At 43.7% G+C, this 66,362-nt stretch overlaps 2 protein-coding genes across 3 annotated transcripts; both read right to left on the reverse strand.

Moving 5' to 3' along the window:
- Nucleotides 1-2,173: 2,173 nt before the first annotated feature.
- Nucleotides 2,174-23,778, reverse strand: PKD2 (polycystin 2, transient receptor potential cation channel; the record flags this gene model as incomplete). Of its 2 annotated transcripts, none has more annotated exons than XM_084204158.1 (15): nucleotides 2,174-4,856; nucleotides 5,615-5,762; nucleotides 6,559-6,722; nucleotides 6,988-7,105; nucleotides 7,674-7,795; nucleotides 8,120-8,218; nucleotides 10,009-10,129; nucleotides 11,082-11,263; nucleotides 11,679-11,849; nucleotides 13,322-13,550; nucleotides 14,490-14,714; nucleotides 14,965-15,215; nucleotides 15,574-15,707; nucleotides 18,273-18,386; nucleotides 23,388-23,778. In XM_084204158.1, 15 exons carry the CDS (start codon nucleotides 23,776-23,778, stop codon nucleotides 4,623-4,625), a joined length of 2,703 nt encoding a protein of 900 aa, XP_084060284.1. In that variant the 3' UTR covers nucleotides 2,174-4,622. The 2 variants fall into 2 exon arrangements, with proteins under 2 accessions (XP_084060284.1, XP_084060285.1); XM_084204159.1 differs by lacking the exon at nucleotides 23,388-23,778 and adding an exon at nucleotides 20,828-21,219.
- A 493-nt stretch (nucleotides 23,779-24,271) lies between these two features.
- Nucleotides 24,272-27,500, reverse strand: SPP1 (secreted phosphoprotein 1; the record flags this gene model as incomplete). Its single annotated transcript, XM_084204535.1, has 6 exons — nucleotides 24,272-24,824; nucleotides 25,579-25,833; nucleotides 26,100-26,144; nucleotides 26,296-26,400; nucleotides 27,297-27,347; nucleotides 27,447-27,500. The coding sequence occupies 6 exons, from the start codon at nucleotides 27,498-27,500 to the stop codon at nucleotides 24,387-24,389; spliced, it is 948 nt and encodes a 315-aa protein (XP_084060661.1). The 3' UTR covers nucleotides 24,272-24,386.
- Nucleotides 27,501-66,362: the final 38,862 nt, after the last annotated feature.

The raw sequence follows: 66,362 nt of genomic DNA on the forward strand, positions 1-66,362 counted from the left end.
TTTCATCTTCCTGTGCCATAAAATAAAGGGAGAGGTATCCTGAACGTAAATGCTTTTCCTCTCCCAGTCGACATCTCCCTCTTCTTGCTGGGCATGAAATTACAACCAGTTAAGAGAGTTAAAGCCCTTGTCAAACCTGCTTCAAATAACTAAGCCAGGAAACACAGCTGGCCGTTATTACACAGCTGTGGCATCACAGGAACCCTGAGAGAGATGGAAATTTCTCTCCAGTGCTTGCCAGCTCTGCCTTTCTGCAGCACAGGGTTTCTTGCGGCTGCATCTTCTGCACACAGACATCTGAAACTGAGGAGTTGGGGAACCCAGTGTGACAACTTCCACCTTGGCTCCAGGAAAAGCTGGTGGCAGTACAGAAGTTATGTCAGACTTTGGAATGAACTGGTAATTTCAGGTTTAGCCTGAAAGGAGCATTCTTTTCCTTTGAGTGTTTCCCAGAGTCTACATCACTCCATTCTCCATGCAACAGTGAAAAGCAGCAGCCTGAGCAGCACACACAGGCATTTTTGACAGTGTTAAGTTTTTATTTCAAAAACACCTCTACTGTGACTTCCCAGAAAACAAAGCCTAACTCTTCTCACTGGAAATTATTTTTTTCAAAACTAGAAGTCTTAAAACCTGAACAGGAGTTAAAACAAATTCTAACTCTGAAAGAGATGAATATTGTTGATTTGTTTTTTATGAATAATTCCTTAATGAGCATTTTGTCTCCTCTGAGTCTCTGCTAATCTTTAATTCTTTCCATGACTTTGCAAATGAATGAAATTACTGGTCTCAACTTTTGTCAAAATGTCACCAGCAAAACTGTGGCTGATGCAAACTGTCATGATCAGTCCTTTAACAATCTTACTGCATTTATTACTAATGACATTTTGAAAACCACACAAACACAGTACACTCCCCACATCTCAAAACCCGTCTTGCTCCCTTCCTGGCACCCCACTGCTGGTAGACCTGCTCCAAAACACCTGAACATCTGGCTGTAGGATCTGCTCTCACATTTCATCCAAATTAAGGCCTGTTACAGAAGGCACAGGTTTGCTACTCTTTGCATTCTGGGATGCAGTTTCAGTCTCCCTGACTATTCCTTGGAGTAGAAACAAAGCAGAAGAGCTGCCGGAATCCCCAGTCCAAGGAAAACCTTTGTGTTTTAGCATTACTGGTGATTAGGTAGCATGTTTGTAGCAGCCCTTTGATCCAAGCTGGAAGTAGCTGAGTGTGTGTTAATGCATCAGTGCGAGGTGACACAAATAAAACACGACTCTTTTGAATGTCAGTCTGTCACCAGAATCATTAAGCTGTCACTCCACCTTTCTTTACCTATTTTGCATGATCAGTGCTTAAAACCTGGAAGTCCTTGTTATACAAGTGACAGTTTCTTGCAGACGTTTAATCATAACCTTTTTACCCCTTTTCCTCAGTTTTTTGACCAAGTTTTTTTCTTGTTTGGATTTACTGGAGAAGAATCTTGGACTATACAAGACATCCAATTAATGCCTGTGGACATGGAAGAATGACTCCAAAAAAGCTCTTATTCCAAATACGCATCTCAAACTGCACTTCCTGAAGAAATTAGATGAATAAAGTTTCCACTCCCCACACACTGTGACTTTTATAGTGCACTGACTAAAGGTTTAATATACTTAATAAATTCAGTATGAATCTATTTCATTAAAGATTGAGATGTATTTACATTAATAATTCCAGTTTCATTAATACAGCTGTCCAGAGAGAACCATGGGTTTTACATGACAGCCTGGGCTTTCCAAGCTCTATTCAAACCCTCCAGATGCTGTAGTATTCCCTCCTGAATGAAGGGGGAGGAAAAAGAGGGAATAGAGAAAAAAAATAACCAACTTAAATTACCCAGCAAGTAATGAAGAGACAGTTACTAGCAGTAGGAGCTGCTACCTGAAGTAGCAGAAAGCAGACCTGTGCATTTGCAGAAACACAAATCTTAAATAAAGTGTTAAAAAAGGACTGCTTGGGCAGTGAATCGGTAGGATCAGCCCAGTCCACTGTGTTCATTTACACCCTCTGCTCCCTTTATTAGGTAATATGAGAATAAGATATGAGCTAAAAGTAACACAAATAAAATGTAGCTTTCTTCATGTTCCATTATAAACAAACGAAGTGTAGGCACAATATTTGCTTTGTAGATTATATAAAATGTTTATTAGGAAATAAAGTGCTCATTCTTGATCATTGTGGAAGATTTGCATAATTAACAGCTTCCTAATAAGACCAAACACTGTACATTACTATGCAAAAAACTGTACCTTTGTAATAAGTGACAAATGATATTATAATCTAAAACTGAAAAATGCACCAATAAAATGTTTGTAACATTTATCAAGTGGCAATGCACTTAGTGCAAGGCCCACTGTCAATGCACATGGGTACCCCATGAAAACTTACTGCACTTCAAGATGAAGTTTGTTATCACGTAATGACATGTTACAGAAATACATCCCACCAAATACAGCTATTAATACAAACATTTTCATAATAAACATATAGTACAAATGAAAGGTGAACTGAGTGACTGAATTTACATTTTGAAAGACACATCTTGGATATGAATATAAAGACAAGGCTCTGTATATTTAAATTGCTTTGGTATAGTATTTTCTATTTTCCTTGCACACCAGATGGCCAAGAGTACAGCTGGTGTTTCTCTTTGGTCTGTTTGTTTACAGTCAGAAATGCAGTTCAACACTGAAAAGCTTTCCTCAGAAAGGTTTCTGAGGTGTAAAACCCTTCAATCAAGGTGAGAGCTTAATCTGAATGCCCTACCCACTGTGCTGTGCGCTGTTTTCGCAAGTTCATGAGGACTCTTGTGAAAGGGTATGAATTTCTTCCCAATACAGGACCAAATAACCCACACAAGAACCACAACCTGTTCTTCTACATAATTCTGTTCCCGAGACAGAGCTACTAAAAAATTCCAGTACTGAATTTCATCCTCTTCCAGCTTACATTAATTAGGTTTCTTTGCGTATGGTTTCCCGTAAAATCAAAAATGGAAAGGTGTGAATTCTCTTTAGTTTAACAAGTTCACTGGTTAGAGGAAAGACATTCCGCATATCCAGGCAATGCCATTGCAAGAATGTATGGAACATGGAAGCTTTGCCTAAGCAGCACTCCCACAAGAATGAAGAGATACCAACTGCTTGTTGAAACCGAAGGCACCAACATAACACATGCCACTTACACTTTGTTAAACTGGCCTTTTTTCCTCTGCATATGCTACTAATAGCTGAGATGTGGTTGATTATGTAGTTTTCCATTCTTTTTCACCAGCTCTCAGTCTTTAAACACCAGAACACTGCCATCTTCAGGAAAAAACCACAACTGACAGCCTTGCTCCTAAACCAGCATTCCACATATGGGGAATATTCCTAGGCAAAACTGCAAACACTGTCTCGGTGCTCTCTATAGGAAACCAACAGAATTTCAATGTTGCATGTCCTTTCAAAAATAAGGCTTCTATGACACAAAGCAGAGGGAATTAAATTAAAAAAAATCTGTGATTATAATATAAACACTTCCCAAAGGAATCCTGTGTTGCACCTCAGCAGAAAAGTCTATGTAGAAATGTAGCTAATCATTTCTCAAGCAGTTTAGTTAAATGTAAATACAGACCACATAGCTGAGATGTGATTAGAACTTCACATGGCACAAGATCAGATTTTCCCAACTGTCAGAAACTTCTCTGCCCCTTTCCGTGTCACACCCAAGGAAAACTCAGTGGGTTTCAATTTTTTGTGCTTTTAAATAATGTATTTTCTGCAAAGTAGCTGTACTTATCTAAGAACCTCTGGAATGTTTATCCCAGAAACACTTAAATCATTAAAAGATAGAATTAAAAAATGGGCACATTGCAACTTAGCTGAAAATTATTATGTTAGTTGGGTGTGAAGAGACAGTTCTCAAACATTTCTTGCTAAATGCTATTTATAATGCATTCAGTTTCTATCACAGAATGATGCAATTTACAGTTGTACAAACTAAGTGCACGTTCTTCTGCTTAAAGAAATGTACCTCTCAAAACAGGAAAAAATATTTTAAATTAAGTAAAATTCTAAGTATACCAAGAATAACTCAGAAAGACAAGTAGAAACTCATATTTTTTAAAAATGTGCTGTTTTATCTGTCAGCTGTTATAATGAATAAGACAAACTGATGCCACATTATTTTAATATTTGCTTTTAAAAGCCTTTAAAAATTGTACTTTCCAAGAGGAAGCAGAAAATTAATAGCCTCTTAGTATGTCAGCCACTGTACATTATTTTGTCTGAAACTTGCTGTCCTCGTGCAAGTGTTCCCAATAATATTTTTATAGAATTAGATTTCAGTCCTGGTAGATTTTGTCCCACTTGCTATCCATTCAGTTTCCAGCATTTTTGTTTCCAAGAGTGATACTCTCACTGCTGGCATTACATGTGGCTTACACAGGCCTGAAAATGATTTATGGAGGGAATATTTACTTTTTCCCACTAGTGAAAGATGTCCTCAGGGGTCTGATCAGAATGATCCCCTCATGCTGGGGAATTTGCTGGCTGAATACTGACCTGAAGCATGTGGAATCACCTACAAAGCTCAAGCTACACATGGATGTTGTTCCCCCCATTTCCTGCTCCTGCATCAACACCATCAGACTGGGAAGAAGATGGCCGGGAGTTCCTGGAGCGAGGTTGGCCGTTCAGTCCCAGGGGTGTTCCCAGCCTGTGGCTCATTTGGGAGGCTGTGTCATCTGACTCCCAGCGCTCCAGCTCCTCTCGCACCAGCCGCTCCATTTGTTCCCTGTGGATTTCACTGTTCCGGCCCAGTCTTTCATCCTAAACACATTAAAAGACACAAGCTGGAAGTGGAGTTTCCAAACTGAAGTCTAGGCAAAACCCTATACAATCACAGGAAATTCTTATACCACTTGAGTAATTCCATAGGCTAATTGAGATACAGCTCCCACAGCAAACTGTTTTATTTCCAGGGATGAAATTATATGCCCAGGTTGCCACCTAGGAAAGCACAACTTGTATTCCACCTGACAGATTTTAGCATCTACAGAAATAACACATTTCTCCCACTGGCCACTTCCAAAGGGCCCTCAAGGAAAGAGAGAGTGAAAGGGGAAGCAGAAGAGGTCAGGTAACCCTCGTAACAGAAGTGACCTCTCCCCCCTGCCATGCACAGTTCCAGAAGCAAAGAAGGAGAATAAGAGCAGACTGGACTGGATCCCATAGACTCTAACAGACTAGTCCACAAAAAATATTGTATTAATCCCAACAGACACCAAGATATGGAAGAGCTGCTTCAGCAACTACTGAACACCACTGCTGTCCAGATCACAGGTTTAAATGGTGACACAGCGCTGCTGTAAGACATGTTGTCATATCTGAATCTTTAATCATGTTCCCAAGATTTCATGTTTTAAATTTCATGTTTTCCTAACACCTAACTGAAATCACTCACCTACTGCCAAAGCAACCACCTCCTCTTTATCACCACTCCTTCAATCCTGCCAAGCAGTAGGAAGAACGGCCAACAGACAGGAAGACATTCAGGTCTTCCTGATCACAGAGAGTGAGTTTCTTACCTCTGTCACTCCATCCAACAGTCTTCCCAACACATCTCTCCTTTTTAGCTTGGCCCTCTCCATGGCTTCCAGCTTCACAATAACAGCATCAATCTTGGAGACGATACTGCCAATGGAGTGCTCCATGCGATCCACCCGTCTCATGAGTCTGGGGGCAACAAGAGGGAGCTTCAGTGACACAGACATTGCCCAGTCAGCACTGTTGTAGCATGTCAACACACAGAGCAGACAAGGATGGGACATCACTGTTATCCAAGCACGCCTCTGACTTCCCACAAACCAGTCCGACCATCCAGGAGGGACAAGGTATACCAGAGCAAGAAAGTAAAACAGGGGCAAAGCACATGGGGGAAAAAAGTACATCTTGCACTCTGCTTTCACTGCTCTTAGGGCATCATCATAAAAATTTGTTGGTTCCAGTTATATAATTCTTTATTCAGATAGTGTTGCTGTAATTAATTAATATGGAGATCTCCCACTTCAGACAAAATACACTCATGAGTAACTTAATCTTATTAGAAACAACCATTAAAGCACTGACTGAACTTAAAATAAACTCAAGGGTTTACTACTTAAAAAACCCAGAAAAGTATTTTCTGGCATTATTGTAACATGACCCTTTTCTCTGACTTTTCAGTGACAAGGTTTTAGGACAGGGGTTTTGTTGCTGATTTTTTTTTTTTTTTTTTTGTTTATTCTGATTTTCTATATTCTAACCAACTCCCATGAGGCTCTCTAAGGCACTTTCAGTTCAAACATTACTTGAAAGCTACTAAAAGGAGTGATTTATGCACAACAAAATCCTAACACTTGCTTTTATAAAAAATTTGATTAATATCAAGGAAAGAATACAATATAACCAAAAGAAGAAAACCCACAATAAAAAAATAAAGCCAACTAAAATCCAACATGCAGATTTGTCCCCCTCAGAAGGATAAACTTACACTTGGAACTCTTCATAGGAAACCCCACTAGAGCTGCTGCCCCTCCTCCTGGAGCTGTGTCCGCTGTCTTCATCCTCATCCTCCTCAGAGTCGTCCAAGCTCCGGGGGAAGCTGCGGCTGCTCAGAGGACGTGGTAGAGAGCTCCTATCCAGGTCCAGATCCTCCTTCGTGAAAAAACAAGCCAGAGAGAGAGAGAGAGAGAGAAGATGTAAAAAACTTTCACCTGTACATGGGGGATGATGGTGTCAAGGTCAAAGAGCTCCTGTCCTCTATCAGTTCCCCTGTGCCTTTTTACAGTTCTGCTCAGACAGCCATGAATGACAGCAAAAGTGAAGGGAGACAAGAGGATTTTTCTGAGGCAGGAAACCAGCACAGGGAGCAGACTGGCAGACAGTGCTGGCGGCATCCCACTCCTAATGTTGAGCTCACCATCTCTTTCTCCAGGTCATCTCTCATCTGCTGGTGTTCATGCTCTGTCAATTCCTGGTCCCCATCCTGATCGTATTTGGTAAATATTGCTTCAATCTCTGCATCCGTGTGCCCCTTCCTGAAAAGGCAGTAAAAGTAGTTCCTTCACTTTCCATTTTTCAGATGCTGAAAGAACTCTGTGTATTAGAAAACATTTCACTTCAAACAGACTTTCATCCTCAAGACAAAGACATCCCAGTGTTGCCTACAGATTCACAACACTGATAAAAACCCCTCAGTCCTTATCCTTCATTAGTTAAAGCACCAATCTTCCCTACATTGAACATTTCTCCTTCACAACTCCCTTCTGTATCTCTGTTTGTACCCTTGCCATGGACTCCCGACTGTCCACAAACTCCTGCAGTGGTCTGACAGAAACATTACCATTTCCTCAAAGGTCTCTTGCTTCCTCAGTCATTTCTCTGTTTTTGTCCCCAAAACACAGAAATTCAAGGAGGTTGGGCCCCAGAGCTTCAAAAACCTTTCTCTGGTATACAATGCCAACACCAGCCATAATGCAGAGAAAAACACTCTGGTGTGTCTTTATCCACATTAGTGTGCTTCTGATAGAGGAAAATCAAATCAAAAAGTTAACATCACAAGGCCCTGGGTACACTATTCAAGATAAGAAGTAACAACTCCCTTACCCTTTGAGATCCTGCCGGAGTTCATCAAAATTGAGTTTTCCTCCACCTTGTCTCAGACTTTCTGAAATGTCATCAACAGTAGTTTTCTTTAATTTAAGTTTGATCATGGCTTTGTTGTAGCCCTGAAAGAGAAAGTAAAATTCTGTTGTTTCTCATGAAACGAGATTTCTAGCAAGTTTATTGATTACAGAAATCAGCTACTGTACAAGCTCATTCAGTGTGTTCAGTGTGATCATTCAAGGCAAAGTCTCACGTGACTGAAACACATTGTGATGGGAAGTTTTCACTCATTTAATTTACACTCAGCTCAGATTAATTTATTTTAACTGAGATGTGTACTCTCACCAGCTGCTGCCAGCTTTACTTTGTACAGTTTATATAGTATTTTATAAAATAAGTTCAGATGTGACAAATAAGATGTCAAACAAACAAAGCATTACATTTACCTTCCTGATAAGGTCAGACAATTCCATTTCTGCCTTCTGTTGTGCCATATCTGATTTGACTTCAGAGTAGGTATCATTGATAATGGCCAAAAACATGTTCTGTTCATAAGAGAAAACAAAAATGTTGACATTTCAAATTTCAACAGGACTGAGCCCTACTATTCCTATGACCTTGTTGTGCACACCTTAACATGGATTTTGTTTCAAAAGGCCAGAAGAAAATGGTCATCTGTTTAAAATGAAACTAAAATCCAGAGCTTGGTATTGAAATATGAGGTGCTGCAGTATAATAAATTTTAATCAACATGACTGGTTATTAACATAACTGGAGAATTACTTTCCAGAGACAGTTCACAGCTACCTACAGCAGTGGCAGTAAACCCTGCAAAGCAAAACTTACACAGGTAACAGCTGTGAATTAATCCAGGCAAAACAGCTGGCAACAAAAATGCCTGAGGAATCAAGTTAACTACTCATCCTGTAATAATCAGCACAAAACAAAGGTTCTTATCTAGTTACGGCTCTGCTTGCATTTCAAACTAAAAGCTTAAAATCAGACACTTGGCATTTATGGCACCAACTCTGGAAAGAGCTCTTTCTTGTACAGAGAAAGGAGAAAATATTGGTCTCACTAACTCTGTGCCAAGCACGTAACTTAATCAAACCATGCTGTCATGACTGAAAGGCTCCTCCTAGACATGGAGTAAACATAACTGAATTAAAAGCTGCATATTCAAGAAGAGTTACTCAATTTACTGGCATGTTCAATGTAGAAAGGCAATGTTATCCTCTGTTTCCTCATGTTAAAAAGCATGCTTTGGAACAGTCTTTCAGTGCTGTATCTTTATGCATTCATGCCCAACACCAGAGAAGTAAGAGGTAACTTGACAATTCACTGTTGTGCTATTTTCTGCTGCTATTTTGCCCAGCTTTAAGAGCTGGTGCTTTCTGCCCATCTTCTCTCACCTTATTTCCAGGTATCAGACTGGTCTCAAGGGACTTTGCATCAACATTTCTTTCAGAAAAAATGATATTAAAAACACACACAAATTACAGTGAGTATTTTGGATAACCTGCTCTGACTTCACCTTCCAGTGCTTTTCTGTTGCCCCTTAGAAAAGAGATTTCTTTCCATTGCTGGACACTAGACTGTTCCTCTGGAATACTTTAGGTGCTACAAAGCATATAGGAAACCTGCTTTATGTGAACCTTTGGCACATAGTGACACATTTGTTATTTTCCCATTGAATCCTGGTCCATCTCACCAACCACTTAAATTCCTCACAAAACACTTTAAATTCTCTGCATCCTTACAAGTGAACATCCAAGATGAAGTATTTTCCCACCAATAAAATCCAAATGCCATTCCTCCTCATCTCAAATAGTAACAAAAAGCTGCACTAAGTATGAGGGTCACTAAATAACACTAAAAAATTAGGATGATACAGGACTGCTGAAGAACCATGCTCTTGCAGCAGGCAAAGCTGTGTGTGGCATGCAAGAACAAGGCTGTTGTAAACCCAGCCAGCTACACATTAGAGCACTTTATGAATCAAGAGACTGCATGGAACAGTACAGCTACTTTTCACCAAAAGAGACAGCCTTGCTGTATCCGCCAACCAGGCACTATTCAGATTTTAGAAATAAAATTAATAATAATAATAAATTAAAAATGTTGATCACAACATGCGAATGACAAAAAATATACTATGCAAATCAATTTTAAATGAGGAAAAACAGGAGTGTAGTGACCAGCCCTGTAGCAGTCAGGCCCCTTCATGGGTCATACACTCATCATTATCAGAAAAAGCCCCAAAAGTAGCAGGAGGAATCAAAGGACAAGTGATGCAAAAACATCCACTGACCCACCCCACATAAAGTGTACATACCAAAAGAATGAAGAACATAAAGAACACAAATGTAGTGAAATAAACAGGTCCCAAAATTCGATTAGCTTCTTCAACCTCTGTGAAGTTGAAGTCTCCCAAAATGATGCGGAATTGAGTAAATCTTAAAAAACAAAACACATCCAGGAGTTGAAGCAAATATTACTGGAGCTGTGCAAGGATTCTCAAATTATTTTATTCTAGCAGTGTGACTGATAGGCTGCAGAGAGGTCTGCACTGTTGTAACACTTAATCAGGGTCTGCAAAAATAATTCATCAAGCACATCTTATAGGCATAACCCAACTCACAGTCAGGTGCCACACACACAATTATACCATGGGGGTTATTTCTCCTTTTTGGTCACAACAGGAAGGAGAGCAAACTAACAATTACTACTGTGAAGCTCTTAGACCCACTCCCATCTTCCTCACACACAAACAACCCCAACCCTCTCCCTCTAAGCCAGAAGAAGCTTGGCAATTTATGGCACCATCAGCATATTTCCAGTTCCTTTAGTTCTCTGCAAGAAACTCCTTGCAACACTGCCCCAGTGTAAGGGAGCAGGGGAAATCAGTGACTGAAGAACCTATTAATTTCCTCAGTTACAATCAGGTTGTGTTGCACCAAATCAACCAAGGAAAAATTGATTAGCAATATTATATTAAGTCCTCTCTCTCTCCTGGATTCCAGATACTAATACATTTTGTGGTTGTCTAAGATGCACTCTGAGTCAAGCAATATGAACACTATCAGGAAGACAACCTTATTATGCATCCAATATTTCAATAAGCATTTAACCACTGAACATGGAGTCATTGCTTTGTCTAGGAATGTAACCAGCCCCTGTAAAAATCATACCACACCAACCCAGCCCTGCCATTTTTAGCTTACTGCTCTGACAGCAATAACACAGAGATAAAAATGTTATAAAAATGTGCTTGCTACCAGGTTATATCAACAGCAGTGTACCTGGAGCTTATCTGCTTAGATGGACGTCACAGGATTTGCCTCTGATAAAGTAACCGATTCACCAACACACCAAAGTCTTCTTTCCATTTTTTATACCTGTACTTACATGCAATCTTGGAAAGTGCTGAAGTCATCAATTTGAGTGCCAAAGACAAGGTAGGCCAACTGAGCATATGCTAGGAAAATAATAAAAAACATAATGGCAAAGCCAATTACATCCTTGACACAGCGAGACATTGTGGTGGATAACTGACTCATCGTTCTGTTGAAGTTAACAAATTTGAAAAGCTGTTAAAAGAAAAAAAAACAAAGAAAAAAGCTGAAAAGAGAAGGAAGACAATTTCTTAACATGATTGCTCTCCACTCTTTTACATGAGATGTCTTACTGAGCATGGCTAGAGACAAAGCAGTACCCAGTAAGAATCACTGACTTATCAACTCAGGAATAATAAAAACATTTCTTAACAATGTCTGCTGACAAAACACAAGGACTGACTACATTTTCTAGACCTAAACAAGAGCTGACTACACCTGTAGCAAATTACAACTTAGCTTTTCATCTACAAGAAGTTATCACTGTTCTGACTTTCTCACATGATTGACTTTGAGAGAAACATGAGTAAACCTCAAATAATGTGTCACATGAAACTCAGAATACTGCTTACATTCTAATGGTAGAATAAAGACGTGTGTCTTGAATTACCTTAATCCAGACAAAAAACACAGTGACTGCAGCAATGTTGTTAAACTGCATTTGCCAATATGCTAAGGGTTCGAAATTGGGGAATGAGTTCTGATCTTCCAGCAGCTTCTTCAGGAGCATGTCAACAGCTGATGTCCTATAGATGCTAATTCCTATAGCTACCACGGACAGCTGAAGACAAAAGAAACACACAAATTTACAAAAAGTAATTAGGTTTTAAAACAACTTGTTTGAGACATTTATGTCAGATAAAATTAAGATAAGCGGAACTTCATGCATTTCACAGTAAAACCATTATAGTCCTGGACTACAGACAAATAGTCTGGGAGTAAGAAGATTTAAAAGTCATTTCCTTGCCACTGTTTGTGAAGAACAAGATGACAGTGGCACCTAGCAGGATTATAGAAGTGATGTTGCAGAGAAGAAAATGTAAGGAAGAGAATATGACAACTCAGACAAAGTTGAAAAAGAACACAGAGCAGAAAGACAGCAGCAGCCAAGAAGGTACTACAGTTTCTCCAGAGCACAGACTGAGCAGTATTGCCCAGAACAAGCAACAGCAGAGAAGCTGAGGTTTTACCACAGAGGTTTCTTGCTTTCACTTCTGCAAATGTGCTGTTCATTACTGTAAGTGAACACTTCACCACATATAGAGAGTCATAAGTACATAATCCTACATTTAAACAATGCCCCTCAGGCAAGGCATAAACACAGAATTCTGACCTCTTGTGTGAACTGAATTTTACACTCACACTTGAATACTCTTCACTGACTGTAACCGCAAAGCATTTTTTCCCTGCCCAACCATTAAGTGTAAAAAACAGCACACAGTTCATGTAAACATCATCCTAAGCAGCCCTTCGTTTACAAAGCACAGTGATGCAAGTAATATTTGCCTGGATTACAAATACTGGCTTCAAGACTTGAAACCTTTGATTAATCCAAGCCTGAAGATACAAAATGAGTATGGGATGGAACTGTTTCAGCATTTCTGGCTTTGTATACTTTTGGTAAGCACAGCTTGATCTGAGTCCAGAGAGAATTATATTATGCAGCTTTATATCCAAAGCTCATATTTTCTGGTGCACTAAGATTACTGATGTGCAACACTGTCCACTTAACCTAGACAGCTGCTAGCACTCTACAATTCTGAGGCACTTCTTCAAACTTGGTATTAGCTGGTGAGTATTTAATACCAAGATAAATCTCCTTGTGGTTCTTTGCAAACATATTTAAATCCAAGTCCCATTCCTTGAAATGTAAATCACTTCTTTAAAGCAGATGGTTTTCTTATTTGAAAGCCAGTGCAATAGTCTGCACCAGATATGTAGAAGGGAGGGCAAGTTTGTCACCTTAAGTAAAAGTCTGTATAAACAAAAACTGAAAATGCACAATGGACAAATACTCTAACTTTGCACCAGGCTGAAAGCACTGAAGAGAGAACAACCAACTTTGCGAAACATTCCAACATTGCAACACAGACTAAAATTGTCAAATTCAGACTGAATAGCCAAATAGTCTGGAAGTATCCTTCCTAATGATGGTCCTGTACCTTAAAACCCCAACAGGAACACTGAGTAATTCATGTCTCCCACAAAGTGCACTTTAGAAAGCAATTTTAGCTGATTACAAAGGTTACTTACTACAATGATAAGGATATCAAGGCAATTCCAAACACTTCTGAAGTAGCGCAGTCTATGAATGCGAATTTCTAAGACCTCTTCCACCATATAATACAGAACAAAAAGACAGAAGGACATTTCACAGGCTGCCAGGAAAAAATCAAAAGTGGAGATGTAATGAATCAGCCTCACAGGCTGAAAGTGCCAAGATGTAACCAGGCCTCCAGTGGCTGGAAACTCTACTAGCAACCTGCATTTAAAAAAAGGCAAAGAAAAAAAGAATTTAATTTAACAAGAACTGATGAAAAGCACTACTAAAAGACACTTGGGTTTATCTGTATAATTAGCTAAATAACAGAAACAAACCCACATATGATTCTGATTTTTCACACCACACAAAAGTTGTAAATGTGACCACACTCAATTTTGACTAAAACTCAAAGCCTTTCAGGAACAGTGAGGAAACAGAGACAGAAAGATTTGTTTTCATCTCTGCCTGTTTCATTCTGTCTAAACCAAAGGCTGATGCTCTATACCCATGCATTTACTTGAATATGCCAACTCTCTAGAAAGGTCTCCTTCAAACTACACCCAAGGCATTGTGGCACCAGGAAAGCCAGGACAGACTCCATGAGGAGTCTCACTTCTTTGACAGGGAGGCATGGCACTTCATTTGTCTGTCTTTTACACAAAACACACACTCACCTCTGTGGGATTCACATTCTCTGAACCTGAGAGAAGCAGTGAGAGAAGCAGAGAAAAGAATGATCAAAACAATTCTTATCTCATTCGCTGCTCCTCTGTTGTGCCAAAGCAGAATGCAATATGGAGATTATTTACCCAAAGAGATGGTGTTTTGTTTCCTTGGCCTATCAGGGCCAAGCACAATGTGCAGACTGTCGGTCAGCAGACAGTCACAAGATTCTGTGCAGTTGAGTGCAGTTGGGTGCTTGTGCAGATTCAGTTTAGATGTAATGTAATATAGTGTAATATAACATAGAATAATGTAGCATAATAAAGTAATTAATTAGCCTTCTGATATCCATGGATGAGTTCTTATCATTTCTCCCGGACACGGGGCAAAAATGTCATCGACGCACCTACGTCCCCAAAACAAAGCCTTCAAAAGAAAACCCAGGGTCTACAACCCACACTGTGCAATTGAACACAGTCGTGGTTCTGTTCATACCTGATCACGCAGAACAGGTTGATGTTTGCATTGTACACAGAGAAATCAATGAAGGCTGCTCGGGTCCCTCTGTCCAGCCACAAGTTCTCCTTCAGGCTTGCAATCTGCAGAGCTGTCACTTCTCTGGTCCTCGAGAGGTCTTGGTAATAACCAGCCCCGCTGTATGTGGCAATCAAGCCCCAGTGGCTGCTGCCATTCAAATCCTTCTCATTGGTGTATGTCCAACTAGTTCAGAAGTGAAAAAGAGCACATTGGTCTTTCCACTTTCAACTTACAATTAATAAAACAGACACCAATAAAACCTGACCAAAAAACATGCATTAGCTATTAAATATACTTTAATTCAGAGGGTCCTTGCTACAAAGTTTTGATGTAACCTCTGAGAAAGAAGTTACAAAGTTCCTTTGACTAACACGGTAAAAATGGGTGAAGAGTATATAAAAAATGAGTATGTATCTACAGGAATGCTACGTACGCAGTTCCATTCCGGAGTCCAAAAGGAGCAGTATCTTCATTAGCTACCGAATAGACATCATAGCAGTCTTTGATTTCTTCCTTTAAATCTTCGGGTATGGCACAGGAACCATTTCTGACTTTCAGCTGCCGAATCCGAGGCACTCCTAGGAGCAGGTTCTCATAATAAATGAAGCTTTTGTTTTCTGCCATGGTTTTGCTGTTGTACCACATTTCCCAGTAAAGACCATCCAGCAAAGGGCCTTCAGTGAACTGGGGAGGATGACAGAACTTCAGTTTGCATGCTACCAGCACTGTTTTTGTAGATCTTCATTCCACAGAAGTGTTAGAATTGCAGTTAATAATTTCTCTGACATAAGACTTTACTGTTACCTGCCCTTCAAAGACATCCCACAAACTTGCCCTACCCTGTCCCACCAACATTATTTGAGCTCTAAATTTTCACATATTAAAGACCTACTTTGTTCCATAGCTTTGACATTGTGCACATAGATTTTCATGCACAAGCCTGACCATGTTAGGAAATAAGATTCTGAAGGTTAAATTTACAGTTCATGACAGTACCAGTGAACCACAGCAAAAGAGATACAAAAACTTGGGTTTAGATTACCTTCCAGAAGTCATCCATTGTGGACAAAGTTTTGAAATCAGTTTTCTCTGTTTTTGACACAGGTGTTTCCAGGAAGAGCTGTGACATAACCCTTGTATAATAGTACATACTGGAACTCACTGTCCCATAAGTCACTGCAGAAGGTTTGGTAAGGAGTGAGAGATAAAGGAATGAAATAAAGAGGGAGAAAAAACAAAACAAAACAAAACAAAAACCAACCAACCAACCAAAAACAAACCTTTATTTGTTTTGAATACATCAGTGTATTTGTACAGATTTTGTAGTGGAACTATTAAGCTCCAAAACAATATCCACACCAAGCAGCATTTATCTGTCAACTGTGATTAAAATACAAAAGCAGTGAAGGTAGACTGATCAATCAATTATAATACTCTCTTCTCCTTTCCACACCTCATTCTATTACTAATGCTTCTACCAAAGTAAACCTCAAGGAAAATAAAGGCACATTTCAGCAGCCTGAAGAGAGGCAGGCAGGGCCTTTTTAGGTGGCTTGTGCTACCCAAGGCATGCATGGAGAATTGGCACAGATAGCACAAAGACCTCAGGACAATTATGCTCTGCTTGAGCAGATAATGACAGTCAACTAGGATACTGTAGGGCACTGGGAATGACATGGATTAAGCAATGAACTTCCAGTACAGATGTGCAGTGCCCCACAGAAAATAAATGACTGTATTACTCCTTTTCCTCACACAGGGCCAAAGGTATGGCTGAGGGCCACAGAGCATTAACTACAAAATGATGTACAAAACTAAGATGGGTTGAGGAAATAGTCTCTGTCATGCGTATTTATGGGGAATAAAACAGAGAGTACAATGGAACTGATAAAGGAGCCTGATACCCTAGGCCTGGTCAAGCAGAAACCTTTGGAGAGACAAAACCAGATAAATTCTCCCTGGGCAAGAAGTGAGCAAGAGACATGTTATGAAACTTTTGTGATAAGATAATGTTACGAGGCAATGTGATGTCATGAAGAATGTGTAACCAATGGGAAATTGTTACCAAAAATAGAATCTTATTTAAGTGCCATACCAGTAAAACCATCTATAAATGCCTTATATTCTCAATAAGATTGGCTTCTGATCCACGCTCAGATGCCTCTGTCTCTCCACTGATGATAGGTATTGTTACCACCTGTAAATACTTGAACCACTCTATGGCTAAAAATCAGAGGAGTCTGAAAGATTAGGCCTACATTGAACAATCACTGTCAGTTTTAGTAATTATATAAAATTTATAAATTTTTTGTTTCCTTTAACAACCAGAGAGCAAAAACTATTTTTAATAGAGTTCTACTGTGCACATGGAATGTATCACGCGACTGTGCAATACCTGGATTCTCTCTAAACATTACTCTCCAAACAACAAGAGACCAAGAAATGCTCACAGCATTTAGCCTTTACTGGGAAGCACTTTCCTAGGACATGCCAAGCCACAGACCAGACTGCCTCCAGTTATTGCTTATATACAAAATAAAAAGGATACTTAAAAAATACTAATAAGTTAGCAATATCTCCAGATATTTAACACACTACATTTTTCCTTTATTCTGTTAGCAAAATCTTTTTCTGTAGCAAAACAAACAGTTAACAGCCTGTTAAGGGTCAAACTTCTCCTGCTGAAACAAATTCCACTTTAAAGCAGACCCCTCACTGCAACACTTCTCCTGGTGCTACAATGTGCCAGCCACAGGCACCCTTGTACTGCTTTGTTCATAAACCCGCTCTAAGCATTCTTAAATTACTCAGGAAGGAAAAAAAACATGCTATTTAATATATAAACATGCCTGCAGTACAACATCAAAACAGTTGTGTCAACAGTATAAAATTTGGGCTTTTTAGTAATTCCGTTATGCTCAAGGAAACAGACTTGCTCTCAGAGACAGTCTACCAGTGTAGTTTTGCCTTTGCTTTTCCACTCTGAGATTCCCTCTCACAAAAATTTAAAACATCATTTAAAACATCATTTTGTTGTAATATAACTGATCATAAATGGCAACTCAAAAAGTCACCAGTATTTCAGCCATTTATGGCAGAACTGCTCACACTAAAAACTACAGACTTGAAACATACTGGCTTTCTAAAGATACATTAACTTAATGTGCACATTTTGTTGGTTTTCTCCCTAGCAAACAAATAAAACAGATATTTTGTAACTCCACAAGAAGTTTTTTCTTGCATTGTAAATTTAATGTTACTATGTTCTATGTTCTCCTGTGTTATGATACTTCATATGGTATCAAGACAACAAATGGCACAAAGCACAGAAGTCTCTCTGTATAACCTTGCTGATGAACTTCAAATGTGGTGATTCAATTATCTGTCCTGGATGGCTAACTCCTCCTCTTCATTTACCATTTCTTCTCAGTGATTTCAAAAAGTATAGCAGAAGTATTACACTGCAATGTGGTACTACAAAAAAAAAATGCTCTCTAAAAGCAAAGAACAAGACTATTATAATCCTGCCTGAAGAGTCTAAGCTTGTTAAGATGCAGAAAGTTGTAGTACTTTCAGTCTCAAGCAACAGCCCATGCACAGAAAAAAGAGAAATATTTGAAATATTTGACTCCAAGTATTTGCCTACCTGTCTATTAATTCTCCCATCAAACAACCTTCTTTCTGAAATCACAACAAGCAGGTAGTACAGAACTGGATGCACTGGTGCTGAATAGTACTTACAGACACACAGGACCATGAGGAAAACCACGTATGTGATCAGCTCCCGTAAAATACTTTTCAAGTACTGCTCTCTGCTGGTGTTGCTCTCTTCCATGAGTCTTGTCCCCCACAGAGCTTAAAAAGAAAAAGATACATATAATGATATGCACAGATGTCTGGTACAGATACACAAGTGAAATAGTAAGTAGCGTTGAAAGCTTAACCTTTGTCATTGCTGCAGGTTCTTTTATGGATTTTAAGTTTAAGCAAGAGGAGCTTTGTTTGCAGACAGAATGGGGTCTGAAGCAGTATCAACTATCAATGAGATACCATAATAATTTCAGAACAGTTCAGCAGAACCCTAATAGAATCTGTGGAAGATTTGCAGAAATATTAGCACTTAGAACCACATGGTATAAAAACAGATACAAGGATACAGAGACATGCACAGACAGCCATCCTTCAAGAAATGGAAATGTAGTGCTTTGGTACGTTTTCTTTTAAACATGCAAATCACTGTTCAATGAATGAAAATGCACATTCATTACTGAGCCTTTAGAAGCAGTCTTAATTTTCTACATGAAAGGAGGATACTTGAGTCAAACTTATTTTTAAAACACCGTATCATAACCTTTCCCTCTCAGACAGGCAAGAGACACAGCAGGGATGTTGGTGAGCATTTCTGCATGGTTTCTCTCCCTGCACAACAAAGAGTTATCAATTAAACATCAGTAACAGCCTAAATGAGCAACTGCTGTACAGTCTAGATGTCAGCCTGAGCAACAGCATCAGCTGAACTGTTTCTTCCTGGTCCTCATTTCATATAATGCTTGACATTCCCAAAAAGACAGGGAGAGAAGCTATTGAACTTTGGTGATCTCTTACAAGTGGGTAACAAAAAAGCAAAAGGATCTTTTAAATAGAGTCTCTTAAAAGGAACAACCACCTTGAAACAAAATGCAGTTAGCAAACACCATCCTTATTTCCTATGCCTAGTACAGAATAGAAAAAAAGCTGAGAACAGCTGCTGTTGCTCAGACTGTTCCCTTCATGGAGCTTCTCTTCATTTAAACCTAAAGCAAGGCAATTTTACCTCAGTTTCTGATCAGTGAAAAAGCATTTAAAACTAAAAATTCACTCCTACAGAACTGCAGTAAATTTCCACCCTTTTCAAGTGTTTTAAACAGCTAACCTTTCAAAACATCCTTCACCTTCTTAGTAGATGGAAATGTAGTAACCTCAAACTCCCTAGGAAAAATCCTGGATCCATCAAACATACCACAGTAATTTGAAATGGAACACTAACAAGGGATAGCCAAAACACATTATAAACGTGACAATGAAGCATGAGTTCAGTCAATCTGCAACCACTGCTGTAAGGCTAAGACAATGGGCTAAGCTGCCTGCTGCAGACCTTTGTTTGCTAACAGAGATGGGAATAAGGAAGCTCTAACCTCTACCTGCATAAATGAGAAAAAAAAATGTTTTAGATGCTTCTTGAAGCCTTTCAGCTACCACATTTTTAAGTTGTGACATAAACTGGAAACTTCTCTTGCATGGGCACAGCAAGCACTAACAGTTTCAGCATTAATCTCTGTTCACGTGATTTAATTGGTAACTTAGGGCCTTCCCTAGTGTCAGCCCCCAAACAGGAGAGCTTTTTCAAAGCTGCTCTTTAAGGCCAAGTTTGAAAATGTGCAGATAAATACTGCAATTTACTACACTGAACACCAAATCCTCCCCATTAGGTCATTCTTGAAGACAAAAACACAAATCCAAGAACATTTACTGAGTAAATAATAACAATAATAACAACTCAATAAATTCAGCCTCTAACACAGCACTACATTGCAGCAGGAAGACATTATGGAAGAGAGGAAGAAAAGGCTGGAAAAGACAGTGAGCTAAGCTGGCGAGAAAGCCAAGTCCCGGCTGTCAGCAATTACTCACCAATAAGATATGTGGTGAGCAGAAACAGAAAGTTTCCAAACTCAAACTCTGTCATATTAGACTATCATTAGGAGTCAAGTCAGCAAAGAACAGAAAGTTACGGCAAGGAAAAAATCCAACTAAACAGCACCAGGGATTACACGACGATTTTTGTGCTAAATGAACAATGAATTTTCCCATCAGCTAGCTTGGAGCTTTCATTAGCTGTTACATATTTGCAATATAAATATATTATTCCCCTTTTCCCCTTGTTAGACTATTGATTTAAATGCATCAAACATAGTACTGGATTTTACATCTGCTGCAAGAAACAAAACTGTTTTGTTTTCTTATACACATTTGCTATTCATCCACTTTTTGACAGAATCTGTGTATTTTCATCCAACAAATCTGCAACTAACAGTTGCTCATACTCATTCTGTATGTAACAGTCTTCATGAAAGTATGAATTAATTAGTCACCAGGAAGGGTATTTTGTACCTTTGTATATCAATAACTAAGAAAACCTTTCAAGTAATGCTCAACATACATCAGTGATGACAGACATGAGGGCATGGCGGCACTGGGTAACCAAGTAGAGCTCTACAAGGCAGGATTACCTTTCCAGGCTGGCTTTGGAAACACACCTTGTTTTTACCCATCAAAACTTCTGGTAACTTCCTCCTTAACAGAGTAGAATAATCAGTCCCTCTTCTCTCAGCATCTGGGATATTTGCTGAAGAGATCTGTGAAATTAGAAGAACTAAAGGCACTTCACAAACATTCATGTTAGAATCTGAAGAGAATCCACATAAAGAAGAACCTCAACTACTGATAGTCGGTTCTATTCACTTAGTAACTCCTGTTACAGCAATTACCAAAATCCCAATACTTTAAATCCTCTCTGCATTTTTCTTTCATAACTCATAGCAAGTAAAGTGCAATTTGTCATTGAACATCCTTCAATACTAAGTGGCATCTTTTTTGCCATGGTGACACTATCACTTGTGATATCCACTTGTGATAGAGGGATTGTTCCCTCTTGTTGAATTCTGTCTAGTGAGATGGAATTCTATTAAATAAATCTATGCCAACTTTCCTGTAGTCCTTGAAATAAAACTGAATGCACCATTTCCAGTCTTCAAAGATACTCATGGATATCCATGGAATATCTAAAAAACCGTGGAGTATTCTTTCAATAGTAAACCCACAGTTACCCTTCAAGGGCCCAATAAAGTCAGGCTTGCAATCAGCCCCTTTAAACTGTACAGCACAGGGATCACATTCTTCAGATATGGTGTTACCTATTCCTCAGAAGTACAGCACCTTGCAGCACCTTCACAGCACCAAAGTCTCACCCAGACATTTACTGTGCCCAGGAATTTATGGCAACATTCTCATCAAAGAGCCAGAAAAGGATCTGTCACAGTAACTTTAGCTACACTTGCCTATAGAAGGAGGTCAGGAATCAACAGAAACTGTTTTCAGTACTACTGCACAAATCACAACAGAGATGGAACAGGAGCAACACCTGCCAGGTCACCACCAGGTCACTCACATTCACCTCATGTAAAAACACTGCTGTTTTTCACCACAGTTAAAAACATGCACTGGAGGATTCTTCTTGGCAACAATTAAGATGAACGGAGCATCTGATGTATAAAAACTTTGTAAAACTTTTTATAAAAGGACTTAACTTTCTGCATGTGAAGTGGCTCTTTTCCTAGGCAATTACATGTCTCAGCAATGGACTAAAACAAACACACTGCTGGAGACTCCAAACAGCACAGTGCCAATTCATGCACAACACAATTATTACTGGTAGTTTTTCCTGGTTATTCTAGTTTCTTGTTATGAAGTGACTTGGGTCATTGAACATGGTCCCAATAAAATCTGCTAAAAGAAAACATGCTCTATTCCATAATCTCTGCAAGTCCAACTTGCATACCACTAAGATATTGCAATGTTCAAGAGGGATTTCTTTTGGTGCAATACAGCCAAAGCTAGAGAAATCATTACAGCAAACAATCTTTGAATGTACATGAAAATCAGAGAAGGTACAAATCCTTGCTGAAAGTCAAGCTTGTTTTCATAGTTCCACTGATGCCGTGGCAGACAGTAACAACAGTACTACCTACTATCTTCAGAAAATCCACATTTCAGAAGAAGAATCTTTCTTTTCTAAATATGGTTTGCTTTTTCTGCAGCTTTATTACTATAAAGATCTTACCCAACAATTAAACCAATGCTCTGTTTAAAATCCTTGTAGTTTGAAGCTGACATTTTAAGCTACTCTGAAAAGAAAGGAGGGTTTACAATGTGTTCTCACAACCTTAAATCCAAAGGACTCCCCATCCAGCATTCTCTCTGCTAATGTCAAATCAACCCTGTACAAGGCCAGATCAGCAGGAAGTTACTGCAGTAAGCTTTGAACCTCAAATGTTCGCTTGATATGTGCTCAGTTTTGCTTCCAACTCTGTCCCTGGTCACTAGCTATGTGACTGCAGACAGCACTTGACTGTAAAGGGCAGCACCAAGGCACTGCACAATACTCCAGAAAAAGTAAAGGGATTCAAACACCATCCCAGCAGCCCACTCTAAGTATCTCATCCCATCCTAACAACTTTTATAGAATGGGGTATTGCTAAAAAAGAAGCACAAGCATTTTGCCCCAACCTTCCAAAGACCTGAGGCAGAAAGCCAAGGTTGGAAAAGACCTCTGGAGATCATCATGTCCAACCTATAACGCAACATCACCATGTCAATTTGACCATGGCACTGAGTACCACATGTAGTCTTTCCTTAAACACCTCTAGAGACAATGACTACACCACCTCCCTGAGCAGTCCATTCCATACCTTTTCTGTAAAGAAATTCATCCTAATGTTCAAACTAAACTTCCCCTGTGCAGGAGAGTCTTACAGGAAAGCAGCCAGGAGTAAGACCTGGGAGGCAGAGAGGTAGGGAAAGGAAGGAGCCAGATGGGGTTACATCTTCGTGTGCTGGGGGCCATAACCGGGACGGGAATCGGAAGAGAGATGTGCACGAAGAAATGGGGACATAGAGCACGGGATGGAAAAGGACACGGGCAGAGGGAAAGGAGGACTACAGGCAACTACAGAGGAGAGACTACAAACAGCTCTACAGCGACATCCGCGCCTGAGGAGCCGGATCAGGGTGTGGGGTGCGTGGCCGGGGCCCTCTCACCTCGCAGTCTCCGCGCCAGGCGCTTGGCCCAGGCCGCTCTGCGGGGCGCGGCTCCGTCGGGCGGCCCCGGGAGGCGGCCCGGCCCCTCGGCTCCGCCGCGCCCCACGGGGCCCCTCCGCGCCCGCCGCCCGCCGCCCACCGGGCCCCCCGTGCCGCTGCCCAGCGACGACGCGGCTCGGCTGCCCCACTCCACGTCCATCTCCAGCACCGGCCCCGCCGCCGCCGCGTCCTCCTCAGGCTCGAAGCCTGGGTTGTCCCGGCTCCAGGCCTGCCGCGAGCAGACGGAGAGCGGCGGCGACGGCGGGCAGGAGCCGGCCCGCGCCGCCTGCCCCAGCCGCTCCAGCTCCAGCTGCTCCCGACCGCGCCGGCAGCCGCCGCCGCCGCCCGCCATCGGCCCCACCGCTGCCGCCCCTTCCCGCCCTCTGGCGGAAAGCCCGGGGTACAGAGGGAGATGTAGTCCCTTTGGTTCCCTGCGGGAGCGGCGGCCGGGACCTCCTTCCCGCCGTCCTTCTCCTCCTACCACGCCTCCCTCCACTCTCCAGGGCAACCCCGGACCGCCTCTGCGGTAGCGGTGCAGGGGCCGGCGCTGGGTGTTTGGAGTCCCGCTCATCCTCGGCGAAAATACGAGGAGGCCTCGCGAAGAGGTTGTACTGGTTAAATTTGTGAGGAACAGCCATTTCACATCATTTTAAGAAGAAGTATTAAAGCTCCCCGGCTCGGTCCAAGCCCCAGTGAATAGTAATGCAGGTACAGGGTTTTGAGGTTTTATTTTAAGTCCCGTTACAGCAAAACAACACCCGGCAGCTCAGAGAGCAGCGTGCCCGAGGGGCGATGGTTGCCCACCGTGTCCCACAGCCTCCCCCAGGGGCCATGGGCCGCCCCGAACCGCAAAAGTCACCATGCAAACTACATTAATAAACAGTTCCCCGAAATGAAGCTACCCCCTGCTTCCCTTAGGTAGGGATTGGAAAAGAAGAGAAATATTATTTTTATCTCCTTTTAAAGAGTGACTTCATTATTTTCGATGCTGTGACGATCTTCAGAATCCTCGGCACTTTCCAGGGCTTGGCTGCTGATATGGTCAGAGAGCTCAGCGGACACGCGGTCCCCTCTCTCCCTGCTTTCCACGCTCGGGTGGCTGTCCCCTCTCTCCCTGCTTTCCACACTTGAGAGGCTGTCCCCTCTAATACCAGACTTGCTACTGTCGCCTTCTCCCTCGTGGCTGTCGGATTTGGGCCTGCTGTCGTTTTCCAAGCTCCGGTCATGCCGGTCGCTGTCGTGCTCGCTACTGTCGCTCCCGTGGCTCTGGTCAGACCATACCACGCTGCTGGCCTGCTTCCTCAGGGACCTGCGGGAAGCAGAATCCTCCCGGGAGACAGAGCGCTGGCTGTCTGCATCCATGTCGCTCTCATCTTCCTCAGTCGCATCATAGATGAGCTGTGTTAGAGAGCAGAATAAGAGCCATTGTCACTCCTGGGGAACTGTTTCATCAAGTACTGCACTAACGCCGGCTGCTGCTGCGAGGACGCTCAAAGCCTGCATGATGAACCTCTGCCTGGAGATACTGTGGTGTTTCATGGAGTTACACTAGCCTTTCACATTATGAGAAACTCTAATTTGCTCCTGGCCTCAGATTTCATGTGTGCGAGTAAGTCGCGACAGTGCAAACTGCAGTTTTGCACAGCTTGCAGCAGCAAGCTGCAGTCCTGCCCCAGTGCATTGGCAGCCATCAAGACCCCTGATCTATGGTATCCAGAGAAAGGAAATGCATTCCTTCACTGTCACCCTGATTTTTTAAGATTTTCTAAGCCTTCTGATGTTGACATTTTTGTAGCAAACTTTCTCACACACTTTCTCTAAATAACTCATTGTTTTGCATTCTTTTATAGAAGAGGAGAAATTTGATGAACTGTTGGTTTGTCCAGTGTCATTGGAGAGGTGGCACTGTCACCCTCCAATCCACTGTCACTTTTGGAAAACTATAAATGTTAGAGTCAGAAAATAACCTTCCCTTTTTGTCTTCACCTTGAGAACGGCTGTGTGTGCCTGTGTTCTTTCATGTCCTGTAGTGACACTTCACTTATGCCTACTTTCTCTATACCAGTTTTCAAAACTAACTCCTATAAAATGCCATGTCCATTTTCAAGTTCACTCCCCATTTCCAAGAGCACCACTGACCAGTCCTATTCACCTTTTTGGTAGCTTTGTGGAGTTTAAAAGACTTCAACAGTGCAGCTTTTGCCCTCATCCTGTAGGCCACACTGTCACCTCTGCCGGCATTGTCTCCCTGGGTGAAAGGGAAAGTGGGGAATGGTTCGGTTACTGGAATGTCTGTGGGAAAAATCGTGACAACCTCCTCGGATTCATCTGTGTCATTGGAATCATTGTCATCATCGTCATCATCATCCACATCTTCATGGCTCTTGCTTGACACATCAGGAAAGTGCTGGAAAACATTTATTACACATCAGGCAAATGAACATGGATGTGAGAGGTGCAGACCGGTACCTGTCCTATTGGCCCAGGGCATAGGCACTATTGAGGAGCTATGTGCAGGCACTGCACTGAGTTCACCTCCTCCTGCCTGGAGCTTTGTTTTATTTCGGGAGAGTTGTTACTGCAAGAACCACACTTGAGTGAGAAAAATGAGAGCTGCTCCACACTGGCTGCCCTACAGCACTCAATGGACATGCTGTCTTTCAAAACACTTACCAATTGTTCTGGGACATCCACACTTTCTTCTGAAGAGTAAAGGGTCTGAAAGCAACACAAAGCTCAATGTTGGTACACAAAGGCACATACAGTAGAGCTGATCAGCATGTTGACTATTCTTTAAGCACTTAATCATAACTTGCAAATTTTGGTATGGAAAGATGCTCTGCTTTCTCTTCTAGTTAGGTGTCTGTACCTGCTGAGATGATGCCAGGTCACTCTGTGAGTGCTGCTGACTCTCCTGAGACTGCGAATTCACATAGTCGTTGTGATATCTGTGCAAGTGATGGCCCCTGGAGTCCTTCAAGAGAAAATAAAAAGGAGGGGTTAATCCTCAAAGGAACAGGCAAAACTACTGCATCCCAACCCGTGCTTTCACCAGATGTGGCATCTGCAGTGCCTAGTCCTTCTGTATGGGATGTGTCCTCAGCTGTTCATTGCAGTAGGAAGAGGACTCAGAACAAGGCATCATCCCAGATAAACATTGTACCCATAAGACAGATAGATGTGCCTCTCTCACTGGCAGAGCCTGGGCAAATTTAGTTCAATTTCTCCAGCTTGTTTTTATTGAGTAGAATTTGAAGTTATAGCTAACAACCATTGCTTCTGCTAATTCTTAGGCCCTTTCTGGAGGGTGATTTATCTCCCACCTCATGAAGACTCTAAACTAAGTGCAGTAGTTGGTTCTCAGAGCCAAGAATTTATTTTGCAAGGGTAACAGCTAGCAATGGGGAATGAATTAAAGAGCTATATAACAAGTTTAAATGCAGTTCACTTACATCACTCAAAAAAACAAATAGGATATTGGATTAAGGTGCTCCTCCAACACCAAATATTGTCATCTGATCCACACTAACGAATATGGGTTATAGTAATTTCGCCATACTGCAGTCCCTTTCTCTTTTTAATTAACAGCTAATACATTTTTCATTAAGAAAAAAGATTTCCAGTGCTGATCTGGAGATAGAACTAATGAAAGTTCACAATCAAGACACATGACACAGGAAAAAGTCTGTGGACATCAGTGGCTCTCTGCTTTGAAACTAGCTCATAACAACCAAGTAAGGACATGTTCTGCCAGCATCTACAATCATAGAACAAGTACCAGAAAATGTGTTTTGAAGGAAAACAAATAAGCAAACAAAAATCAAGAAGTACTTATCAAAGAAAATTAACAGAAAGACAAAATGACCTTACATATTTTTCTTTGGAACTGGCAGAAATGGCATGCTGCTTGGATTGAATCACCTTGAGGGGAGAAAAAAGAAAAAACATTTATCAGTGTTTCTTGCTGATGTGCTAAGGAAATAATGCAAGTGCTGGGGATAGTGTTTGTGATTTACTCACTGGCCATGCAGCTGTGATGCTGATAAGGCATAGACACAGAACTGCCACCTTCATTGTGATATTTTACCTAGAAAATATTTTGGAACAGTAAGTCAATAAAGTAAAATACTACAAAAACGCTATAGGCTTTTCCTTTATCTTTGTATACTTAACTATGCCAAGACCAAGTCCCTGCTATGGATTCAACTTGCCCATGCTAATTTTATTTGTTCTATCCTCCATCACCACCTCCCACCCACCTTGTAATGATTTAGCAACTCAAAAAGCTACAAGAATTTTGAAACTGAACACTAAAAAGAGCTGAGCAGTGGTGAGAAAAACCACACTGAAAAGGTGAACTGACTCCTGTTGTCTACTGATTTGCATAGGCAAAGGAAAAGCTCTGTGAAAAACTGTTACAAATACCAGCTTTGGTTTATCTTCATTCACTTAACACAATTGTTTTGAAAAAGAGGCAGGTTATGGCAAGCAATTTGTATTGTCTTGTCAGCTATTTTGAAACTAGTTTTTAGGGTTATTAACTTGAGTTGATGAGTAAAGTCAGTTTACATGAACATAAACGGCTTTTATTGATAGACCTACATTTCCCCATCCAGAAGTTAGAACAAAATAACCTGTGTTTCCAAACAAGAGATTAGGTGAAATAGCTGCTCTCATAGCTGCTCTAGCAATTTAATAAATAACTGATTCCTGCTGAAATTAGGAGAGCTGCAGTAAACTTCAGTGCTTACTGACCAGTTCCCAGAATAAGGAACATCCCTGAGAATTTTAACCAATTTACTGATGAACAAGAGTAATTCAAAACTTCGGTAAATCACAGCAGGAAAGAAAGCCGCTTGGGGCATTTAAAATGCCTTAGTAAGGCTGGCCCTGAGACAGGACACTCTAATAGAGGCATTGCAATTTCAAGTTTCACAGAGAAGTGTGTCTCATTCACTGTCCCATCTACTCAGGATTGTGCAGCACAAACCGTGAGCCTGCCAGGAGAAACAAGGACACTGCCAGGCAGTGATTACATGAGGAAGAAAGCTTTCTGTGTTCAAGCACCAGCTCTGAGTTTCTAGTGCATGATTCAGTGGCAGGGTTTTCAGTAACCTTCTCCCAACATCTATCAGTACACAAATTTAAAATTGTGATTATGTGTATTACCTGGCATTGCTAAAGCAACCTTCCTCCTATAAAAACACACCGTTTTCCACAGAGAAATATCAATCATCCCTGCCCAGTGAAGCAGTTTTCAAAGATCTGCTCAGTGTTTCCTAGGCTAAAGCTGCAAAGGGATTGGGACATGTAAGGTAAAAAAGAAAGAAAAAAATACCTTTTCTGGTGCTGAAGGAGTCAGCCACAACAAGAGCACTCTTAGTGATCCCAGCAGCAGCTCCAGACAGTTGGCTCCCAGCAGCTCTGGCTTTCTCCCCTCGTCCCTGCTGCCTGACATCTCTGAGCTCTGGGAATTTAAACTCTGCCCGAAGCACAGCCACCAATCTCCATGTGGTGGAAAAAGATGAGGTCATGAGGTTCCTGGCTACTTGTCCTGCCCATGTTTTCCTACACTTCCTCTTTGGCTTTGTGGCTTTTGAAGCAAACAAAAAATATTCTAAGGTTAAAACATTACTTATGAGCAAGATCATTAACCAGGAGGTCTGTTGAATGCACAGTGTTTGTTTGGTATCATGTAGGAGGGCTTCAGGGCATGCCTGTTCTACTTCTGTAGAAAGCCCAGCTTTCCAGAAATCTTTTGTACCCTGTTCTGTAGGGGGTAGGAATATCTAATGGGGGTAGGAATATCTAATGTGTGCTGGAAGAAATAAATCTGAACATAAAATTCACCAAAGAGGTGTTAATGTTTCCACAGAATTGTAGACTTGCTCTCCAGGGCATGCATGGTGCTACGGGAATTGCAAAGATGTTGCAGAATATGGCCTTTTGCATTTTTTGGTCTACCTGGATTAAAAAAAAATTAAAAATTAGTAGTACTAGTTGTCTCAGTAGGCATTCTGCATCCAGCAACTTGTTTGTAAAGGTGTACAAGAGCTCTTCTTAAAGAAGATTGGTGCATCCTTATGAGGAATTATGAGAAATTCTTACTACTTTTCTGTTTGTTTGTATTCCTTCTGGCTCCTTTCTCAGGTGGTATGGTCAAGTCATCTGCTACTGCTGACTCATGCACCAAATCCATTTCAAAACCCTTTTCAGGGACAAGTTGCCAGATATTTTTCAATTAAAAAAAAAAAAAGGAAGGAAAAAAAAGCACAGATATAGCTCCAGCATGAGGGGTACCATGATTGGCATGGGGAAGCAAAGAACATCATGGGATGAAATTGCATCAGCCCTGAAGTACATCAACCCTTCTGATGGGTGACAAATCTATTGTGGCCTCCCTTGGATGTCCATAACTTTGGACTGATTCTGGATCAGCTGGGATGTGCTGGAGGACTCTCAGACACTCTTCCATGTGGTGTTTCTTTAAAAGAACAATGAGATGTCATTCAAACACAGGAAAACATTCCAGACAGCCCTCTTAGAAGGCAGAATATTTGTAACTGTTTCAAGGTGGTTATCATGCTTCTCATCTGTGACACCCCAATGACGTTTGCTGTATCTTTAGCCAAGCAGACAAGAGAGACCTGTTTGTAGCAGTGCCTGTTACCAGTTATCCTGTGCTTACTGACACTTCTGGGGCATGTGTAAAGACATCAGGAGTAACATACCCATGCTTACTTAGCTCAGCACCTCCCCCTTATATCATCATACGTATTTAGCTGATTATATTTTTGAGTTGAGATCAGCAACAGCTGGAAGTTCAACTTAGTGTACTTAAGAGAGTGTTCTAATATCCCAGTGGGAGAACTGGATAAAAACATAGTAATAGTATATCATTAGTAGTTCTGACTGTAAGGATCCACTTGAGCAAGGACTATCCTAGCTTTTATTTTTGAAGCTATATGACCATTGTCATATCATAGCTCAGGAAAGACTTTTCAACCAAAAAAGCCTTCAGCAAACTGGTTTTCAGCAGCACTGAGCTGCAGATACAGTGGGAGATGGTAGATCTGTCTAAATCTGCATAAGATCTTGATGCTGGAATCCTAGTTGCCTTGAATGCAGATACAGGAATCCAGCTGGAAGTGGGTGCTCTTTGGGAGTGTTGATTTGGGCATTAGGCAGTAGCCAATACTTAACTTAGTTACTAGGACAGCTTCAAAAGGCCACTGCTGTTGACTCCAGGGAACCCCAAGCCAGGCCCTTAGGTAGCCAAGTACCTTTCATCCCAAACACCAGTCCTGACCATCAGCAAAAAACTACTTTGATCTGACAGAGCAAAAATTGAGACAGAGTGAAGCCAGTGCCTCATACCACTGCAAGTGGGACTGGGTGTGCTGTGTCCTGCTCTCCTGTCCACACCCTGGATTAAACTTTAAGCCTGAAAAACCTACTTTCCCTACAAGCCTGTCATCAAGAGACACAGAACTCAAAAACAACATTATGCTCAAAGATCCTCTAGAGCTTCTCTCTGGCCAAAACCAACACTTGCAATCTGCATAATGGTGTATTACTGTGGATCAGACCATTAGGAAAATACATATTATGTAAACAACCTGTTTCACCAAGTTCAGCAGCAGTTATCAGTTGTGCTGATGGAGCCATTAGAAACAGAGTCTTCCTGCAGTTTGTTACAGACATTCCTGTACCGGTCAATTATTACTGTGGCACCTCAAGGCAAATGTTCTGCAAGAACCTGGAACCCTTGTCTCCCAGCAGAGTCTCTGTGTGACCCCCAGGGAGCTGTTTCTGGCAAACAACTGGTATTTCCAGTGTGCTGGGAGATGACAGTGTTTTTGAGTATGTTGCCAAACATAATATACAATCCACTATATGGTAGATTTTGTAAGAGCTAAGGAGCAGCAGGGATGTTTTGCAGTAATCCAGAAGCAGGATGAGAAACCATGGCTATTAGTAAATGTCTTCATTTTATGCAAGATTAGCCTGTACAGAGCTGTAGTAAATTTAGCACTTGTCTCATGCCCATCATTATGTGGTTATTCCTCCTGTAAATCATCCAGCTGAGAAATCCTTTGCCTTGGTAGGATTTGTGCTTCTTTTTGTCTCAAAGATAAGGAACAAGCAGGGCAGGAAGCAGGGAGCTTTCACCATTTTCACTTCCCACATTAAAATCCTTAGTTCTGGAGAGAACTCTTGTCTGCTGGTGGCACAGCAGAAGCAGCTTGCTTGAATTTGTACAGGTGGGAGGGTATATGATTCTGGCTTTCAAGAGCTGTCAGTGTCTGTGCAGAGCATGACTCTAACTGTAATTTCTTGCATGTAAGTGACATTTTCAACTTGTCTGCCATGTTGAACAAAGCTTTTGACCACAATTCCTTCCATCCTGGGCTATATTGGTAACATGTGATTAGGCTGTGATTTTGTGTTGTCAAGAAGCTGTATCAGTGCCTCCCTGTGCATCCTCCAACACCTACCTAAGATCCTGAGCTAGGACATCAGTGTGATGCCCAGCAACACCTCTGGCTGGCTTGGAAAATCCCAGCCTCCCTGCAGTGACCTGTAGTGATCAGTCAGCTTTCAGGACAGCTGGCTTTTGTGGAATTTTGTTCATCAAAAAACAAGTCTGGAGGTGAACATGAAGACTAGATGGCAAAGACTAAGGCTGGTAGAGAGAGGCTATTTTCTTTGGCAGCATTAAGAATGCTATCAAATACTGTTTTGCATTGGAGTATCTCCAAGAAAAGCAGACTCAGTAAAGACAGGTTTCTGTGAAAGACAGATGAAAAGCAATATTGCTACTATAAAATGCTCTTTGGAAACTCAGTGTGTCAACCAATATATCTCTCAAAGCCATTAAATTTTCTTTATTAAACCTTCAAAGTGAGGAAAAGCTTACATAGAGCAGAGGGTAGGCTTAAAACAAAGCCTTCTCCCTCTTAAATAGACTACATTGACCACCACAGTGTTTGTGTCTGGGCCCAGGAGAATATTTGGTATGCAGAAGAGATGGGTGTCAGATGTGTTTGATACAGAAATTACAACAGAGATTTTCTCCTTACATGTGTGAGCAGGGCACCCCGATAACAGCTTTGCAGCACAGCTGCATATCTCTTCCTTTGTACCACTTGGAGCAATTAAAGAAGTCACTTTCCCAGAGTCAGCCCTACCAGTTTCCTTGAGGAGTCGCAGACCTAGGCACAACACTGACCTAGAGCTAGAGTAGGTGATAAATTGGGACAGACTTTCTGAGAAATAACCCCACAATAGGCTGACAGCATACTAGAAAATGCCAGTGTCTGACAGATTGCAGTTTTTTGGTCTGTCCTTATCTCCCTCTTCTCAAAGAGAGCCCACTCATTTGTCTCTGGCTTCTGGGACTAGTCACTATCTATTCCCATTTTCAAATGGCTTTTTAGGAACAGCTTTGGAAAGTGAAGAAAAAAATTAATATTTGAGAAACTGCCATGCAGCCATGTCTCACAAATCTGGAGGTTAGCCAACCTCAGTCAGATCCCAGCTTTCAGAGAGGCAAGTGGATGCTCCTGCCACAGCATAAATACAGTCCAGCTGTCTAGAACTTGCTAAACTGGAGTGCCACTGATGTCCCCTCCCTTGACTTTTACAGCCAAGTAGAAAAAAAATTCCAGATTTTTTTTTTCCCCATAAAATTAATGTATTTTAATAGTCAAGTCCATGTAGTAGCAGGAATTAAACCAGCACAGAAACATTTCGTTATTTTCAGGTCATCAGAGTTACCAGTGCAAAGAGCTAAATACCAGCTTTTTGGTGCTGGGTTTGTGGCTGTGCTTCAGCTCTGATTGACAGGAGAAGAAATGCATTTGTTTCAACTGGAAAATAACAAACACAATAATAGTCTGAAGTACTCATAGAAACAAGAATGAACAGTGAAAGACTTTATGTGTACGCCATGTTTTCATAACTGTACCATTTCTTAAGGTATGTAACCCTCAAAAAGCAATTTTTTGAGAACAGAAGGATGAGACACTCTCATCTCAGGGGGAGCTGAGCTCAGTCTGAAGCCTGAACACTGCTGCAGAGATAACACTCCAGGATGAAGGAAAGTATGTGAGGTGAGGCGTGTGTTCTTAAATCCCATATATGCTCATAAAACAGCAACCATCAGATTGCCAGCTCAGGGCTCACAGTTAGAATGCTGAGGGAAATTTGATAGTAGGAAACAGTTTTACAGAAGATTGCTTCTCAGACAAGTATTGGAAAAACTTTGTGACAAGTTGTTTCCCTTTCTCCGCCTTGCTCAGTTCCCTCTTTCTGATCCTACTGCAAAATTTTCTCCTCCTACTGAGAAAGGACCCTAATGGAAAAATCTGAATATGCAGGATGGATATGGAAAGAACAGCATCCTCTCACTCTGCATTGTGAAACTTGGAAAGTCACAAGATGCCTGTTCTCCCAAGTGCTGGGAGTTTTGGCAGGTCACAACAGGAAGGATTCTGCACACCACACCCCTCCAGTTGTATCTCCATGAAGCTCTGCTGGCAAAACAGAGAGAACCCTTTGCTGCAAGAAACAGAGTGGATCACAGCACAGCTGGACAGAGAAGAGACAGGGAGATGATTGGCCAACTCTTCCATATGCTGCTCTGTGCATAACTGAGATGAGTGTGACAGAGTCCTGACTGCATCCTGGGAATCCTTACAACACAGCAGCCTTGATTTTTCATTCCACATTTACCATGTTGAGCTTCTATCATGTTTCCATACACAGCAGCGCAAGGATCACAGCACAAGGAGCTGAGTCCAAAAAAGCTTGCTACCAATCCCAGAGACCCACCTTTCGCAAGACACACTTTCTGAGTGGCTCCTGGAAGAGGCCAGTGCAAAACAGATAATTTGGAGAGGTGCCAGGTGTTGCACAACCCAGGATTCCACCCTGTATTTCTGTGGTTATCTGTACACAAGGCATCTTTTCTGCAGAAGTCAGGAGCATGTACTGTTTACACGTTGTGACCCTGTCAATAAACCTGACCTCAGATACAGGCTTGGCTACTTATCAGAAACTTGTCAGCTTTCACATGGCTTCAGCTTCTGCTGTGAGCAGTTTTCTTAAGTGCCAGCCCAGGGCCACTGTGGTCTGAGGTGGGACGGGTGCAGAGCTGAGTCAGTGTGAAAGCAAACATGTCCCAGGCACTGCGCCCCAGGGTGTGGGCAGGCCCTGTGGTGGAGTGGGAGGAAAAACCCATCTGTGGGCCTGGTGAAGGGAAATTAAAGAGTTGGGGACTGGGCTTAGGGAGGAAGTTGTTTGGCCAAAAAGCTGATTTGATTTTGTGGGGGAACCAAAAATCAGCATGCTGGGGTCAAGGCCTCTCCCATCTCAACTGAATCATGGAGAGATTCCCCGCAGCTTGCTCAAGCCTGGAGGTGATAAGGCTATTTTCCCACAAAGTTTATGCAGGCAGGAGCTCTGCAGGAACTATCTTCTCCACTGCAGCAATGAATCATTTTGGCTCTGGCTTGGAAGGCCAGAACATGTCCTGCATGTCAGTACACTTCTTTTAATTGGTATTGGTGGGGCTGCCACCTCTTGTACAACAAGCAAATTAAAGTGCCAATAGAGAACATCACTCAGACCCAGCAATTTCTCCTCGTGTTCTGCATACTACATTTTTTTAAACTAGAAAGGGTTTTTAATGAAATGTGAAGTAATAACTCATACCTGACAGATATTACCATCAGCAAATCAAAGGGATGTTTTCTTAAATGTGTAATTTTTCAAGAAAATAGGATTAATTGATAGGCTGAATAGTTCAGATACAAGTGTTTGAGACTGAATAGTTCAGATACAAATGTCTGGGGAAAAGGTTTCTTTTCATTAAGCACAGACGTACAAATACATTTGGCAAATCCCTGCTCTCCCTCCTTGCTTACCAGCTCTCTTTGCTATTTTGGAAATACACAGTTGAGAGATAATCACATCCAGATTTAGGAAATAACATTTTGCACATAATTCATACTGGCTACCTAGACAAATTGTTGGTTGAGTGTGTAGCTATAAATTTGACAGAATAAATGGCAAACTGTGGTTGGCATATGGAGGCAAAGCAGGATGCAAACTGCAGCTATACATTAACTAGAGGAAAGAGAAGCCTGAGTTAAGCAGCAGGATCTGAATCAAACAATAAGAAGGGGCAGCTGACAGGGCAACTTACTTTTCAGGAGGATATGCAGCATCAAAGCTCTTTGCATTAGGAAAAACATTACCAGTCAATAAATAACACTGCTGTTTTCCTCACTGAGTCTCGTTTGTCACAAAGAAGTCAAATGACTTCTCCTCATCCATGGAAAATGTGAACACAGTGGGTGACAGGGACAGGCAATTTTGGGAAGAAACATCCATTCGGTATGGAGAAACTTGATCTGTTGCACCCAAAATAACTGCTGTTGAAACACAGACTAGATCTCATCTCAGCAATTGATTAGGCAAAAGGAGGAAGCTCGACTGCTGCTTGCAGCTGAGTTGGTCTCAGCTCAGACAGCAGGGCAGCAACAAGGCAGTGACACGTGGGCTGGGCCAGGCTGGAGAACACAGATCTTGGAGTGCAGGTTGTCTGGGCCCTCTGCAGAGCTGAAAAGCATTTTTTATGCACCCAGCTCCTGAAAGGAGCCCTATAGGAACTCTGGTACCTGTCCCTTCATTGGCACCAATGCAGTCACATCCCGCAGGAGTTTGCCACATCCCTGACTCTACCTGTGCTCTACCCTAAAAGTGCAGGCATATTACACAGCTACCTTATCCAGGCTCCCTAAACACTGCCACTGAAAAATCAACAGCAAAGGAGAGTGCTGGATCACAGAAACTACCAGTGAGATTATTCTTAGTCTTCTGATTCAGGCTTAAGTAAAGACAGAAGGAGGAAGGCTTAATTTCAACAAATGTTCATGGTCATGGAGGTGTCTTTTCCTCTCCTCCAGGCAAAGAAGCCAGCTGATACACTAAATTTGTATATATACCTTCCGATACACACTGGAATTTGTATATTTACCTTCCAGTCTTTCATGTCAGTGGATTCATTCATCCTACCTATTTTTTAGGTAGCTGCTCTCCTAAGAGAGAGAGCAGTGTGACAGTCCCATTGGACATAGATTTTTACAAGAGGAAAGACAGGACCAAGTCTCAGAGCAAGAGCAATAGAAAATAGATTGTCCAGGAAATGTTATCCATGACTCTCTTTTGGGCAGTGTCAGCAGTGTCATTGCTTGGGTGTAACACTGCTGCTTTACAGGAAAGCTACAAGGCACCTTCAGACGCTTGTTTGGGGTCTTAAGATAGTAGGAATAATGTAGATTTTCCAATAATAATTAAAAACCAGTAGCATCTAAATAATTAGAAATGCAAACTACCACAGCAAGATTTTTTTTAAAGTAGCCTTTCATTTAGCTTCATGTCTACCATACCTGCCCTTCCCACACTGATGTTATAGCATGTGACTTTGATAATTTTCAGCAAAAATAACATTAAGTATGGCTCTGGTCTTGCAAAGCTGCTGTATGGGCACCAGCTTTCTGTTAGAGATCAAATAGTTATGAGGTCCTGTTAGTGAGCAGACTATTAAATATACTGTTTTTAAAGGCAGGCCGCTCTAAATCTTGATGTAAAAATAATTTGCTCATTTTGTTTATCATCTCATGGCTTGCTACTCTTAACAAATGAGATGAAGCATAGATGCCTAAGAGATACTAAAAGCTCACTCTGAACTCCAATTGTACTAGCATTTCTCTTAACACATTGATTTCCCATCGTTATCACCACGGATGTCAAGGAAAAATACAGAGGCAAAATAGAAAACAAACAAACAAAAAAATAAACCCAGCCAAGTAATTGCATTCATTAGCTGTAGGCTTTAAATATCTTTCTCCACCAGGAAGTCTTCTCCATAGACTCCAATGAAGAGCAGCTCTGTTTGCACATACACAGATTACAAATGGGAGGCAGAGAAAGAGAGAGGCTCTTTTAATTACATGGGCTACACAGATGCTGCAAATTGAAGCTTTAGACAGCAGGGATGCTCCCCTTTCACAAAGATAAGGCCTACTGACAAATTAGCCAGTCTGCTTCTTCCCTGCTTAGCAATTAAAGGGGGCATAGGCAAGCCTATGGTCTCCCTTGTTCCATATACAAACAGCTGCAGGAGCTGTCCAGGTGTCCAGGTCAGTACCCAGGACATCTTTCCTGAAAAGCCAACAACTCTCCCAGGCCTGAACTGGTAATACAAGCAGACTAGAAAAGTCAATTACCACAGTGCACAGATGATACAAACCAGGGGATGAAGATCTGTGGATTTTAAAATCTTAAATAGGCCATCTTTTACTCTGACCCCACTGCACACATCAGACTGAAGGGCAAACTTTGCATACTACTGAGCTTATCAGCTTGCATTTGCCCAAATGTAGTTACTCCTCCTGCACTGGAATTGTTCTGTTGTTAAAGCTACTCTCCATACAGTCATGTTGATGAGCACTAGCTACACCACCCAGCTGTAACTCTAAGAATTACATTACGCACAGGCCTTTGGATTTCCCCTTGTTTTTTGTAGCCAGAGAAGAGATTAGATTATTCTGGCCATTTACACAATTCAGCCACATATAAACACAGCCACATATAAACACATATAAAAACAGGGGATTGGCTCACAATTATCAGTTCTATTCCAGCCTCTGGTATTCACAAGATATATTCTGATTTAAACCGATTCTGATTTTAAGCCTGATGGCAATGCTGGTGAGGTTTGGCCAGCATCCTTATGCTCACAGCTGGGAAAGCTTCCCCAGAGCACTGGCTTCTCACCTTGGTCTAGTTTCAGATTTTACTGCCCAAGAAGTCTGTTTCACTGTATGGCAAACCTATCTGTGACTTCTAGGGAAACAGGAGCTTCCCCAGCTCTCTTCGGCTGCATGCGCACCTCCTGAGATCCCCTAGCTTTTTGGAAATAATATTTCTTCTCCCAGTGATCAACTCTGAAAAACAGCAAGATGTCAAAGTACCTGAACCACTGATGCAAAATGAATTAGAAACACATGGGTATTAAAAATATTTAGAAATTACAATATTTCTCCACATCTTTCTTAATGCAATACAATGTATTCTCATTGCTCTTTCTTCTTCAAAAGCTTTTCTCGACTTGCTAAGAGCACCTTGTCATCATGCAGGGCCTGTGCCCAGAAGGAGCAATTCTTGTGCAGGTTTTCCTGCTCTTACTCTCCAGAAAATCTTGTTGATGGCACAGGCCCTACTCTAATAAGCAGCAAGGTCGAAATTGGGCTCTCCAATGAAAACAGCTATTGGTTTATTTGTTTGGGTTTTTATTTCGACATAGTAATCTCCCTACAGACGCTCTAGGAAAGCACAAGAGGAATGTTTCTTCTGCGAAATGTAATTAACATAGTTTTCTTCCTGTTGCAAAGTATAATTGCAAATATAAACCGACACACAAGAATGGGGTTATTTTGGGTGATGGTTTTGTGCAGCAAAATACTGTGACGAGTTAGGTTTGTCAAATAGAAGACAGGGCAGATGTCTCTTTCCCTTCCTGTTTAAGCCAGTGGTCTGGGAAGGGCTGCCGTAACCTATAATGATGGTCAGCTCACGCAAAGAAACTTGCTTCCCCCAGTCTATAAATGCAGTTTTCTGAAGGCTGAACATATGCCAGAATATGCACATGCTTTGTGATCCTATGTGACATGGCAAACCCTGGTCTGATTTCAAGTTGTGTTAAAACTTACGTAAAAATGCCTCAGTTCTGACAAACCTGCTGCCTTTCAATACCTGAGGGGAGCCTACAAGAAATCTGGAGACTAACTCTACAAGGGTAAAGGACAGGGGAGAATGGCTTTAAACTGACAGAGGGCAAATTTAAATTGGCTATTAGGAAGAAAATCTTTACTGTAAGGGTGGTGAGGCACTGGCACAGATTGACCAGAGAAACTGTGGAAGCCCCATTCCTGCAAGTGTTTAAGGCCAGGTTGAATGGGGCTCTGAGCAACCTGGTCTAATGGAATGTGTCCCTGCACATGGCAGGGGGATTGAAATAAAATGGCCTTCAAGGAGCCTTCCAACCCAAACTGTTGTATGATTCTATATACTTTCTCACACACAGCTCACACAAGGGTGTGGAATATCCTTTCAAAGTCAAAGAAATAAGCCAGACTTTCCTCCGCAGAAGCATTTCCTAAGAACCTGACCAAACATGGGATCATCACATTTCACTGTTTGCACTTGCTCTTCAGGTGGCAAAGCACTTAAATTTGTACACAGCTGAGCTCCAAGAGCTGTTGAGAGCAATGGAGTGTGGCACAGTGGGACTGGATGGCTGTAGCCTAGGGAAGCAGTGGTGAGTCACCTCCTGCCTGGAGGTCACTTTACCCAGATGGGCAATTCCCTGCAACGTGTCCCCACATGCAAAACATATAATCCAAGACGGAAACAGAGGACTGAAATAACAAATAGTTGACTTTCCCCTGCTCTCCACGCCAGGTCAATCATTAAACATAAGTAAAAAATTACATTCCATCAACACAAACCCTCACTAGTAGAAGTAGGCATTTGCGTGCTGAATTTGTTTCGATGTGGGCTCTACAGTCATTACTATAAATCTTTTTTGAGCCAGTGTACCTTAAAGAAACATGAGCCACTTTCTCTCTTATCTTCTTTATTCACTGCAGGAATATACAAATGAATACTCTGTCCTCCATCCATAAGACAAGACACTGCAGCACAAGTGGCCTGCCTAATAAATCACTGGGGAAAAGCAGGCAACAAATTTGCACCCTGAGGAACTGCAGACCAGTCAGTCCCCCCTCGGTGTCTGGAAAGATCCTGGAGCATGTCCTCCAGGAAACTGTGCAAAAGAACATGGAAAACAAGGAAGGTGATTAGTGACAGCAAATGTGGCTTCACTAAGGGCAAATCACGCCTGACAGATTTGGTGGTGTTCCACAACAGGATTACACTGTTGATGCATAAAGGAAGAGTGACTGAAATAATCTACCTGGATTTGTTCAAAGCATTTGACACTGTTCAAAGCATTTGTCCCGCACAACATCCTTGTTTCTAAACTGGAGAGGTGTGGTTTTGATGGCTAGATCACTCAGTGGATAAAGTGACTGGATGGCAGCATGCAAAGTTACAATCAACAGCTCATTATCCACCTGGATACCAGCAATGAGTGGTGTCCCTTGGGAGTTAGTTTGGACAGGCATTGTTTAACACTTTTGTGGAACACATGGACAATAGGACTGAGTCCAGAGTCAGCAAGATTGCTGACACCACAAAGCTGTGTGGTGTAATAGGCACACTGGAGGGAAGGGATGCCATTCAGAGGGACCTGGGCAGACTTGAAATGTGGAATCTTATGAAGCTCTACAAGGCCAAGTGCAAAGTCTGCATCCAAAGCAGTGTGGCCAGAAGGTCAGAAAAGGGGATTCTGCCCCTCCACTTCACTCTGCTGTGACCCCACCTGGAGTGTTCCATCCAGCCCTGGGATCCCCAACATGAGATGGACATGGAATTTTTGAAGGGAGTCCAGAGGAGGTCACAAAGATGATCAGAGCACTAGAGCACATCTCCTGTGAAGACAGGCTGAGAGAGATGGGGTTGTTTAGGATGGAGAAGACTCAACTCCAGGGAAACCTTATAGCACCTTCCAGTATCTAAAGGGGACTGCAGGAGAGCTGGAGAAAGACATTTTACTAGAGGACATAAAGAACAAGAGGGAAATGGCTTTAAACTGACAGAGGGCAGGTTTAGATTAGATATTAGCTAAAAATTGTCTACAGTAAGGGTAGTGAGTCACTGGAGCAGGTTGATCAGAGAAACTTTGGAATCCCCATCTAATTGTTCAAGACCAGACTGTATGAGTCTCTGAGCAACCTGATCTAGTGAAATCTGTCCCTGCCCCTGGCGGGGGGTTGGAACAAGATGGTCTTTAACGTCCCTTTCCACCCAAACTATTCTGTGATTCCGAGTTAGAAGGCTTTAGGAGCACACATGACTAAGCACAAGTGATATATACACACAGCATATCCTTTTAAATTTAATTTTCTAGATATCAGAAAATAGCTGGTTATCTATCAGAAGGTACCCCCATCCTGCCGGGAAGGAAGGTGTTCGGAAGGGGAGTTGGAAAGATGACTAAATATTTTGATTTCCAGGTAATTGTACAAAGGCCACTTCACAAATCCTGAAGATCTTCTTGAATCAAGCTCCTGCTAAAAACCAAGAATCCAAAAATTGTTGCCAATGTTTCACGATATTTTGACCTATTCAGTCTGATGACTTGCTCTGTCACATACAGAGAACATAATGAACATAATCAACAGCTACAGCTCAACAAGGATTTCCCAGACTCCTGACCCTTCCAGCAAGCTTTTAGAACCTGATTACTCTTCTGGCTCTGTCTGTGAAACCTGTGAGAGGATTCATCTGTTAAAACCCAGGACCTTGGTGGCCTGGGTGGTCCTTGTCTGGGCAAGTGGATAATGCAGGCAAGCAGGTGCAAAGGAGGGCGAGGGTGCCAGGCACAGCTTGGATTTAGCATTCATCTGACACTGACAGTGGTCACTGGACTGCCACAGGCTCACAGTCATACAAAGTTCTCCCCATAGCGTGTCATGGGGTACAGAAAGACTTCTTAAGGAAAAACAAGCAGGAAAAGACACAGAAAATTTGTCAGGCCAGTCACTGAGGGGAGGTGGTTTAAGCAAAGCATTGTGTGCATTGTGTGCAAAGATTCTGCCTCATGCACCCCCATCCACAGGCTCTGTTGGCTTGTAGCTTCTTGCAAGTGCCAATCTCTCAGACCAAACACCTGCAGGCTTTGGAGAATGAGCCTGACTCTCAGAAGGAGCTGAGGTCCGAATTTCCTCTTCTTGTTTCAAACACAAGGAAACACACATGAATTCTGAGCAACTTGAGAGATGTGGCACACTGCTTTGTTTCAGTACCATGTAAAACTTTTAAACTGGAATTTTACAGCAGCATTCCAGTGCCAGACTAATGATTTATGAATCACGTTCTGTCACATGAGCAAGGTGTGTCAGTCCCTGCAGCAAGGGACTGAGCTCTCTGTTGCTCACTGAAATGAGAGCAGGGTCCAGCCTGTGCAGTGCTCTACTTGTAAAAAAGAGGGGGTGAAACTTACACCAGTCACTATACAACATCTCTCAAAGTTCAAGCTTTGTCTTTTTGGGGGCAAAGTGACAGCTTTCCATTGCAGAACAGAACAGCCCCAAGTAAAAGTATTTCTCAGGCACACAAACATGGAATATCCAACAGTGTCAGAAGAACACAAATAGCTATCAGAAAGTGTTTTTATATGAACTGAATTGAATTATATCAGTATTTTGCTAAAAACTCTACTGGAAACTAACTCCTGTATGGTTTTCTAGTTAGCCATGAACTATCAGACTATTCATGCCTTTAAACAAGCAGGACTTTCAGGGATTAAGTCTGGTATTCTGGTGCAGAGCTTGCTATGCCAAACCCACTAGCACCTTCCCTTCCTATCAGGTGTGCCAGAGCAGCCTGCCCAGACAGCATGACCCAGGATAGTGTCTGGCCACAGACCTCAGTCCCTGGGGCATCAGCCCTTTGATTTTCCCCTTCGGAAGTGGATGCCGCAGCCAATGCAGAAAGTGTTAAATTTTCTCCCCCACCACAAAACTCCTCCAGATGACACAGACGCCCTGCAGTTTCCCTCCACAAGTCCACACCCCAACAAACACCTCCACCTCCCAACTCGGGGGAGGTTTCTCTAGCTCTGAAAACCCAGGCCTGGGCAGTGTTTGAGCTGCTCGGAGAAAGGACACAGATTAGTTTTTCTAATGATAGCAATGCTTTGCTCTTTTCTGGGATCTGGCTTTCTGTTTTAAGTGGCCCAGAGCCCAGGCAGCACTAAGTAAGCAATAGCAAAGGTATAGCATAATTTCTGTTAACAACCTACTCCTGGCTCTGCAAACAGGAAGCTAAGACTTCCTTACCTTCAACAGGCACACCTCCACAAAGCCCCTTTAGCACACACTGGTTAGGGCAGGCAGGACAACACAGAGGCAAAGGAAAGCATACAGGGCTTACAGGGACGTTGTGCAGGGTGGAAAACAGGGAGTGGAGACATCCCCCTCTGATGGGAGAGGGCAAAAACATATTAGGCCATATGTATCACAGCATCTCACCCTAAACACTCTTAAGTACCCCCATCTTAAGTACCCCCATCTGGTGACTAAGGGAGAAGGCACACAGGGAGGTTAGAAAAAGGCAGAGTTTCCTGACATGCATTCATTTCCAGGAGCACTTACTCATTGCTGGGAAGTGCTGAGAGCAGCAATTGTTCCCCAGTTCTTCCACAGAAAATCCCATCTTGTCCCCAGACATGTGTCAGAGACTTTTTCCAGTGACCCATGAGAACTGAGAGGCCACAGCAGACACTGGGTCCAAATGAGATGACAAAATCATCATCATCTGATTGTGACTCACCTCAAATAACTTAGTTTTGGGAAATTAGCTTGGAGACCAACATCCCTTCCCACCTATTAGTGACTTATATTCAGAATTTACGTCCAGAACCTTTGGGTACAGGAACTGTCTGCAAAACCCAGGGATTTTTTCAAGGGAAACTCATCCTGAAGGGTCCCTCCTTAGCTGCAGCATGGACCTCCCCCTGCTAAGTGGAGTCAGGACCTGTATGAAATAACCTATAGGTCTTCAACATCAACTTTCTTATCACCAGTGTAGCAGTTATTTACTTTGTTAAAGGGGACTATTGCACAGCAAGAACCATTCTTTTGCATTAATGATCATTATTCAGATGCATACTGATAAACAGGAATAAAGACAAAAATTTTCCAGGCAGCAAATGAGACTCCCAGATATGCCAAGCCATGGCAGCACTGGATCTCTTCATGTTCCCCCACAGCCTTCCCTACAGCATCTTCCTTTCACTTCTGTTCTGGCTCATTTCAAAAAGCATAAAATTAAGCCTGGAAGCATAAAAGAACCAGATAAAATGAGTAACAGACTATTGCACAAAACTGATATCCAAGGAATTTCATTAAGGGGTCCCTCGATCTCATTTGGCTGAGAATTTTGGACAGTCAGAGCAAGGAGCTAGCACCAGTTTACTCAGGTTGGAACAGAGAAGGTGAACACTGACAGAGGGCAGAGCGGGAGAAAATGAAACACCAGGGTGGAAATGCATAGTGGAAAAGGCAAAGCTGGAGAAACAGCAGTGGGAAAAAAGGGTTGAGGAGGAAAATGCCAATAGGGCAGAAAAGCCAGAAGTCTGGGAGGGAGAAGGAGTGGAGCAAAGGTAACTAAGGAAACTGAACCGGAAAAGGGGGAGAGAAAGCAAAATAATGAAGTGAAATCCACTCCATAAAGCTGAGCTGGTCTGTCAGAGGCTGAGCTTAAGCAGGGGGAAAAAGTGCGGCCCCAAGTCTCCCTGTCCCCACAGGGCCACACAGCCTTCTGCACAAGTCTGTGGCAGTGGTCCCTGTTGGGGCAGGTCTGGCAGTGTCTGTACTCCTGCATCAACTCTGCTGTCATGAGCCTGATTGCTTAATTAATATATTATCCCCAAGAAATCAACTTTGCAAGCCCTGCCTTGAAGCTTGGTGTGATCTGCACAAAAAATTTTGAGTGTTAACTTAAAATGTTTGTGGCACAAGTCCTGGTGCTCATGCAGTGCTCTGAATTTCCATAGCTTTGCCTAAGGATGCCCCTGTTATTGCTGGCATGTGCAGCCTACGCTGCCATCAGGACTCACTTAAATACATGCCAACTGCAACTATTTTATCTCAAGGTGGAGAGCAGCAGTAATGGCAAAGACAGAAATAAAGAAATGTTGAGAACTTCTGCCTCACGACCAACCTTTTTAGTGTTTCTGGTGATTAACTCACCGCTCCTTTTTAACAGGGCCAATATTTCCTTTAGGTTTCTGTCTGTTGTTTACGTATCTAAAGAACTCTTTCTGGCAGTATTCAACGTCTCTGGCCAACTTAAATTCAAACTGAGCTTTTGCTTTTCTAACAGCATCTCTGCAGTTTTGGTATTAGGAAGAGATGCTTGCCATCAAGGATATGGGATTATGACCCGACCAAGACAAAATGTGTTTAACATCTGATAGCTGATTCACATCACCACTTCTCGCAGCAGCATCCCCTGGTCCCTGCCAGACAATCATTACATGCTTTTGTTAGGTTTCCATATATGCTCTTTTCTGTAAATTTAAAGTGGACCTTCCCTTCCAGTAAATTACAGCTTTCTTTTTGCTTTCAGGCCAGTCTGCTGCTCGTGTTTTCATGCAGTCTGAGCTGCTTGTGTTTTGCTTTTCCGAGATGCTGACTGCAGAGAAGGTTAAGCAGTTTAGTGGTTGAGTGGCTAGTACAAAAACAAACCTACAGATTTTTCATCCAGAGCACCAAAACAACACAGTATAGAGAAACAGCTCAGCTGGGGCCAGGAATATGTGCTATTGAGTTACACACCCCCGATGTTTATTTACAAAGCCAGCCAAGCTGGGCTGCCATCCCTCCTTAAACATGTACTTTTCATGCCCAGAAATTGTCCTTGGATCAAGTTTCTGGTGGGAGGAGTGTATAAAGCAGCAGTGCCTGCAGGATCTGTGGCTCGCAGGCTTCTCCAGCACATCTTCCCAGAGGTGAAACACAGGTGTAAAGGGCTTGTCCACAGCTGCTGTGAGATACCTGAGACAACAGTGGGGGTTTGGCATCTGTGTCGCAGGCAGAGTGGGAGCTTCAGAAAAAGTTTATTAGGAGAAGCCCTCCAGTTAAGTCAAAAGGTGTGGAAAGAACCCCCTTGCTCTTTGAATTCCTCGAAGAGGAGCTTAGTTTGTGATCCAGTCTTGGGCACCAGACTTTGTCAATGGTATATGTCCAAGAGGTTATACAGGGGTAATTAAGACTTTATGCAACTTTGTCCAGCAGCACAAAGGATGGCAAACCAAATATAGTTATAAAAATAAAATGAATTATTCATTTAAATTGGTTGCAGTAATAATAATTATTTTTTTAAAGGGCTCAATCAGAATTATTTACAGCTAGGTAGCTATAACTACTAGCATAGTGCACTGGTTTTGAAGCAATATTGAAGGTGTTATAATAAAGCAATTATATTGAAGGAATCATGTCCATAAGCTTACAGGCTTTTTATAAGCTGAAGAGCTTCATAGAAGCCGGCAGTGTTCCTGTCATCAGCTGGCAATCATCAATGGAACATTGTAACCAGTGACAAAACAAGAAGCAGCCTGGGAAATAAACAAGCTGTCTAGATACAAATGAATTATTCTCAAAGAAAATAGTTGTCTTTGGATGTGTGCACAACCTGCTGCTCTTTCAACCTTCAAAGCACTGAAATAATGACATTTTTAGCAAAACATCCAGCTGTGTCTGTCCTAAGAAACAAAAGCCTTCTCACCCCAAGCAGTGTCTGTTTCCCTTCCCCTATAAAACACATGCTATCACAAGAACTACAAAGCTTATGCTTTCAGCATTTTCCCCCAAAAATCGGTTACTATAGTGTGATGAAAAGAACAAGCACTTCTGACTGATCAAACCAAGGGTTTTATTTCCACCTGTTCAAAGAAATCTCTGTCTACAAGCAGAATCTAACATAAATGAACAGACTTGATTATATTTAAATAAATTAAAATTTTGTTTGTAATTAAATTCAGAGAAAATGGAACTTTATACAACAAAAACTATATACACATAGAAAAAAAACTCATTATACCACCTATTCCCCCAAATCTATCTGAGACTGTCTTGAAAAATAGAAGTAATTATATATAAATGGGATGATATTGTCCTGGAGTGAGATCTGTCCTGCAGGTTGGGCAAAAGCTGGCAGTCTGAAGGGCAAAAGGGAGGCACTGACTGCAGAAGACATGGCCACACAGTGTTGACAAAATCAGTCGTCCACTCTGCACAATCTGGATGAAAGGAAATCACAACAGGAAAGAATTTGAGTTAGCTGCTTTACTGGAAGCAGGCAAATAGGACTTGGAGTATCTGCAATGTGTCAGTTGCTGCTGAATAATGAGGTACACATAGGTCTGGCGGTGCCTCCTTGGCAACAGTTTCTCCCTCTACGTTCACCAACAAGAAGTAACTTTTAGAGCTCCAAAGCAAGGTCTGTGCTTCAAACCAGCTGCCCACAGCACCCCAAATCAGCCAGCTCAGTTATGCAGCTCCCCTTGTGCCCCATTCCCCACCCACAAAGATGGAAAGATGACAACAGGTGTGTCCTTACCTGGGGGTAAAAATCCATGCAGATCGGACACCTAATAGTACCTGCTGGCCAAGCACTAGAGAGAACAGAACCAAAAAGAACATGCGGCTGTTTATGTCACTACACTGAGGGTCACTGGCACATAAAATGTCACATAATCTCCAGCTGAACTGAGCAGCCATGACACATTTCCTTTGGAGAACCCTGCATATCCTTAACTCTCTCAGTTTGCTGTATGCAGTAATGAGTGTGGGTGTCCCAAAGGAAAGAGCATCTTGGTTTTCACTGGGAGAAGGAAGAAGTCAGGCACCCTGCTCTAGGATCTGAAGTATCAGCAGCCTCCAGCACTGGGCAGTCTATGTACGACAGCATTTATGTCCAACAGGTCATCAATAACAGCTTTGTAACGAAAGCACTGAGCTGTCCTCTGGGAATGATTAGTTCTAGAATGGAACAAGGCCTGACACTACAGAGTAACACTGCAGAGAGCTCTGGCAAGAAGGACTTTGCTCAGCATTAAGTGCTGCTTTTCAGCCTCACCTAAACAGAGCAGGAAGGCACAAGCTGTAATGGAGCAGCTTGAGATTAAAGGGAAAAAATATGCCTTTTTTATATTAAGTTCTCTCCTATCTTGCCTTCCAGTAATCCAAAGCACACCAGCTTTATTAAAACCTGCACAGAATTTGTCCAGCTGCTGCCAAGCCATCAATACCAATGAAAGTACTTCCTTATCTGACAGCACTACTAGAGCCTGGCATGAAAAGAAAATGTAATGTATTGTGAGCTATGGCCTGTGCCTAATCACCCTCTCTTGCTATACTCCCAAACTTGTCTTGAGGGCTGTGTGCAAAGCTTTCCATCTGCCTTGGGCTGTCTTCCTCTCTTAAAGTAAAAATGGTATCATTTGATCATCATGAAGCATGGGATGTGGTCATCATTGGAATAGGAAAATGAGTAGAGTAAGTAAAGGTTTCAAAGGTAAGCCAGCCCACAGCAGTACAACATAGTCGTGTCTGTATGAAAAACAAAAGGCAAAATTCAATGTCTGGTACATAATGAGGCATACATACTCTGAACTTCCAGTTTCATCTTCTGATGAATCCCTTTCTTCAGATGCTGAATCAGCCACAGACACATCATTATCTGTTGCTTCATCTTCATCATCATCACTCAGTGCAGAGCTGTCCAACAGCAGCTGGCTTCTTTGCTGATCACACTCTGCAATTTAATTTCAGTAAGTTAGTTCTATTATTTACTCTCTCTCCTTGGAGCTACCCTTTAAATGAGTTATTATAAATGGTCGGTAATGATTCCTATTTGAAATGGACCCTATTCAGCTGGGTTAAAATCAGTCTTAAATAAACTAGTTTCCCTAAATATTGAGGCTGAACTCTTCCACAGATTGAGACCATTCTGCTACAGACCAACACAAAATATTTGCTCTATTCACCCTATGAACAGCTAAAAATGTTACCTGAGAGAGTCTCAGTGTCATAAGTTCCACAGAGTTATACTATTTGTGAACAAATCTGCCTTATAAAGGGAAGCTCTCTCACACAATTCTTACTAATAGGGTCTGCTGTGGTCCTATGGTGTTAAGGTAACTTGAAAATTATAACACATATAATTCAAAGGAGATACATTTTTAATGGCCCAGTGACACCCAAAGGGTAAGAATTGCTGTTTGCTTTTTAATTCTTAGAATATACATGCAACAATGCCATGTAACAATAATCAAGCACAAATCAATTAAAATTACAGAAAATGTCACCAAATTAAAGTTCCTTCCTACATAAGTATTAAGGAACAACTTATGTTGTAGGGATTGTGTTTGATAGCAGCTATCAGACATAGATGGGATCCTTTATTTAAGACACTGGCCAGAGGCTTTAGCACTGTTCTTTGCTTTTTGCTAAATGCAATTTCAATCCCTGCTGTTCGAGATGGTTGGAAAGGACACAGAAAAACTAATTATTATATTTTTAACAATTCCATTATCAACTTTAAAACGTAAACTCACCTTCAATAAGCTTGCATCAGTGCATATGGGAAGAGAGAAAAAAGAAAATACAATTAGACTTTGGTGTGCAGCCCTGGTGTTACAACCACCACCAGCTCATCCAAGCAATTACAACAGATCAGATGAAGAATGCTAGGCTATCACTCTCTAATTTTGGTTAAGAACATTAAAAGTAGTAGCCAAATAGCTGTTATCCTGAGAACAAATAAGAGGTTGCTGCTAGTTCTCTTCCCACTGCTGGAACAGGATAGAAACAGAGGCAGCTTTAGAACTGCCTGAAACCCCTCCTCCTTGCTCCCATTTCAGTTTCCAAACTGGATGTTGGCTGTAGGTGTTTCTTTCCCTCAATTTTCCCCAAACAGGAAAATTCATATTAGATGAACTAAAGAAAAGAAAAGAAAAAAGAGGAAAAAACAACCAAACCAACCAACCAAACAAACAAAACAACCAAACAAAAAACCCCAACAGAACAGGGCTTGGGAGGAAAGAATTCCAGTTGTCTGCTCTCTGGGCACTAGGCAAAGAGAATTCAAATATCTGCAATCTGTTGGTAGCTGCTAGAAAAATGAGGAACCCACAGATCTGCCAGTGCCACCTTGGCAGGAGTTTTCCCCTCAGGGTACACCAGCAAGAAGTGACCTGGAGGGACGAGCTATTTAAAGCTCCAAAGCAAGGGCTGTGCTTCAGGCCAGCTGCCCACAGCATCTCACACTGGCCAGATGAGCTGTACAGTTCCCTCTCTGCCCCATTCCCCTCCCACAAAACAGAAATTATAACAACACATGGATCCTTACCTCTAAGTACTCATCCATCCAGTTTGGAGAACTAAGAATACCTGATGACCATGCACTAGAGAGAACACAGCCAGAAAGAACATGCAGTCATTAATTTCACCACACATAAAGGGTTACTGATACATAGAATGTCAGAAATTAAAACGTCCCCTACTCTGACTTAGCAATACCCCAGCCCAGCAACACAATTATTCCAAAAACTCTTATGTACTGCAAGCATTTCAGCACATCTCAAGCAATTATGTAAGACACATTCATTAATGGCCTCATGAACAGAGAAGAAAAATTTCCAATGGATTTTGCTAGGATTTCTTTTATTTAAAGTAGTTCTCTTCCAGACAGGCCACTATATTCTAGGTCTGAAGTTTTGACACAGAATTAAGCAGAATGCAGAAACTTGACAAAAACCATCTTTCTACTCTTTGTCAGAAATTACACTTTGGAGAGATGCATTATTTCTCACATACCCATCACTATCTTGTGGTTCCACGTCATCATCACTTGCCAGTAGCATGGCTGAATTATCTGCTGCTCTGGAAAGTGGGTGCTGCTGGTTCGGCTCCCACTGCTAGAATGGGTTAGAAACAGAGGTAACTTAGGAATCACATGAACACCTTCCACCCTGCTCCTCTGTTTCAGTTCCCTGACTGGAAGTGCTTCTTTCCCTCTTTCTCCCACAAATGGGCAAGTTCAGCTGTGATAGCCATAAACTCTTTGTATGAGATGAACAGCTGCTGAAGAAAAAAATCCAACCCCAAACCCACACTTATTTTTGCAGAATTGGAGCTGGGTAATGCCAATTCTTTCATAAAGTTCAAAACCTTTGCCAGCATCACTGCTGCATGTTTCTGCTTTGCATGGTAGCAGTGGCTGCCATGCAAAGCTCAGGGAATAAACTACCGTCTGGGCTGGATCTTTGTAAAATATATCTTGGAGTAAAAAATAGAACTGGATTAATAAACTTTAAATACTTGGATGGTACCGCAGCCAGCCAGTTGTGCTTGGTACCTAAGTGACAGGAGTACCTCAAATCAATGTCGCAGTTTGTATTTGGGAGGTCAAAGGCTTCTTGTCCTCATCTTTCCTTTTTCTTTAAATCACTGACCTATATCTTGTGCGTTTCTAGAACAGCCTCAGCTTTAAATTGGCACCTTCTGTTCTATTACCCATGATTGCTAAACATTCTCCCCAAGTTTTGGAGCAACAAAAATTTTAAATTACTCTTTAAATCAGTCTGCAAGTGATACTCAGAGATGCTGATGCATTCACAGGTGCATTTGGGGTTGACTGGGAGCTATATCTAAAGCAGGTAAGTCAGATCTGTGTTTCAGCAGGCAGGCCTGGCAGCAGAAGAGAAAGCTAATTTGGCTGTAAGATAGAGAGAAGCTTGTCATTCACTACTTACCACAATACCAGAATCATTGCCAGTTAGACTGATGTCTTCAGAGTCGGGAGAGTCAGCTGTGACACCTATGAATTCCTCACCAGCTGAAAACCAGAATGTGAGAATCAATAGGAGAAATTGCAGAGGAATGAAACGGGCAGCCCCAGAGGAACAGGATGAGGTAGGATTCATCTGTGCCCTGGGTCTCTTCTTTTCAGGAATGTGTCCAACATTTCACTCCAGCTTTGCTCTCAACAGTCCACAGGAGAGCATTGCCAGCCCTGTCCTTTGCAAGAAAGAGTGGCTGAGCTCCTCGCACATTTCTGTTGGATGACAGCAGCTTGCAGGAGGTACACACAAACATAAGATCTACCTAACACAGGGGAATGTTTATCACACAGGAAAAAAAAAAACAAATCAAAGCTGGAATCATGGCAGGTATTCTGATTTTACTGTACCATACTGTAGAGGTTCCCTTGAGGGATGGGGCACAGCTAATGACAAAGTTTCCTTATCTGCTTCCCAGCTGGGAGATCCCAAAGTTAAGTGTGCTACCCTGTGTAATGGCAGCTGGGGCAACTGCCAGCTGCTCAGAGTGGACTTTAAGGTACTTGAGCAGCACTTTTGCTACATAGTTCATCTCCCACTAGTGCAAATGTATTATAGTGCAGTAACAAACCCATGTGCTTTCCGGGAGCCTTGCTGTTTGCAGATGCCATACTAGGTGCTTCCTAAAATCCCACATTTCCCTTCTTCCCCACTAAAGGGCCTAGAGACTGGCAAATGCACACATTTGAGTGGACCCCAGCCCTCCAGAAGCAGATTCTGTCCTTACCAAGCTCAAAAGAAAGTGTACCACTTTTCTCAAAGTCTACTGGCTCTGCCTCTGAAGCTCCACCCGTGATAGGAGCCAGCAACCTGCTCCATTTCTGAGCTTGACTAGTATCATCTGCTTCTCCACAGTGCTTTTGCTGATTCTAAGAGGGAGCAAAGCCTTAGCATTTTCTGTGTGAGTAAGGGTAACGTGGCCCCCATTTTTGCAACACCAGTGAAAGCACGAAGGTACAGATAACACTCATGCAAAGGCTGGAATATGCATCACATGGTGCTATGGGTCACCCCTCCCTGAGCACGTCATCAAGGAAAAGGAGTTGCCCCTGATCTCTTACCAGCTGTCTCACCAAGAAAAAGCCTATCCCAAAGGCTTGAAAATGAGGAGACTATTTCACAATTTTATCAGGTTATTGTTCACACTGTAGGCATTTCTGAACTATTGCTGGCACCCAGAGAGATTCAAAATCTTCCATCTCCCAAAACATGAAGTTACATGAAGTCTTAATAGACTTCTGTTCCCATGCATTTGCTATAAACTCTTTAAATCCTTTCCGGAAGTACCCCAGACAATGTGTTTTAGGAATAGGATTTGCATTGAGTAGTAAAGTACTCACCGTGCTCATGGTGCTTCATGATCTCAAACCACTGGAAGAATTAGTGGGACAGGCATCAAAGAAGGATGTCAGAGAAGCTGCAGCGATTGATCCCTTCGATTCCTTTAGGTAGAACACGGCTACAAAACCCTGACTTCTAGGGGTCAGAGAACAATGCTCTTCCAAACCTACCAGAAGAGAAGAGAGGAGACTACCTGTCTGGAATACCTGTTCTCTTAAATACCACCCCTGCTCCAGGATTCCCATCCCTGAGTCACCAGTTTCTGTACAAGTTCAGTACTGGAGCCTCAGACACCTGCAGCTGGGCCAGAAGCCCAGAACAGCCCCTCATCATCAGAAACCTTTTCAAAAATAGTCTACACTTACCTGTGTAGTCAGCCAAGAGTTTTCCTCATAAATGTCAGCAAATCACCTTCTGTTCCCACCAGGGATGGAGAAGACATACACCACACGGAGGAGACGGACACCTTGCATCTGCTTCCCAGCAGAGGATCCATCAACTGTCCTAACGGACTCCAGGTCACCTGGGCACCCTGGGATGGCATCCTTGTGGCAACGGTTTGGCTGTGGCAACATTCCATTAACGGTAGCAGAAGCCCTCTTTGCACCCTCCTGGTGTCCCAGAATGCTTTGGCATGGAAGGGACCTTAAATATCAGCTGGTTCCAATCTCCTGCCATGGGCAGGGACACCATTCACCACATCAGGGTGTGCAGGATCCTGGCCAGACTGGCCTTCCAGGGAGAAGCATTCCACAGTTCCTTCATGTTTTTTAGTCTGTGGCTGAAAACTCTCATGAGACTGTTTTAACTTTAATCCCCAGTAAATAGAAATTAAAATTAAACTAAGAGATTTTTGAGGTTGGGTTGGATTTTTTTCTAAATTGGTGAAAGTCTAATAATTTAGATTCTTATTTAAAGTCTCAGAAGTCTTGAATTTTTCAGGTGTTCAACTATTCCTCTGCTGAGCATTTCACAAGAGGATTGGGAGGAGATTTGCTCTGCTCCTGGAGACAGCACCTTCCTCTTGAAGCCCTGCTCTGCTATGAAAGACAACACAGCAAGGAAAGTGAAATTAAAATTCAGTTTTTCTTCTAGCCAGTCCGCCACTGGACCTGCATTCAAAGGGTTTGGCTGGCATTCCTGATAGTAGCAGTAAACCCATCCCAGCCCTGCTGGATACAGGGATGCTCCTCAGCCCCTGGTCCCATGAGTGCTCTTAGTGTGGGAAGGATGGTGGAAATTCATCCAGTGCTGTGGATAGCATATGGATATTTTCAGCTCACAACCTAGATGAGGAGGATTATTTCTTAAAATAATTTCTCTGCTGATACAACAGTTGCTATTAGGTAATGGGAAAAGTATTGAGTGTTTAAAGATGGTTGGAGATGACTTTCTCATTTTTCTCAGTCCTGTGTCTGGAAAATGAATCAAAGGCTGGTTTTGGTCATCATACACACATCCTTCATTTCTCATATTCGGTGGCTGGCACAAAGTACTTACTTATTCATATATTAAATATGTATTTGGAATTGATCTAGCACCTTAGCATTTTTATTTCAAGCATTGGATCTCCTTTAGGATTTTTATTATCTGAAACTCTGCCCTTTGGACCCAATATTTTTGGAAAGCAGGAGTGTTTAAAATAAGATGAAGCACAAGTGGATTTACTGGTGTATGAAATATCCCATGTGTTAAGGCAGGGTGCCTGTTCACTCACTCTACAGGTACAGCTGAGGTTGGCTGAGTGGGCTCAGCCCCATTGTATTTTGGGGTGGAATTGGATGGCTTTTTGCAGGAATGTGTCAACAGGGATAAGGGAGGTGGGAGCACTGAGGAAAAGGAGGGTCATCTTTCAGTAAGTCAAACATTTGAAGGCTGTCAGGCTTGATCTTCCTCATCGCTGGTGGACGATGGCAGCAGCAGGCTGGGAGATTTTATTGTAAGGCCCAACATTTTTTAATTAAAGCCACTATTGAAAATATTCATCACTTGGTGGTGGGAGAGAGATAAAGCTCCTGCCCCTTCTCTGCACATTGCAGGGAAGCTGAAAAGGCAACATACCTATTTTATCTCCTCCCATGCAGGCCAGCTTTGAAGCAAGGTGTAAGATCTCTGAAATACCCCCTGCCATTCCATTTCATGACAGAAGAAGTTTTTATCTACCAACTTCCCAAACTTAAAAGATTAATTCTAGCCAACAGCCTAAGCTGAACCCAGACGTACTGGCTTGGTATATTAATCACCTGGAGGAATAGCATTGGGATTTTCACACAGTGGCTACAGTTTGCCAGGATTTTTTGGCAGGAGAAGTTTTTTCCAGACAACCTCAGAAAGTGTGAAAAACCTACAGTTCACTAGCCAGAGATTGTCCACTCTGTACTCTCCCAAATCAGAGGTACCCTGATGATCAGAGCAAGGCCCATAAAGTAATTTAAGAAGGGGGAATGTAGTGTAGGATGTTGTTTAACAAAGTATCCATCTTCAAGGCAATTGCTCCCCAAAAAATCCTTGCAGACCAGCCCCTCTAAAGCTACCATGAGGATGCAGGGAAATAGGCAAGGATTACCAAAAGAGGCCCCAAACAGATTGTAATATTGGCTAATAATCTTTTTTACTTATGTCACTGAGATTTGCGTTTTACTCCATGTACCAAAATGTGCCTTTACTTGACTATAGCAATGGTTCTCACTTCAGAATATGTTTTCCAAAATGTTTACGGGCAAGTGCTGGTGGATGGTCTATTAGAGACTGTTCAGAGTAAGTAAAAACATTTTTGAACCCCCCTGATAATAGGCAGTTCTCTGTGGCTTCCTCTGCAGAAATAAAACCCAAGTTTCTTACTGCTGGGGCTGCTTTGCACCCTCCTCAGTGTCAATGAGGCAAAGGATGGAGGCTTTGGGGCATCTTCCATTGTCCAAAAACCTGGATGTACTCAGGCCCCCTGCAGTTGCACAGCCTTGGCTGCCAACTTAGGAGCAGGAAGGCTGAGCACTGGAAGGAAGGGTTTGCTGGGTGTCTACATAGTATTTTAGTCCCTGTCAGTCCCTGGTCTTTGGCGTGGGATTAAGATGGGTCTCCTGAGTAACTACAGCAGGTGACAAGGAAAATCATTATTGTCCTGTAGCCATGCTCAGTCTCTTTTGAGAGATGCTGCTTTCAACTGCTCCCTCTGGCTGTCTGTTTTTGCCTCTTCTGAAAAACCACGGTGTTACAACAGGGAAGGCACTCTTGTCTCTCTGGAAGGTTCCTGCTACCACCCTACAGCCAAGAAAACATCTGAGTAGGGCTATTTGTGATGGGCACCACCTGCCCCGTCCATACAGCCAGCATTGATCTCTGTAGCTGAAAATATACAGTTCAATACTCCATTTGAATGGTTTCTCAAAGTGCACCATTGGTTTTTAGGCTTCTTTTAAAAAGCATTTTAGTAGTTCTTTGCAACCTTGCTGGCCTGAAGCAGCAGTGTGTACCCATACTTTCCTGGTCACATGACCACAATTAACATTCATAAGAGTAGCTGGGATTTTTAGGGACAATTTAATTTTTGTTCTGTACCCTCAGACAGTCCATATCACTCTTCACTTGGGTTCACGCACTTACAAGGTAGGATGAATGGCCTTAAATCACTTCAACAACAGCCTCTGCTGTCCCAGAGTGAAGAAACACCTGTGGATCAATCACTGCTACCCTTGATTAAAAAAAAACAAAACAAAACAAAACACAAGGAACATAATGTAAATGTATATTTATTAAAAGTCTAAATATTTTCACAAAAACATGCAACTCAGCTGAGCCAAAGAGCAAAAGGCCACAGAAGAACCTCTCCCAGACTTGGTGACTAGCTCAACTGTAAACTTGCTGTGGGTGTTTGAGCAAGAGGGGTGGGCAGTGTCCCCCTGCCAACCCCCATCTTGCCAGCCCTCATCTGCTCACCCTTCACTGCAAGGAATAACCACCACCCTGCTTTGCTCCAATGCTCTGGGAAAACCTTTTCCTAGGGAAACTTGAAATTTTTATATTCAGTGGCCTCTTGTGCTATTTGGCAGGTGAGTTTTGAAAGAGCAGGACCAGGCAGCATTGTGGTGCTGAGCAGGGGGCTCAGGGTGAACATACCAAAATACTGTATTCTGCCAGATGTAAAGCCAGGGTTGCAGCGCAAAATTCCAGGTGCTTTTGCAGTAACTGTGCAAGGAGGTAATGCTGGTTTATGTGTATGCCATTTATACCTGAACTAGCCAGTTTTATACCTGACCTTGCCATTCAGGCAGAGCTCCCCAGGACCTCGGGGAAGCAGTGGGACAAGATGGCAGCAGGGCCCACAACAGCATCAGGCAGAACTGGGCATCATTCAACAGGCACAAAACATTCCCTGCAACAGGCTTTTTATTCCACTAGATGGTGCCCAGCCTTTGCTTAAGGATGTTGCTTAATCTTTTGGACAAGGGCATGGTCAGGACTGAGGATGGAGGGGCCTGGGCGCTGAGCCGGGGCTGCAAACTCCTTAGTTCCAACCCTGTCAGCGGTGAGACCCCAAAACCATCCTCTTTATTCGCCAGGCAATCATGCCGATCCCCAGACCCTCAGAGCATTGCCGTAGTCCATAAATCCGGGGGTGTGATGTGCCATGGCAATTCTAGGGGTGAGTTATCCAGCCCAGACTGGCAGCAGCCCTGCAGCACCTTTAAGTCTGAGCCGGATGGGCCAGCATGGGAGGTCCATGAGTCCTTGGGGGTCTTCTGTATGCTGCCCGAAGCCTGGGAAGCTGCAGGCAAATCCCTGCCACAGGCTGCCTAAATCTCCAAGTCTCTCCAGCACTGGGACCAAGGTACACAAAGCAGCTTCCCCAGAGAGACCAGGGCTAATGTCCTGGTGGGGGCCATGGTGGGCACATGCAATTTTGACTTTTTCTGCTGGAGAGCATGAGCAGTAGCAAAGCAGAGTCCCAAGAGCTGGTGGTAACTGATAGCACCAGTGAGACAGTGTCCTAGTGTTCCAGCATGAATCAACTATGCATGATCCCCAAGTACCAAGTTGCTGCAAGAAGCTATGGATGTTTCATCCCTGGAAATGTTCAAGGCCAGGTTGGATGGGACTTTAAGCAACGTGCTTTAGAGAGTGGCATCCCTGCCTGTGTCAGGGGAGTCGGAACTAGATGATCTTTACGGTCCCTTCCAACCCAAACCATCCTGTGATTCTGTGTCCCATAACAGGATCTGCCACTTCCCTGCATGCAGGTGTGCAGAGGGCAGGGAAGCAGGTACTCCGTGAGCACTTCACTGACGTCATGGCTGCTCCTGGCTGCTCCTACCTGCTTCCTGCATGGGCACAGCACTGTTGGTGAGTCCCCTCAGCATGTGCTGAGGCAATACCTCTCCCCTAGAGGCTCAACACCTCTCCCACTGTGCCATTCACTCTGGCATGCTCCTGAACACTCCTGTTTTAGCAGCTTCTCAGACAGAAAAAGCAACCTGCAATTGCACAAACAGTGATTAACTTTGATTAACACTGGGGGCATTGCTTCAGTGTGTTGAAGCCCAACCTGGCCTGTGTGCCGGGGCCAGTGGCAGGAGTAGTGGTGGCACAGTCAGAGTGTTATGGTGCTCCTGGAAGGACAGTGTGGCCAGGAAATGTACCATCAGGAGGGCATGATTAGGACTTCTTTCTGGGGGAGGTGGATGAACTGAGGGGGAGGATGCTCTGTGGGCCTCCCTAGCAAGCCCAGGGATGCCGGTGGCCCTGGGCAGGATCTGGTATCCCAAGGGAGGGATGTGTAGGGCTTGTTGGCCAAATTGCAGTCCCACAAGAAATGGCAGGGCCAGCGATGTGCTGGGTCCAGAAATCCCCTTATGCCCAGGGACCAGCCCACCCCCAGCATGCTGCTTGTGGCAGTGACTGCCTGAAGTCCCATTGCAAACACCAGAGTCAGCAGATCCACAGGTACAGGAATGCCTTTATTTCTCCAGTAGGCTGGAAGTGAAACTGCGACGACAGAGGCTTTTTCTCACTGCTGCTTTAGTTGCTTCGCATCAGTACACAAACACTGCTACCCTATGCCCTGTAGCATAGCTGCTGTTCCCTGGCTGTCTAGTACAGCACACCCATGCATTTCTGCTGCTGTGCCAAGTGCAGCCTCCCCCAGATTAACAGCAGATTGCATGAACCAGTGATTTTTGGCTCCTGGGCTGTGAAGCACTGTCTGCCCCTCAGCAACCTGCCCCTCACCCAGGCAAGAGCAGAGCCCGCAGGGGGGATGCCAAGGGGGAAAACATGGCAAGTTACCACCCAACTCCACCAACAGAGCCTACTGGGGTGGAAAGTGGCCACACCTCAGAGGGGCCCCTGGATCCAGCGGCCTTGGGGGTACCCAGGGGATCCCCACCCTGAGGGCTGCAGTCCTGTCTGTCCACTCTCGCTGTGGCTGCCCTGGTCCCCCTCGGAGGACTGGCTGCTGTCGGCACTCCCGAGGCCAGGGTAGGGGCCGTGGGGGCCGCCACCCGCCCCGCCGAGGCTATAAAAGGCCCGCTCACGGACGTGGAGCTCGTCAGCGCGTTTCACCTGGTCCACCTGCCGGCTGCGGCCCAGTGTTGCAATGGTGCCCGGCGCCCCAGCCTCCAGTCTCCTGCCATGGTGCCCGGGCAGGCGGCTGCCCCCGGCCCCCAGCGCTGCTCTCCCACTCTCTGCACCTCTCCCCCACTCCCGGCCCCTGCCTGCTGCCATGCTGTCCGTGTCTTGCCCTGCCTGTGAAGCGGGGCTGACTCCTGCTTTGGTGGCATGAGATCTGCCCCCAGCATCGCCATCATGACCGCCAACACTTCTCTGGGCCCCGCTCGACACCCAGCCACTGGGTTTCCCACTTGGGACAGGTACTTTGTCCATCCCGGTTGTCTTGTCCAGCCCTGCTCCCCCTGGATGGACGGTCATCCCTGCCCTGGGCCGTGCCTCCACACGGGAGGATGTGGAGGTGGCTGTCCCCACTTCCCCACTCCCTCCTCTACCAAGCACAGTGCCCGTGCCTGCCTTGTGGCTGCTGGCTGTCACTGACAGGGTGGTGGGGTCCCCCTCGGTAGCAGCTGGGTGGATGCTGGCACCCTTGGCTGGGACAGTGATAGTGGCCTCCGTGTAACTCCTGTGATGGGGGGTCACGGTAGCCACATGGTATGGCTTCCCCTTGGACTTCTGCCCCTCTCCTCTCAACTCATCATCATCTTTCCCATGGATGCGGGCCACTGTGGGGCTGGTAATGTCACCACTAGTGACTCTCCAGGGGACAGGGGTTACCAATCCTCTATCAACACCAACGGTGGTGGCACCCTCCTCATCCTCTCCAGTGAGACGGCTGTCCCTGAGGCTGCTGGTAACACTGTCCCCATGGGTTGGGGTGGCTGTGGTGGCCAGTCTTTCAGGCTGCCTGCGGGCAGGCATGCTGTCATCTTCATCTCCTCTGGGTGCCACAGTGACGTCCAGCCTGCGGAGGGGCCTGCTGCTTCCCACAGAGGGAATGCTGTCATTCTCCCTACCCACTGTGACACCAGCCTGGGTGGTTACCTGCTGCCCCACATGGATGTTGGCCCTCCCAATGAAGATGTTTACCTCGTCATCCTTGCCTGGAGAGACTTGGGTGAAGCTGTTGGCCCTGTCTGTGTTGCCCAGGCTCCCATCGGTGATGGTGACACTGCCTGAATCGGGCACGTATGTGTATTCATCCATACCTGCAGCGTCCACTCGGACATCCGCCATCTTCTCAGTGACAGAGGACAAAGCAATGCCTCCTGTTCCTGTACCCTGCTTAACACTCTCCTGCCCTTGGCCAGAGACAGTGGCCTCTCCACTGCCCTCATCCCCTGCCCCTCTATTAGTAGGGGCCCTCCCATTCCCAGCAGTCATGGCTCCCCCCACCGGAACCTCCCTGAGGGCACCATCATCCTTATTCTCACTCCTGCCCCTGGACCTGTTCCCCACCACACCCTCACTGGGGTGTTCACCATGAGGAAGAATGGGAACACCACCATCAACTTCCACCACCAAATCCAGATCGCCACTGCCCTCTGAGCTGGATGGGGTGGAACCCATGCCACCACCACTGCCGCGCACTCGCATGCCAGTGCCAGGGTGAGGACTGGGACCATCCCTGCTGATGCCCGGAGTGCTGCGGTTTTCAGGATTGAAGACAATCCCATACTCAATCACTTCAGTGCTGCTGTTGTCACTGTGCTCTGGGGCTGTCCCGGCTGACCCAGCTGGTGGCTCCCGCCTAGCATTGCCCTCATCCAGCCGGCGGCTGGGGATGATACTCTGGTGGTCAGCCTCTTCTTTCTGTGTAGGACACACAAGGGAGAGGTCAGGGTGATGGATTGCTGCCGGAGGCACCACAGGCAGGCCAGGGTCCCGCAATGTCCCCTGGCTACCTCCTTACCTTTATCTCTGTCTGGTTCCTCCGCGTTGAGAATGAGTAGACATATTTGAAAATGTAGAAGCCATGCTTGGCATTGCAGCTTTTCAGAAGTATCTGGTGGGGAAGAAAATCACCAAAACCCACAATTTTCTTATTAATTGCATTGGGAGGAGTTTCCCTTCCTGCATCTGGCACTGAGGCCCCAGGAGGTGGCAGAAGGATACATACCCGGTGTTGTCCCACGCAGTTCCCAGCAGCTGTCTCACGCAGTGGGGGTGGCACCTGTGGGCAGCAAAACGCAGGGAAGAGCTGAGGCATCAAACACTGCCTTAGCATACAGGGAGCTGCCAGTGCCAACTGCTGCCCACCCACCCTTTCCCACCTTCAGGGAAGGGTGGGAAAACTGCACTGATAAGCCACCAAATTCCCAGGCACTATCTGGGGTGCTGACTTAAAGACAGCAGTAGTAGGAAAGGTCAAAATCCCATTTCCAGGGTCTGAAAAGTATTGTGAATTTTGCTACAGCACGATTGTATTGCATGCTAGCTTTCATATGGTATTGTTGATAAATAACAAATAACCTTTTCCTGGAGACTGCTGCAGAGGATTTTACCAAAGAGCATTTTTAATACACAGCACCTTGGATCTGCCTGTGGTGAGAGTCCGGAGCTGGTTAACTGGTGGAGTTTCCAGTGTTTACTAAGCTACTGAGCAGCAACCTGTGTGTCCTCACAGCTGAGTTTCTGTGCATGCTTGCAGGTTTCCAGCTCTCCCTGATTATCCGGGCATCTTTAGTGTGTATTGGCTAGTGCATCCCTCAGGGTTGAGGAACCTACTGATGGGAGCATCCTGTGAGCCCCACAAAGCCATTTCAGGCATCCCTTACATGCCAGAGTGAGTGACAGCCCCATGGAAAAGAGTCCTCTTTGATTTCCAAAACATTAGTCACTGAAACATCCCAAGCCCAGCTGAAGGGGCAGAAACACACCCCAATGCATTGAATATCCCCAGGCTGTTTCATTGTTTGTGAACTGTGTCAAAGGCTGGATTACAGCTCTGGTCACGCAGCATAGCATTAACTCCCATCTGTGCTCCTATCTGAAAAGAAAATCTGTGCTGATTTATTACCTTCACCTGGGCTGCTCTGCTACAGACTGGGTTGTAAGATCTTGCTCTATAGGGTAAAAGACACGTGGGAGGGGCCATCTCAGGGAAGATGGGATTTCCTTCCTACTTACCCTGACAAAAAAGCAAGCCTTTTCTAGAAGCAGACTTTCACTCTAGGTGTGTGTTTAGTAAGCTGAGCAACAGTTATGCAGGACAAAAATGGCTCCTATTATATTCATCTTAGCTTGCCCTGTTTTTAGTTAAATCTCTCAATATTTCACATTAGGAGAGCTGGAAAATAATTATGGGCACCCCTCTGACTGCTGTTCCCCACACAGGTAAGATAAGCATCCTTCCCACACCTCCCTTCCTGTGGCTTGATTCAGGCCATTTGCAGGCCAAAGCACCAGGCAGATCCCAGATCCACAGAAATTCAGGAGGTACAGCCACCCAGATGGACACTTGTGCAATGCCCTGATTGCTAAACTGAAGGAACATGCTCAGCCACCTCAGTGCTAATATGTATTTTTCCTTCTGGGGTCACCTCTGCTGTTTACCTTACTCCATTCCCCAAGCACCAGAGGTGGTGTACACAACTACAACCCATGTTTCCCCACTGCTGAAAGCATGCTGGGATGCACCGGATAGCATATCTCATGCTTCCAGGAGTAGCTGGGAACCCAGGAAAAGCCATACTCACAGGTGTGGTGAGGGCTGTGCTGAGCAGGCACAGGCACAGACAGACAAGGGACGTTTGCATCTTGGGCTGCTCCTGGAGGTACAAAGTGAAGCATTGCTGCAGTTTGTATTCCTGGGACTTGTGGTCCTCAATAATCCTGGTTAGCAGCAATCTAAAAGCTCCTGCTATCCCAAAGCTCCCATGGCAGCAGGGTTTTCCAGTGACCCCGGCTTTTCCCAGGTTTTGCAGTGGCCCTTGGCATTGTCCTGCCTCTTTGCATCCCTTGCAACAAAGGCAATGCTCTCACCATGTGCTTAGGGCACAGCCAGCAGCTCTGAGTGGGAACTCTGACACTGGCTATTAAAACTGCCTAACTTCCTCTGTCAAAGCAGCTTGGGTAGATATTTGCAATAAATGATCCCCTAAAATTGCTGCAAGCTAAGCTGTTCATAAATCCGAATTAAGAAAGCAGCAGGCTTTAGGCTTTCACAGCACTAATAAATGGCAGCAGGCAATATCTCTATTGCCAGTTCTCATTTCACCCAACCACCCTTGCTTGGGCTTGCAGGTCCATCCCAGAGACTGAAGCCATACCAGTATTGCTACAGCAAACACCATAAGGAAATACACACACAAAGATCAGCAGTACAAAAGCAATGTAAGCTCAAGAGATGTACACAGCCAAGGACTGGGATGTCCGCATCCCCATTGTGGCTTGCCTAGAGTGAAAGCAGGAGAATCCCTGCTCAGGGACAGCAGAGCTGAAGGGCTAGGGAGAGACAGGGCAGGAAGCTAGGTAAGAAGATTACCTTTTCCTATCGGAGGCAGGTCCCAGTGGCAGACTGTGGAGCCTGTGCCCGCTTTGCTGAAATTTAAAGTTGGCCCTGGGTGCACAGAGCCAATCAGCTCCTGCCCAGGGGCATTTGTCAGCTCTGGCAGCACTCACAGATAACCAGGGGGAGTAATTTCCAGCTAAAAATGTGTTTGTGGTAAAAGACAGCTATCAAATGTTCCACCTGGCTGGATAAACAGAAAGCACAGTTTATAAATATCTGTTCTGAAGGCAAAATTGCTCAATGATTAGTGCAGATCTTAGTGTGGCACACATCCAGCTTGGTTATTGATAAGAGGGTGCGCAGTGAGTTTTGGCTTGCTTACTGTGACCAACATGGGAGAGCTGGCAGGGCTGCAGAAATGGAAGGGCAAGATCCAGAGCCAGGCCTGGTCCTGGCCCTTTAGCACAGAAGGCCAGTGTTGGCCAAACTGAGAGCTACCACCATGCTGTGTCTTCTGACACTTGCTTTTTGGGTTTCAACCTCAACCCCTCTGAGTTAAACCTGTGCAAGCGCAAAAGAGTGGCAAAAAAGAAAAAAATATGTATGTTTTTCCATGCACTGCTTCCACAGGTCTGTTTGAGCCCAATTTTATTACAAAGAAGTGCTACAAGTGTGTGCACCTCCTTCTCTCCGCCTATACTTTTGGTGGCATTGCTGGTCACCTACACCCTTGCCAAGAAGGGTTCCCACTGCTTCAGCCAGCCTGGCTCAGGCAGTCACCATGGTGGTGGTGACAACAGCTGCCATCCCACTCTCCATTCTGCCCTATCCCAAACCCTGGGAGCTGGCACGATGCCCACGTTATCACCAGAAATGTTTAAACCATCAGCATCCAGCCTCAAGCAGGAGCAAATCCTGGAGCCAGTGGCCAGGGAATGGCAGTTGGATGCCAGCCCACAGGGCAGCCAGCCCATGTGCCTTGGCTCCTGGAGGCGATCCTTTGCCAGACGCTGGGGGGCTGACGCACACAGGACTGGGCTAAGCACCCTGTAGGAGCGGGACCTGGCCCCTGGCAGCACCAGGGCCCTTTGTCCATGCCAGTTTCCTGACGTAGCTGAGCACCCCCTGGGGATGTGGGTGATAGAACTCTTGTGTCCTCGCATCAGCCATGAGTGCATGGCTCCTCAGTGCTGCCATAGGGATTTGTCCCCAGGGGTGCTCATGCTGCAGGCAGCACCTACTGCCTCCCCAGAAGCTGCAGCCTGGCTTTGGCATACAGAAGCAGTTTTGTACAATGGCCAGTGACTTGCTGCTGCAGGAATAGACTAGCTCTGCAGTTGGACCTGCATCCGATGCTGAACTCAGGTTTCCTTCCTAGGAGTGCAAGAGAAGCACAGTACCTGCCCTAAACTGTGAATGAGGGCTATCACTATTCCCACATGGTAGCATCTGCCTGGAACCCAGTGGGATTTGTTCTATCCCTATCCATAGTGCAGATCACCAGTTGTCCAGGGACATACTCCTGTTGGGAAGGGACCCTGAGCAGGGATCCTGAGGACTCCCAGCTAGGCATCGCCATCACTGATGAAGGAGGGGAGTGGATGCACCACTGTCACTGTGATAGCCCCAGCTTGCTCTGGGAATGAGGCTGTGTGACAGGGACATTTTGGGCTGCAGTACTGGTGCTCAAGACACACATCCAAGTTGCCCAGCCTCGTACCAATATGCCTGGTGCAGGGACAAAGCCCTCATTACAGGGGTATGCATCTACAGCTAGTGATGCACAGAAAGTTAAATTAGTGGTTTTGTCCTTATTAACATTGCCTGATGTGTGGTCAGGCCATGGGAGGCACATTACCAAGAAGACATGAGGAAGTTATCACTGCTCACGTATTGGAAATTCACATCAACTTTACATAAAACATGGCTGTAATCCCACAGCAGTGTCCCTAAGAGTGCCCTTTCATTTTTCAGAGGGTATTCTACAGAAGCTTTCCAAGTTAGCCTTGCTATTCCTCCCTTCTTTCATGTGCAT

This window comes from Fringilla coelebs, assembly GCF_963513975.1.
Source record: "Fringilla coelebs genome assembly, chromosome: 4".
Lineage (NCBI taxonomy): Eukaryota > Metazoa > Chordata > Aves > Passeriformes > Fringillidae > Fringilla > Fringilla coelebs.